Source organism: Vicia villosa, linkage group LG1 (genome assembly GCF_029867415.1).
Source record: "Vicia villosa cultivar HV-30 ecotype Madison, WI linkage group LG1, Vvil1.0, whole genome shotgun sequence".
Lineage (NCBI taxonomy): Eukaryota > Viridiplantae > Streptophyta > Magnoliopsida > Fabales > Fabaceae > Vicia > Vicia villosa.
The window spans coordinates 211,008,440-211,080,528 of record NC_081180.1 but is presented as its reverse complement, the minus strand read 5'-3'; the positions used below and the strand labels follow the sequence as shown (position 1 = coordinate 211,080,528).

The 72,089-nt window shown below is 35.4% G+C and overlaps 1 protein-coding gene and 1 long non-coding RNA gene across 9 annotated transcripts; both read right to left on the bottom strand.

Annotated features, from left to right (window-relative positions):
• Positions 1–13,000: 13,000 nt before the first annotated feature.
• LOC131644841 (uncharacterized) lies at positions 13,001–20,066 on the bottom strand. Its single transcript, XR_009296726.1, has 3 exons — positions 17,390–20,066; positions 13,434–17,286; positions 13,001–13,331 (listed from the first exon to the last, which is right to left on the bottom strand). It is a non-coding gene; the product is annotated as an uncharacterized LOC131644841 (long non-coding RNA).
• Positions 20,067–20,096: 30 nt separating this feature from the next.
• LOC131644840 (protein FAR1-RELATED SEQUENCE 5-like) lies at positions 20,097–41,756 on the bottom strand. 8 transcript variants are annotated; one of them, XM_058915448.1, is made up of 4 exons: positions 38,452–41,756; positions 35,754–38,367; positions 29,507–29,609; positions 20,097–29,403 (listed from the first exon to the last, which is right to left on the bottom strand). In XM_058915448.1, the coding sequence occupies exon 4, from the start codon at positions 26,934–26,936 to the stop codon at positions 25,476–25,478; it is 1,461 nt and encodes a 486-aa protein (XP_058771431.1). In that variant the 5' UTR covers positions 26,937–29,403; positions 29,507–29,609; positions 35,754–38,367; positions 38,452–41,756; the 3' UTR covers positions 20,097–25,475. The 8 variants fall into 8 exon arrangements, with proteins under 8 accessions (XP_058771431.1, XP_058771430.1, XP_058771434.1 ...); XM_058915447.1 differs by having other exon boundaries at positions 20,097–29,609; positions 35,754–35,864; positions 35,968–38,367; XM_058915451.1 differs by having other exon boundaries at positions 20,097–29,609; positions 38,028–38,093; positions 38,250–38,367.
• Positions 41,757–72,089: the final 30,333 nt, after the last annotated feature.

The following is a 72,089-nucleotide window of genomic DNA, read 5'->3' as shown; positions in this document are numbered from 1 at the left end:
GTTGTATTATTATCACTTCTCATGATCTATGCTTGTGGTGAAGTTTTGGTATTTTATAAACACTTTTGTAATCCCTCACTTTTTTGTGAAGTGTAATTTCTCATGTTAGCTTTCTATTATCATGTTGTATGCTGAGATACTGGATTTTTTGCATCTAAACTACATCATCTTGATAATGGACGTGAGTATTGTTGAAGTCTAGTATGGTTATAATCTTTGCATAGAAGGAATTTGTGCATAGTTTGCATCTTTGCTAAAGATTTATGCATTTTAGTTTGTTACACAAACTACTTAAAAGTCAAAAAAGCAAAACCACCGCTTAATACAAACACGTAGCAGCTCATTTAGAAAGGATTTTGTTCGAGAAATCATTATAAGAATGAATCAATTGAAGAGATTTAACCGAAAACTTTAAAATCAGGTTCATTCCCCGGTACGTTGCTGATTTTATACTTCTTTCAAAAAAGATTTCTATACAAGAGATCAGAATAGATGTTTTATTTATAATAGCAATTTTGATATTTATAGTTCACCAGCACTTAATTGGAGAGATACTTGACGAATTGATGATGGTGTAGTTATTCATCAATTCCACATGACTGTAATATGAACTAGAATTATGATGTGGTTTCTTTTTCATGGAAATAGATGAATTGCAAAGCATATAAAACATTCACTTATTGAAAACAAATAAACAAGTGTCATTTCATTGTTTTCATAGTAACCTTGCTTTAACTTGGTTGCTTTCGGGAACTTATCATCATAGGCCAGATTAAAGAGGACACTTAATCTCCTAGCTATTTGGACCTGACCAAATTCATCATCAAGTAAATATTTCCTTGCCGAAAGGAACATTGGTGTCACCCGTGGAATGGAAACCACACAATCAAACGTCAAAATGGCAAACCAAAAAAAAAGAATGAATTGTAACTCCAACGACCAATTTGCTAGAGATTCAATATTATTTTTTGTATTATTATTTTTTGTAACTATATATTCTAACTTATACTATGTCACTGATAGTTCCATATTATTCTTTTTTTTTATTATTAGTCATGCTATGAATTCCCTAATTTCCTAATGTATAAAAATAATATCTTAATAAAATAATTTTGTTTTGTTTTTAAAGTTTTTACATTGTGTAAATTATTAAAATAGTTTAGTTAATTTGTCAAATATTTAATCATGCTTTGCCTTTTTTAATGGAAACTTAATATCTTGGTTTTTTATCACACGATTTTATCATTTCGGTTTTGTACAAATTTAATGTGTCATAAACCACCAAAATTAAAACAAATAATTCCTCATTCAATATCATAATTAAATATTTTAGTATAAAATAAAACAATATATATCATAATAAATTCAAAGATGTATTGTGTTTTTTAATTAATTGATAATATGTTCTCGGTTTTTCATTTTTTTTCCAACTCACGTGTTCTTTTTTATATGATTATTTAATATTGTTGAATTTTTATGATTATTATTCATTTATAATTAAATCATTCATTTTAAATTTACATGTTTCTAAACATATTTTATACAATATTAAATAACTTTACATGTTATTAAACTGTATTTTACGGGTCACTATCAACAGAATACATATTTTATTTATTTTTTTAAATGTTAAAATTCTTCTTATTCTCTTTCTGTCTCATGGATCAATTTTTTTCTTTGTATAATTATTTAATAATTAAGTAATTTACTTTAAATTTATTTATATTTAAATAATTTTATACCATATCAATTGCATAATATTATAATATATTTTTTAATTTTAATAACATTAAAAATATATTTATCTCACGGGTCACTAACAAGACAATATTTTAGTTTAATCAATCATTATTTTTTCATCTCATAATTATATTTTTCTTTTTTGTGTATGATTATTTAGTATAATTAAATCTATATGATTATTGTTCAATTTTTTTAGTTATTTACACAATATCATAATTAAATTACCCGTCCTCTAAATCTACGCTGCTGGAATTGCAAAGCATGGTGAAATTGACTATGAAATAGTTGTTAAGCTTACCTGTTCTCGATACTTGGCCCTATTTTGCGATTGTGTTCTTGACATATCTTAAACTTTTTTTATGGATCATTATTTTAACTTAGAACCTAATTTTCATACCAATAATATCTTATTAGTAAATTTTTTTAAATGGTTAATTTCCATGATTAAGAGTCCCTTGTAAATATCTCAGAATCCTCTTGATTAATTTTCATGATTAAGAGTCCCTTGGAGCCAGAAGCAGTCCATGATTAAGAGTCCCTTGTAAATATCTCAGAATCCTCTTGACAGCCTTCCAGTGACTTCAAGGGGATTAGAGAGAAATTGACAAACTTTGTTGACAGCAAATGAGATTTCTGGCCTGGTTATAGTAGCATACTGTAAAGCTCCAACTATAGACCGAAACCTTGTAGGATCAGTCACATTTTCTGAACCAACCTTGGACAATTTTGTGCTAGAAGCCATAGGGGAAGTAATAGCTTTTGCAGATTCCATGTTGGCTTTGAGAAGAAGATCCTTTAGATACTTAGTTTGAGACAGCATAAGAGAGCCATTAGGAAGATGGTGAACCTCTATGCCCAAAAGTAATCCAGCTGGCCCAAGTACCTGTGATGATTATATCATCCGCATAAACCAGAACTAGAGTGCAGTCAGTGGAAGTGTGAAGCATAAATAGGGATGGATCACATCTGCTTGCAGTGAAATTAAGGGACAGTAGAGCACCTTTTAGTCTGTCAAACCAAGCCCTTGGCGCCTGTTTAAGCCCATAGAAAGCTTTGTTTAGTTTACATACCCGTTTTGGGCCAGACTTTTCAAAGCCAGGGGGATGGACCATATATACCTATTCATTGAGAATGCCATTGAGAAAGGCATTGTTGATATCAAGCTGCTGAATGGGCCAGCCATGAGATATAGCAAGTGTGAGGACTGTTCTCACAGTTATAGGTTTAACCATTTGAGAGAAAGTCTCAGTGAAGTCAAAGCCTTCTATTTGATGAAACCTTTTTGCCACCAATCTGGCCTTGTACTTGTTAATGGTACCATCTGCATTTTCCTTCACTCTGAATACCCACTTGCAACCAATGGGTTGTCTGTGAGCAGGAGGAGGAACTAGTGTCCAGGTATTATTTTTTAGCAGTGCATCATATTCTGCCTGCATAGCTGCATACCATTCAGGGATGGCCAAGGCTTGTCTATAGGAGGTTGGTTCAACATGAGTGAGGAGAAGGGTAGGTTGAAGTCTGGGCTGAACTATGCCATTTTTTTTCTCTAGTTTGCTTGGAGTGGGAGTTAAGAGGGTGGATTCTGGGAGCAGGCAAAATTGCCAGAGGAGATGAGGAATGGGAGGGACTAGATGAGTGGGACAGATTTGAGGATATGGAATCCACATGAAAGGGGGAGGTGGGTAGCTGAATAGGAGTATTCATGTTTGGGACAAGATCTGATGACTGAGTGGATTGGGATGAAGGATGGGAAGGTGAGGATGAGAGGGGAGTTGGGTAGCTGAATAGGAGTATTCATGTTTAGGACAAGATCTGATGATTGAGTGGATCGGGATGAAGGATGGGAAGGTGAGGATAAATGTGAATGTTGTGTGAAAGGGACATACTCAGTTAAAGAGGGATTAGTAGGAGCAGGAGAGGATAAAGAGGGATGGTGAGTGGAGGATTGAGATTTAGTAGGAGCAGTAGAAGGAACTAGTAGTGGGTGAAGGCCTCAAAAAGGGTTGAATGTTATGGCTGGAGAAGATAGGACTGTTTGGGCTAGAGAATGAGGGAGAATCTGGCACAAACAGTTTGGAATAGGGAAACTCAAGTTTATTGAAAAGAACATCTCTAGAGATGAAGAGTCTACCACAAGGATCTAGACACTTGTACCCCTTGTGTGTGGGAGAGTAGCCAAGAAACACACTTTTTAAAGTGCATATCAAGTTTGTGTGAATTATAGGGCCTTAAGAAAGGAAAGCAAGCACACCCAAAGGTTTTTAGGAACTTGTAATCATGAAATTGAAGATAGAGAGAAAAGAAGGGTGACTTGTTGTGTTGGGAAACAGAAAGAAGTCTATTGATAAGGTATGTGGCTGTTAGAAAGGCATGGTCCCAGAATTTTAAAGGAAGTTTGGATTGAGCAAGCAAGGACATACCAACTTCTACAATATGTCTGTGTTTCCTTTCTACAAAGCCATTTCGATGGTGAGTATGGGGACAGGTTAGTTTATGAAATATGCCTAGGGTGGATAGGTAAGAGGTGAGAGGCCTAAACTCTCCTCCACAATCTGTTTGAATAGCTTTTATTTTGTGGTTCAATTGAAGTTCAACAAGAGTTTTGAATTGTTTAAAGGTCTCAACAGTGTGAGATTTTAGTTTAAGTGGATAGATCCAAGTGTACCTACTGAATGCATCCACACAAGTGAGAAAGTATGTGTATCCACATGAGGAAGTAACAGGGGCAGGCCCCCAAAGATCACATAAAATTAGGTCTAAAGGCTTAGTATAAACAGCAGTGGAAGAATGAGATGGCAACCCATGGGCTTTGCCTAGACATCATGTAGTGCAGAAATCAAGAAGATTTTGATTAGGTATAGAGACATTACAAAGGGATATAACACTCTTAAGAGTTTCATGATTGGGTTGTCCCAACCTACAATGCCAGGTTTGATACAAACTAGGGATTTTATTACATTGGGAAGGCAAATTATGCCTAGAAGCTAAACTAGATTGGAAACTGAAAGAGCTTGAGGAGAGATTTGAGAAGTGACAGGTTCCAAGTTGTCAAATTTGTAAAGGCCATCACTTCCAAGGGAGCCTCTTAACAAGATCCTAGAGGAAGCCTGACATTTCATAAGTCATTAGATGGAATTCAAAATACACTGCATTGTCTTTAGCAAACTAACTAACACTGACAAGATTTTTGTTAATGGCTGGAACCAGTAAGAGTTTATTCAATTTTAAGGAGGTGTTAGGATAGTAAGGTGAGGGAAAAGATAAGGAAGCAAGGGATTTAATAGACAATCCTTGACCATTTCCAATATGGACTTGGTCTGAGCCAGGCCGGGGAACAGTTTCCAAGAGGTTGGCTGGATCAGGAGTCACATGATGAGTAGCTCCAAAACCTGGATAGCATGCTTAATTATAGAAGGGACTGGAAGCCTCTGTACCAGTAAGCAAAGCCTGAGGTCTTGCTGCACTCAACTGACTGTTATAGGGAGCTTGAGGATGCCTTTAAGAAGGCACTTGTTGGAACGCAGATGGACGATAGCTAGGGTGAGTCCAGACATGAGATTGAGCAGTACCATCGCTAGCATAAGGGGAAGGAATTCCATAGTTCGCATAAGGATCAGGTGAATTACGGAAATAGAAATAGCTAGCCTCATGACCTGTTTTGTAGCAAATCTGACATTGAACTGGACCTCTGTTACCAAAGTGTCCACCACGACCTCGAAATCTACCACCACGATAGCTTCCTCTACCACGAAAACCACCACGTCCACTAGGATTCGAATTGTAACTACGAAAACCACCACGTCCACCAGGATTCGAATTGTAACCATCAATAGCTGGACTTTCAGGAAAAGATTGCTGAGAGTTGGAGGACGGAGGAGTGCCTTAAGTGAGATTCACAGCAACAATTTCAGTAATATCCATCTTAGATTTTTCAATCCGAGCCTCTTGAGCAAGAAAAAAAGACTCAAGCTCATCAAGAGAGGTGAGATCAGTCCTGGAGTTCACCGCAGCCAAATCAGAATCATATTCAGTTGGTAGTGCTTCAAGAATCAGCTCAACTTGATCGCGGAGGAGAACAAGATCTCCGATGGACATGAGTGTACTTACAACGGTGCAAACACACGCCAGAAAATCAGCAATGGTGCGAGTGCCTTTGGTAAGCAATCAGAGCTCCGATCGGAACTGTCTTGACTTCGTCTTCATTTGCGTGTTGTAGTACAGATGGATTTCGTCTCAAACTTGCCAAGAGTGGCGAAGAAGAACAAATCGAGAGAGAAGCGCATCGGAGATGGTTGAAAGGAGCCACGTGCACAGTAACGCGTCTTCTTCTTCCCGGTTAACATACGCAAGATTCTCAAGTTGTGCTTCGCGATCAGCAACAGAGAGAAATCGCTCAAGAATTTGGGGCGAAACCATGAATCGCACCATTTTGGTGCCTCGAAGCACACCTTCAACTTGATGAAGCCATTGACGGTAGTTAGATTCATCCAATTTGACAGATATCTTCTGTTTGAAAGTCATAACAGCAGCAGAAAGTGTTTGATCAAAATTCGCAGAAAGCGAAGGAGAAGAAGCCATGGGAGACAGATTTGAACCACGTTGGTGAGTTCAGAGAAAAAAGGCTCTAATTGGTTGGGCATAACAGAAATATGTTATTCTGGTATGCCACCTGTCAGCCTCCTATACTAGCACTTAATACAAATACATCTCTAATACCATTTTATTCAAATATATACTGATTTCAATTTATTATTATATGTAAAAATTAATTTAAGATAATATGTAAATATTATAAACAATTAATATATTACATTAACAAATAAATAACACTAACAAATAATTAACATTAACTAATAAATATTAGTTGAATAATTTATTAAATATTATATTAATAATTACATTAACTAATATCAAAAGTTTAAAAAAAATACTCATCAAACATAAATATGGTCGAATAATACTCATGTAAAATTAATATGAAAAATAAATAGTGCCGATTTAATAATTAGATATTTTGAAATTTAAAAATTATTAGATATTATTAGATATTTTGAAATTTAATAATTTAATAATAAAAGTTATTAAAATTAAAATCCATCAAGACCAACTCTTAGACTTTCTGGAATTATTAGATATTTTGAAATTTAAAAATTTAATAATAAAAGTTATTAAAATTAAAATAAATAAAAAAAAACAAATGCCACGTGAAAAATTTAAAAAAAAAAATTAAAATTTATTTTCTAAAATCAATTAAAAAAATTTTAAATAATATTTTTTAAAAAATAAAAATTTTAAAATAAATATATTAAAAAATGCCACATATATATCACGTGAATTAAAAATGCCAACATGTCAATGACACGTCATCATTTTAAGTGACAAGATCGACAAAGGTTCAAAACGAGAGAATCTCCATGTTTCAAGGATGAAATCTGTGTTTTTTTTACAAAGTTGTTTTTGAAATTCGCCCCAAATGATAGGGGCAAAATGTTTGAGACGACATAAACTATTTTACAACAATTAAGTGAAATTGATGTACCAAAGTTGAAACGACAGAAACTATTTTACAAATTTGATTATATCAAAATCTCAATAACGTTCATAAGCAGATCATAAATTGATAGTCAATTGCAGCCTTTAGATAGCTCTTTTTTAAGTTACGTCACTCCACTCCACTCTACTCCATTATTAGAAAGAGCACAATTTATTTTTTTTAACTAGTGTCTTACCCGTGCGTTCGCACGGGTACCCGTCGTTTTCGCGCATTGTGATTGAGAAAAATAAAAGATATTAGTAAAAAATTAAGTTTTGGGTAAAATTGAAAAAGTTATAAAACTAGTAATATTTTATTTAACAAATTATAATGAAGGAAAAGTTTTAAAATCGCAAATTCACGAATTATAATGAAGAAATATTCAATCAAATTATATAATTCAATTAGTGATAACTATTAGCCCAATCTCAAACTATCAGCTAAGGAGAATCGATTATTTTTTTGCTAGCTAAGGAGAAAATTAATTATTTTGGCTCAATTATAACTACAAACTATCAGCCCAATCTCAAACTATCAGCTCTGTCTTGTAGGCCAATGAGAAACCACTACAAATTCCATTTATAATAATGATTCATTCAAAATGCATAATTAATAGAAAAATACTTTGACCAGTTACTTCATGTTCCCGTTAATATTCATTATTTTGATAAGTAACTTCGTATTCCCGTTAATATTTCAAATTTCTTCCCATTAATTTTCAAAATTTTGATCAGTAACTTCATGTTCTTGTTAATATTCATTATTTTGATCAGTAACTCCTTGTTCCCGTTAATATTCATTATTTTGATCAATAAGTTCGTGTTCCCGTTAATATTCCAAATTCGTTTCCGTTAATATTCAAAAAAATTATCAGTAACTTAATGTTCTTGTTAATATTCAATATTTTGTCAATAACTCCGTGTTCCCGTCAACATTTATTATTTTGATTAGTAACTTTGTGTTCCCGTTAATATTCAAAATTTGTTCCTGTTAATTTTTAAAATTTGGATAGTAACTTAATGTTTTCGATAGTATTCAAAATTTTGATCATTAACTTTGTGCTCCCGTTAATATTTAATATTTTAATCAATAACTCCGTGCTCCCGTTAATATTCAATATTTTGATCAGTAACTCCGTGTTCCCACTAATCAGGGGTGGCCCTGAGCACGGGCTCGTGGGGCGGGAGCCCAGGGCCCCATAATTTTAGGGGCACCAAAATTTTTTATCCCTATATATATTAAAAGAGAATTTTCTATTATAAAAATATTTGCTAAAATTTATTTTTTTGAAAAATACTGGCTAACAAATATACAGGAGCACTACAAAGTCAAAATTAATAAAAGAATGTAGAGAATTTGGAATTGTAAATGCTAAGCCTAGTGCTAAAAAGATTGAGAATGAAATGGAGATTGAATGTGTGTTTATTCAAAACGTTAAATTCATAGAAAACAACACTATGATGAAAATCCATCTCAACCCCCACAATTGAATCTTGAGTCTGCTGAAGAGTCTTTTCAAAATCACTATTTCTTATATATTGTAGATCAAACAATTGACTCACTTGATAGAAGATTTGAGCAGTATAGCACATATGAAAATATTTTTGTATTCTTGTTTAGTATTGAAAGGCTTGGATCATTATCTGATAGGGACTTGAAAGCATGTTGTAAACATCTTGAAACTTGTTTAAAACATGACGATTCTCTTGATCTTGATGGTGAAATTTTGTTTGAAAAATTGAAAGTTATCAGAGAAGTTTTAACAGTTGAATCAAGTCAAGCTATATGATATTGAATTCTTTAAAGACTTTTAATTGTTTTCCTAATGCATGCATAGCTTATAGAATAATACTAACTATTCCTATCAGTGTTGCATATGCTGAGAAGAAGAAGAAGAAAAAGAAGTGTCTTTATAGTGGTTTATGTTTTGATGTAGTATAAACATTTATTTAAAGATCCATACTTGTATTCTTTTTGCACAATGTCAAATAAAAATGTGTTTTTATCAAATTATTTCTTTTATCCTTATGTATTTATTGTTAAAAAAAGTTTATAAGGGCACCACTCTTTTGATTCGCCCAAGGCACCCAAATTCAAAGGACCGGCCCTGCCACTAATATTCAATATTTTGATCAATAAACTTCATTTCCCATTAATATTCAATATTTTGACCAGTAACTTCATGTTCCCCTTAATATTTAATATTTTGATCGGTAACTTCGTGTTCTCGTTGATATTCAATATTTTGTTCAGTAACTTCATGTTCCCGTTAAAATTCAATATTTTGATCAATAACTTCAAGTTCCCATTAATATTCATTATTTTGATCACTAACTTCGTGTTTCTGTTAATGTTTCAAATTTGTTCCTGTTAATATTCAATAGTTTGATTAATAACACCATGTTTCCGTTATTATTCAATATTTTTAGCAGTAACTCCATGTTCCCGTTAATATTATATACTTTGCTCTGTAATTTAATACTCACATTAATATTCAATATTTTGATTACTAACTTCATGTTCTCGTTAATATTCAATATTTTGATTAATAACTTTATGTTCCCGTTAATATTCAATATAGTTTGATCAATAACTTTGTTTTCCCGTTAATATTCAATAGTTTGATCAATAACTTCGTGTTCTCGTTAATATTCAATATTTTGATCAGTAACTTTATGCTCTCGTTAACATGCCATTTTTTATCAGTAACTTCATGTTTCCGTTAATATTCAATACATTTAATATTTTGATCAGTAATTTAATATTATCTTTAATATTCAATATTTTGATTAGTAACTTCATGTACCCATTAATATTAAAAAAAATATTAATATTCAATATTTTGATTAATAACTACATGTTCCCGTTAATATTCATTTTTTTATCAGTAACTTGATGTTTCTATTAATATTCAATATTTTGATGATATTTTTGAAACAAAAATAAATTAATTTTAACATTGTTTAAAAATATTTGATGATAATTAAATTTTTTTATAATAATAAAAATCTTAAATTGACAAATTATAATGAAGAAATATTCTATCAAATTATATAATACAATTAATAATAAATATTTAATATAATTGATTAAACTCAATTTACAAATCAAATATATTATTCCATATATAAAATATTTGAATCAATAGTTAATTATTTCTATATATAAATATTTTTGTTTTGGAATTATTTATAAAACTATTTAGTTTAAATCAATTGTAAACTTATTCTCGTTATTACATTTAATTAAATGTGTTAATATCAGTACCATATGTGCGTACCATATAATTACCCGTGTGTATCCGTAACATATTATTTTATATTTGGATAGAATTGACCCATTAAAGTTTTAATGGTAATATTTCAATTATATTATATTATATATAGATAAATATATATATATATATATATATATATATATATATATATATATATATATATATATATATATATATATTGATTATTGATGAACTTGTTCAATTAAATTTTAAATTTTATAAATGACAAACAAATTGTATGATTAATAAAAAATATCATACAATTTTGATATTATTTATTCATATATTACTTATGTTTCATTCTATTACTACTTATTCATACATTACTTATGTTTCATTCTATTACTATTTATTCATACAATACTTATGTTTCATTCGATTACTTATGCTTATTAACACCCATAGTTATTTTTAAATATTTTTTTTTTAAAAAAAAGTCAATAGATCTAATATATTTATTTTATTTAATAATCTCTAAAAAATTTCATATATATATATATATATATATATAACTTTCATATTTTACATTTTAAATAATTTAGTAGTATTAGTAAGAAATCTTATTAAAGTGAAAATAGAAAATAGTAGTTAGTTTTTCTATACAGAGAATGACGATGGCACATGTTGTATTTTAAATATTTTGAAAATATACTTTATTTTTATAATAATATCTATGAATTTTTTATCAAAAAACTCCATATAATATATAAAAGCAATGATATGCCTAAAACATTTTATTAAAATATGTATCTAATAATATTTATCCTTTTGTTAAATGAGAGGTTAAAAATCTTCTAACCATATGAAATTTGGTTTCAAAATTATGTTGATAAATTCATTATTTTGGAAAGTTTCTATTAAATAATTTTGAAGGAAATCAAGTGAGATAAATTATATTTATTAATTTTTAATGATAATAACTTTCCTTTCAATTTTTGGTGATACAACATCAATATAATTGGAGTACTAAATATATTTGTAACGTATTTATTTTATACCAATTAAGATATTGGTAAGTAATTGATATGATTTTAATGTATTGATTCTATATCAATTAAATTATTCCCAACGTACTGATTTTAAGGTATGGGTCGTTAAAAAGGTTTTTATATCTTAGAAAGTTAGATAATTTTAGGTAAATCATACAAAAGTACAATATTTACTCAAAATTATATTATTTTTAGGTCAATCATACAATAGTGTTAAAACAATATAATTTTGTAAGATATAAAAGTACAATATTTTCTCAAATCTAATAATTTAAATATACATATGGTAAGTACTAAAAGAATAAGAAATCAAAAGTTGCAATCACATGCATTAAATCATAAATTAAAAGTTGCAATCAATCGATCAATGATTACTAAAGATAATTATGATATTTAACTTTTTTATAAGTAAATGATTTTTGTCTTTTCATTCTAAACTTTTTATTTACCTAAAAAAATATACTGTTTTTTTCTTTATTCTTTGATTCTATTTTCTTATACATTTCAAAATTATGTATATGTTTTGAATTTGTAATATTTTATTATATTCTATATTTATTTATTTTTGTTCGACCTTAGAATAAATAAATATCACTAATATTTTATAAAACTAACTTTATATATATATATATATATATATATATATATATATATATATATATATATATATATATATATATATATATATATTGATAAACTTAATTTTTTTAATTTAACCTAACTAAAATATTCTTTAGTTATATGAATTAATATACAATATTATGTTATTTATATATTATAGTATCTATAATTTTTATAGCTACTAAGATTTAATATAAATATCACTCAAATATAAAATCAATTAATCAATGAAATTTATTTATTAAAATTTGCAATAATATACCAATTATTTCCATATCAAGAAAATAGGTGTGCTGCTTCATTATTTCAACAAACCACTCCTTAAAATCAAAATCAAAACGGCCATAATGCTTGGATTATTATGGATAAGAAGTTAAAAATTGTAATCACATTAAATCAAAAATTAAAAATAATAAATCAAAAGTTGCAATCAGATTAAATCAAAAATTAAAGTTGCAATCAAGTAAAATGATTATGATATTTAATTTTTTTATAGGTAAATGATTTATGTCTTTTCATTTCAAAACTCTTTATTTACCTAAACAAATATAATGTTTTTTTCTTTACTCTTTGATTCTATTTTCTTATAAATTTCAAAATTATGTATACATTTTTAATTTGTAATATTTTATCTTTATTTTTTGTTTTGTTCGACCTTATAATAAATAAATATCAATAATATTTTATAAAACTAACTTTGTATATATTGATAACCTTAATTTCTTAATTTGACCTAACTAATAGTTCTATGAATTAATATAAAATATTATCTTATTTACATATTATAATATCTACAATTTCTATAATTACTAAGATTTAATATAAATATCACTCAAACATAAAATCAATCAATTAAGATTTATTTTTTAATATTTGCACTTAAAATATAAAAAAATTAAAGTTCATTCTATGAATTAATATAAAATATCATGTTATTTACATAGTATAATATCTACATTTTTGACAAAACTTGCGCAAGCATAACCCAGTAATTTCAAGCAGATTCTCCATTGTATATTGACACCAGCCAACTTGATTTCTACTTCTACAGCTCAAACTTTCGGGACAGTCAAAGAAGAATATTTCTACTTCTACAGCTCAAACTTTCGGGACAGTCAAAGAAGAATATTTATTTCAAACGAATCCTATAGACGATGTTTTCTACTGTCTGCACCAGAAAAAAATCCAAAACACATATTAGGACAATATTTAAATTGTTACTAAAAAAATAGAAAATAGGGATTGGAAACAACCCATGTAAAAAACGAACCATATACTATGGAGTGACGCCAATTGGTACTTCAGAATGATACATTACAAATTCAACCTACAAATAACATGAAACGCCAATTAGTACTTCAGAATGATACACTACAAATTCAACCTGCAAATAACATGAAAGATATTTTCTATCCAGAAAAGAAAGAAAAAAATGTTAAATTCCAGTTTGTCCATGAATAGTCGTGGGAATGGCTGTAATTGCAAAAATAGTATAAACCAAAACTTTCCACATGAATAGTCGTGGGAATGGCTGTAATTGCAAAAATAGTATAAACCAAAATTCTCCACGATTAGGTTTGATGAACATGATAGATACTGTGAAAGTATGATGGTTATATATAGTAATGATAAAAGTGTTTTGGAACGTGGAAGGTGGAGGGCTTGGAAGGCAGAAGCATTATATGAGGTCATTAGTGCTGTAAGCAGTTGTGAATGTGAATGGCCAGAGAAAGTAAATAATTTGTAACTGCGAGATCATGAGAGGTTGGAGGTTTAAAGTTCAATCCTACAATGGAAAAGGAATGATGTGGAATTTTGTGAGAAGAGAGGCTGATGTGGCATAGCTAAGAGATGAAGAAATGGTAGACTTTTCTTATATGATAGATATTCAAATTCTATGCAACCAAACTAGTTTTATGAGTAGGGTATAACTCCTTTCTTCCCCACTGACTAATGATATTTTTGTATTGGTAGGCCTATTTCACCGTCCATTTTTCTAACTATATCTCTTGCCAACTAAGATAACCCACAATATTTTATCTAACATCTAACGTCAAATCCACTCATCAAATCTTCCCAATTACTTTCATAACACATCTCAACATAAAGAACCAAGTTCAATTGCCCCCACTCCTCCCCAAAATAAACAAAATTGTGTACCTTATAATTGGAAGATTCTTGTGCTGACTACCTTTCCTTTCAACATAAAGAACCAAGTTCAATTGCCCCCACCCCTCCCCAAATTAAACAAAATTGTGTACCTTACAATTAGAAGATTCTTACGCTGACTACCTTTCCTTTTCCGACTATATATAGTCTAATAAAACCAAGCTCAATGAAATTTTTAATAGGTTACTATATAGTCGGAAAATATTAAAGTGATACCTATATTATGATAAAAAATGTTTTTAATGAAAAAATATGAAGGCATTATGAAGAAGAAAAAAATAATCGTTGTAGAAAAAGAGGTTGCAAGTTATAATATTGAAACTAGAACTTCCTTGTAAAAAATAAAAGTAATGATACATAAAAATAAAATTATATTTAATATGAATTAATTTTAAAATATTAATAATTGGTAGTAATAAATTATGAGAAATTAAACTATTCTTGAAAAATGGCAGGTTTCTGAAAGGAATTAAATAGGGTATTAAAAATGACCATTAAAAAAATAGTCATTAAAATAAAAAACCATATACTCCTTCGATACGTATCAACGCAGTTTCGGAGCATATCGGATACTATATATGACCTAGTTTTTAAAGTATTCGTGCTTCATAACTTTTACAGCCATCACTTGCAAGTTTGTGCTCTAGTTTTCCATTTGAACATGACACAAAGGTATTAGAAATTCTATGCAACAAAACTATAAATTAAAAATAAATAGTTTCAAAATTCTAAATTTAACAATGAAATTAAGCAAACACAAGTTAGAGAAATTTGCAAAAACCTATGTAGACATAACCACATTAGTTGGTAAACTCTCCTGAGCCAAATAAAAGGAACCTAACATAACCCTAACAAGTATTAACTACAATGATCACCTTGGCTTGGTATTTTACCTTTTTTTCATCTATGTCAGAAATTTTGTGGGAAACAAAATATAGATTAAGAGCTATTTAGAAGTCTACCACAACCAAGTAATGATAACACTTTTAGTTATCATTTTATTTTATTTTACTATTTTTTAGATTTCTACTGAGTTAGAGGCTTGAATGGCTGGAACTATCAATGGCGTATGACCAATCGTAATTTGTGGAACTACCAATGACTAAAACACGGTACTTGCTTTGGAAAACATAAGGTAAGGTATATGGAACAATCCTAATACCTTACTCTGGAAAACATAAGGTAAGGTATATGGAACAATCCTAATACCTTACTCTATGATCTTCATAATACCTTACTCTATGATCTTCATGCTCTCCGGAACATGTACCGTGTTTTAACCACTCATAGTTCCAAAAATTTAAATTGGTCATATACTAAAAAACAGCCATGAAGTTGCCATCAAACTCTTAAAATCAACAAACATCTAAAAAAAATAGTAAAACTAAAAAACAAAACAAAATGACAAATAAAAGTTTTATAATTACCTAGTTGCACTAAAAGTGCTATAGTTGTCTGGATACGATAGCGATCTCTAAATAGTTATGAATTTTTTCGACAGAGAAGAATAATGGAAGTCAGTGGGCATTAGCATAGTAATCAATCAAATGTATTTGCCTTAACAGAAAATAAGGTGAAGAAAACAAAAATTAAAAACTCTAGTGAAACAGTTGCAATGGTTATGTAAATATATCAACAAGATGAGGTTATGGAAATCAGACAAAGGGGAAAAAAAATATGAACGTTTTCTTTAACTAGTGAACATGATGAGTAGCTAACGGGTTGGGTAGCTATTGAGAGGGGGAGGTAAAGAGAATTTATTTTAGCCCCCACTAACTAACCTCATCTTTAATTTTGCAAATTTTAGATAATAATAATTAAATAGTTCAAAGTGCTACCTATAATTATATCAATTCATCTTTGGAAGCACAAACTAAGACAATTATCTATCATATAAAAAAGAAGGGGAGATGGCATGTGTCCTTTTTGAAGCGTGTAAAACGCACATGTAGACCAAATAAATTGCAAACTAGAGAATAAATGGAAATGTTAAAAATAATATTCTCAAATCACATGGCTACTAGACGATTGATTTGTTCTATCTTTCAAGATCCATTAATTAATATTAGTTTATGTTTATCAAAAAATACAATCATTAACTCAGTCGAAGTGATGACTGATGAGTCATTAGACTATTGATTAAAACGATGAAATATTAGCGAAATCACATAAGTGTATTTGTTCTACAAGAGTAAATCAATGCATGCTAAATTAATAAACACAATTTATATTAAGAATTATAGCAATTGTATTGGGAAATTTAAACTATGTTCGGATTGATGGAGTAGAACAGAGAAGAAAAATGGAACTTAACAGATTTTAGTACGGGGCAGAATGGATCAGATATACCATTCTATTATTTGGGTATTTTTTATTATTTAATGGAATGAAACATAACTATATAGTTCATTCAATTGAATACAACCCAAATTGAACAGAATGAAAATTGAAGGATTGGATGGAGAGGAATCTATCATGCTCCATCTCGCTTCATCTATCATTCAAAAACTCTAAACAATGGAATATGATTACCGATCACTCCACTCTATTTCATTCATCACATATCACCGATCCAAACATATACATAAACAAGACATAAAACAAAAGGACTGTAGTAGAACCTGTTGTGTATTGATGTCAACACCAAACAACCAACATCTAAGTCCAGAATATGAATGATACCATCCAACAACCATCTCTGGTTTGCAAAACACAATCAATAACAAACACAAACAAATTCTCGAATTTAACCATACACAAAGAACACATAATAAATAAACTTTAAAAAAACAAAACAAAATACCATCCCGTTTGTTTGAGCATATTAGTCTAAAAAAAACACTTACCAATTCCACTATGTGGCATTGCAAACACATACCATACAGACAGTGTACTCATCCACGAATTCTCCAAGCATCAAACCCATAACCACATCATGGGAGCACCAACCCTACCTATTATACTCAAGATATAACAAAATAAAAATGAATTGATGAAACCCTAATTTTGAAAATTGGATAGACAATGATTTGATTAGGTTAAAATAGGGAACTTTACCGTGTTTGAGCATCTTGAGAAGAGGGAGGGATGAGATATAGACTTGCTCGGAGGAATTTAGAGTTGGGAATTCTGGAGGTGGATGAACTATGGCTCCACCAGCACAACATTTTTGGAAGCCTTTCCATGGTGATTTGAAAAATCTAGTTTGGACTACTTAGTATACTTTAACACTTTTATTTAGGAAGAATTGTTCTATTCACAAGTCATACTAATCTTGAAATTTGAATCTTGTGTAAGAAATTAAAATGTCATCATTTAATTTCAATCATTTATAGAAATTATTCTATTCAAAGTCATATATAGAACTTTAGCCTTAATTCAATCATTTATAACCGACCGGAAAATATTAATTCCCAATAAAATAACCATATTTAATTTTCTTCTTTAATTTCCATATTTACAACTCTAATCAAATTAAAATTATGCTATTTATGTTTCCAAATTTAAAAAAGAATAAAGAATGTTTTCAGTATATACAAATCCATAGGTTTTGCAAAAGTGAATTTTTTTTGGACACAAATAACAAAAGTGAATTGTTGAAGTAAAGATTAGTGATTTATAGAAATCCAGAAACTTTTGGAAAAGAAATTTCCCCATGGATAAAGTAAACTTTACCGTTCCAGCGATAAACTCGATCTATAATTGGATTTTAAAAGGGAGAAAATAAAAGCTATGATTTTGAATGTTTACATCAAAACCAGCAATGATTCAAAACATATTAACACAGAAACAGTACTTCTAAATACATCAAAGACATACGAAGTAAGATGGAGAATGCGAAGGAAGACGGTTATGTTCTTCGAACGGAGAATCTAAACGGTTTATTATGAAGGAAGATGGTGTTAGTTATTTGTTTTGGAAAAGAGGAGAGAGGTAGCGGCGGCTAGGGTTTGGAACACAGATAAAAGAGAGAGCGTTTTATTCTGAAGGAAAATTGTATGGGAACTCTTTGTTCTCACTTTCTTGGTCTGTGCTAAGGAAAAAAAACTGGACCAATTTCCCTTAGGCCCAAAACTTAAACAAGTCCATTAAAAGGCTAATTTTTTTTTTTAAAAAAAAAACTAAAAGATGATATATTAAGTAAAAGACTCCAGCATGAGACATGCTAGGAGAAAAGTAAACAAGTACTCTCTGGCCTTATTTATAAACAAAGATTCATTTTTTAGGTTCATTGAGTAATGAATGTATTTAGTATATATAATAGATCAGATACATTCATTACTCAATAAATCTAAAAAATGAATCTTTGCTTATAAATAAGGCCGAGGGAGTACATTACAGTATCATAATAGGCACAATATGCACCAGAAAACTAATTACAGAATTACACCCCACTGATACAAACAAACTAGTTAAATACTCCACTAGCAGCCCAACACCAACCACTATAACAGAACTAGCACCAAAAAATACAACAAACACACATACTCTCAATGAAAAAGAATTCCTCACCACAGTTGCTCACCCGATTCAGATTCGAAATCGGTCAAAGAATACAACCAAACAGCAAACATCCTTTATAGAAAAAAACGACATTCTTAATGATGCCCACCGAACCATCCTTGCTTCCAGACTAGAATAGAATGCTCAAAATGGAACCAAGCAACTCAGCAAATACGATAAATCACAGACAGGAATATGAGCCTCCGAAACAACAGTAAAAGGAACCACAACAGAACAATAAACAAGATCCGACTGAACTCGCCTACAACAATCAATCCTCAATAAAACCCAAACAAGCTATAGGATTCGTGAACCATTGCGAAGTGTTATTTAATATCGAGCCAAACTTGATATTAAGACATTTCCATGATAACAACTTCACCTCTTCCGCCATGTTTTCTAGATTTATTCCCCTGTCTTGGAACATCTTTTCATTTCTAGCCTTTCAAATAGTCCATACGCAAGCGAACCAAATAGCTTCCAGCTTAGACGATGTCGTTTTGTCTCGATAGAGTAATCCTTCGAATTGAACCATATGATGCCACCTGTTGGATTGCAAAGTTGTCTTCACTCCCAGCCACCTAAGAATGAGACTCCACAACCCTGCAAACACAGTGCACTCGAAAAACAAATGAGATACCGATTCCCCCCCCCCTTCACTCTCTGACACAACTGCCCAGCCTATGGTCAATCACCCTTCTTCTTATTAAATTGTTTACTGTTGGAATTTTATCTTGAAGCATTCTCCAAACCCGCCCTGCCACTTTTGAAGGAATCGTCTTATTCCACACATAATCCAAAGGATTATTCAAATTACTATGAGAAGACGACACTAAACCTTCATACACCTCGCTAACAGAATATTCCCCTTGCTGACTCAGGTTGGCTATATCGAATTGATTAATATCCCTCCACCAAACCGAACTCTCACTCCCCCCTGAATCAACTCCATCATTACACTCACCATATATATTAACCAAAACTTTAAACCACACACCCCTCTTTTATTTTTTTTACTTTCCATGCCCACTTGCCTAATAAGGCTTCATTGAAAGCTCTCAAATTTCGAATTCCCAACCCACCATCTACTATAGGTTTACAAACCTTATCCCAACTAACCCAGTTGATTTTTCTCTCCTCCTCACATCCCCCATAAAAATTGTTTAAAAATATACTCTAATTTAAGAATTATACATGTTGGAGCCTTGAATCGCGAATAGGACAAATTTTATTAGAACTACTCCCCCCCCCCCCCCCCCAAATGAAAGGTATTTATTCTTCCATTTCGATAATTTACCACTCACAGTCTCTACCACTCTCTTCCACATTAAAAGGCTAGTTACCCAATACCCATTCAAATTGGGAATTTTTCATTCCACTCTTATACATTTTTTAGGTCTAGCACGAAATTTCTAAAATGCCTGTTTTTAGAGATATTCGAATAAACCTTATTTTTTATGAAAAAGGGTGTGTTCAGATTTTGTTGAGGCAGACATAGCGACAAGCCACAAAAGTTTTGGAAATATTTATCTGGGAATTATCGTGTCCACAGGGATGATGAGAATGCCATTCAACGATTTTTATGGTTTCGAACTCGGGTTTGAATGAACAAAAGTATAAAAACGGAGAAGTAAATATGAACATAAAAAGAATTCATTCTTCGGAAAGATAAGACTTATCAAGCATTGCATATAATCTACTTCTCACAAACTTAAACTTATTGACCAGTTATACTCAACCTACGATACTCGTCAATGTCATCACGTATCTCTCACATCAGTGTCCATATTTGGAGCACCTACGAGATCAACTCACAACAAAAGTTATCTCTAATGCAAAGTTGCGAGAACATCCGTATTCTCGCGTCGGCGATCTCTCGCGCGTCGCTAAAACACGAAAGCATTAAGTACAGATACCCATATTGAATGTTAGCTCTAAATCTATATCTAGAGTTCAGAAAACTAACAAATAATCATCCAAGATAAGGATTCAAGAAGTTTATCTCTAAAGTAACCTGAAGATCTCCAAAAGTGTGTGAAAATTTGTGTGTAATGAAAGTAGGATTTATTCAAAGTTAAGAGTCGATATTGCATATACTGAATTGTGAGTGTTTTAACCCCGAAGGACTTTGTGAGAAGTGCGAAAAAACTTGCAAGTAAAGAAGTGTAGCGGATAGATAGGATCGGAGTACCAGAATATTGACTAGGAAGGTAGAAAGCTAGTTGCGAATAACATCGACGGTATTGTGGTAAGAAGAAATTTCGGGGTGACCTCTTTGTTGTCTCATACATTACTTGAGGACAAACAATGAGATAAGTTTGGGGTTGTGATCAGTAACCATTTGTACTTGGTTTTAGTCAATCACTCGGCAAAAAGTCTATCATTCCGGTAACACAATGTGTATCATTTATCGTTTTTCGTATTCTATTTCAGTTTCGCATTTGGTTAGTTTGCAGTTGCATTACTTTGAATTTCATAACAATTAGGGTGTTTTTTATGCTTGGTTTGGTAGTGTTAATGTCTCAAATGCAAGCGAGCAGGTCCAATCACTGATGCGAAGCTGGAGGACAGTCCGCAAAAGTTAAAAGTGTGATTTTCTCAAGAACAAGAGTCTGACACGGGTCCCCGTGTCACCTAACACAGCCTGAGTCGGGATGGGAAAATGAAGAGTACAAGAGGATTAAAAACATAAGGCTGACACGGCCCATGTCAGCAGGCCTGATGCAAAGAACTCACAAATAAGAAGTCAGTGGGCCAACACGGCCACCCGTGTCAGCTGACACGACCCGTGTTGGCAAGCATGAGAAAAGAAAGTTGTTTTCAAAATCTGAAGTGCTTTGGTTCATTAAGGGTACTCTGGGCTTTCTGCATGGCTGTTTGGTGACCTAAGACTATGTAAACCTAGTTTTGAAAAACATTTTGGCATCTTTGATCAATCGGAAGATAGAATTACACAAGGAAGGAAGAGCTAGCAAGGGTTTTGGAAGAATGAGGTCTTCGAGAGCAATAACGATTGGAGATCAAAAGAATCCAGAATTTTTGTAATGTTTATATCTCTCTTTGTAATTTTCTTGAATATCATGAGTAGCTAAACCCCCCAATGCTATGGGGTGTCCCTGAATTGCAAATGTTAAAGACCAAATTTCCATTGTTTTATGATATTGACGTTTTTATGAGTTTCATTTATTGTGCAATGATCTTAATGCATTTTCTATCAGACCAATAGTTTTTTACTTAAGATTAAGGTTAGGTCGGACAAACAACCTTAACGCTTGTGCACAATAATACTACGGTGCAATCGCTTTGGAATGAGGATTCAACGGTAGTAACCGTTAAAGTCTTGGTAAACAATTCAAATTGCTTGACGTCACCGTTAATAGCTAAGGAATTAGGATTAAAAATGACTATCAAAGGTTTTTGGTTAAGGAATTAAGGAAAATAAATCTTGAGATTCGGTATTGATTCATTTTCACCGTATGTCATAAAACATGGACGAACGGTCTTCGGAAGCAACTCACACACCTAGCCCTAGCATGCTTTCTCATATATTATATACCTCTACTTTTCAGTTTGTTTAATTTGCTGTCATTAGTCTTATTCTCAAACAACCAACAAACACACATGTTCTTTTATTCAGTTGAATCATTATAATAACTTATATTTCCTACGCAGTCCGCGAGATCGATATTTGGGATTAACTCCCTCTTATTACGACACCGGTAAAAATAGTACACTTGCTATTTTTCCGATCAAGGATCATCTGACATCGTGACTATATGTACAACTTGATCTTTCAAGTCTGTTATTTAGTTATAGGTGCAGAATATTTTGGAATATTGTGCAATTCTATGTGGCACTTGATTTAGGGATATAAGATATTCTCTACTTTCAAGATGTATGATTAGTTTTTAAATATAAAAAAATATTTAGGAAACTAATTATTTGAGCCCTATCTTTATGGAGAAGATTTTGGAGAATTTTCAGCAGTTCCCTGCTACGACTTGAAAGCACAATCCAGTCCAGAAGATTGTTTTAAATAACAAACAACAAACCTAATTTTAGTGCAAAATTGATATTGTAATTTGTGTTAGAGTTTGTGTTGTCTTGTTAATTGTGAACCTCTCTAATATCATCTTGATAGAAAAGCAGGGCTGTCTCTTTTGAGTTATAAATCATATGATCATTCATAAGCTTTTAAACATTGAGTGATTGTGTGTCTTTGAAGTGTGTCTTCTAAAGTTTGTAAACTGATTATGACAGTTGTGATTGACATAACATATTTTTAAAATTTTCTTAAAGAAAGGACTATTCAAACTCAACATCTGTGATTAACATTCTACGTTGTAATGTATAGAATTCAACCAATTGAAATGAATTTTTACATGGCAGCATTAAACATAAAACAATTCAACCTTTAACCAAATTTGACTCAGATAGGGATGGAAATGAGTCGAACTCGACTTGACACATTAAGAATTGATCAAGCTTAAATATCAGTTCAAGTTTGTCACGAACTTTTTTTTCAGCTCAAACTCAACTCGTTAAAAGTTCACAAACAACTCGCTTGCTTCCCTGACTTAAAAGACATTTTTAATTTTTTTTTATATTGTTGCCATTTAAAATTGAAAATTTCTTCACCCACCTCCTAACCTTCTTGCCCACCCCTGGTGAATTTACCACAATACCCCTTGTTTCGGAAGTTCATTTTAGAAACTGTACTTTTTTTCTTAAAAAAGGTGTTTTCGGAAATGTATCTCCGAAAAAGTGTTTTTTTAATATAAAATATTGATTTCGGAGATGCATCTCCGAAATAAAGTTACTTTTCAGAAAATGTGGTGGTTCGGAAGTTCATCTCCGAACGCACCCCCCTTGGAGGAATTCAGAAATGAACTTCCGAAAGTATGTCTGGACAGAAGAAAAATGAAAAACAACAACGATTCGCTTTATTTAATCGGGTGAAGATTACAACGATAATATTGCATAAAATTAAAGTTACATATTGTTGAACACGGGTAGGTGGGGATGAGTCAACATTTTGATAACGTCGTCCGCCGATCTTTGAAGTTTTGCGTCCAACTCGATCGGGCCTTTCGAAGAAAATCGGTCGAACGTTGTCCATATAACCGCTAAATCTTCGTCGTTCTTGATCTCAAAAGGTGTGAACTTAATGCCTCCCTCGTCGTTAAGCGATGGCGAGCGGTACTCAAGCTTGACAACCTTTTGATTCTTGGGATAGTGCAAAAGCGTGTTGACGACGGTATCAACTCCGCAAACGGCGTGTCGCGCGAGAAGCGAAATTGGAACGACATCGGGTAGCCGGTTTCAAAGTAGACGAATGCTAGGTGGGGGTAGGTTTAAGTCATTTGTGTTTTATGGTGTGAAGAGGATGAAGAAGAGTGTGTAGTATTTATAGACTTATTGGAGCATTGATGGCCTAACAAACCTTATCCTGCCTCAGGGGACATTTCGGAAATGAACTTCCGAAAATAGGAGGCAGACTAGCATATTTCGGAAGTTCATTTCCGAATTATGCAGAAACAGACATAAATTTTGAGGTTTGTTGATTGCTTAGTGTGTTGGGTAAATAGAACAAATGGAAGGTACATTAAACACAAATTAGACAAAGATGACATAAAAACTTCTTATATTATATATGTATTGAATCGATCCGATTTTACATGATAAACAACAATACATACAAAAATGGTCATTACAAACAAAAAATGATCCGAAACGAACTAAAATTCACCGAACCAATCGGTGGATCCTAAGTCCAAAATAGGCACATTCTTCGATCGCTCTCTATTTTGCTCACGCTCTTGTCTCATCATTTCTTCAAACTCCGCCATTCTTGATACAAAAGGATCCTGCCAAGTCTCCGCCTCATTTGAACGATGTGCGGTCCATTGACAACAAGTAGCCGGTATAGGACACCCCGATTTCAAAAACACTTGGACGAAGTGCCGCGATCGTAGATACCTGATGCATATGATTCGGCCCGACGAGTCCAATGGCGGTCGACTATGAAGTGGAAAGAAAGTCTCACATAGTCCAAACCTAGTCAAATCGACGCATACAATATCATATGCACTTGCTATGAGATGACCCATATCGGGGAATGACATCCACTTCGAGACCGGAGCGATACCGGTAAGTGGTGGAGCAAGTGAATCATGAATTTTTGCAAACTTTTCTTGATTTTCATATAGTCGGCCGTAGATGTCCCGATACGAAGTCAACTCCGCAAGAAGTTCCCGTCGGATTAAAGTGTGATTATTTTCCCCTTTACCGAGCAAACCCGCAACCGCCCGATATCCACAATTTCCGTCGCCTCCAACATCAACGATGTTATCGATATATTTGTGCATAAAAAGTGGCATCTCATCAATGTAGACAATGGGTATTTTTTTATCGGCGGTGTGCGAGGTGGCTTCGAAATACGGGCACCTTTGTTACCACTACACTTGGACTTAGGTGTCTCATGAATTTCCGGGAACGATGCATCAACATGTTCAAAGTAGGAAGGAGATCATTTTGTAGACGTGTCATCTTGTGTAATTTTGGACTTTTTCGGTGCACCTTTCGTCTTAACCGGTTGAGATGGCGGTTTCAAATCGGTGGTCTCCGGAAATGCGATCTTTCACAATTGTTCTTTTATATGCATTTTTGTTGTGTCGTCCGCTTTAGCAAACTTCTCCATTATCACTTCCAACTCGTCGGAGATGGTGATTTTGGAGTGATTTTCTTTCGGCGGGTCAAAATCATCAAAACGAAGTTTCTTCCAATGATCGGCTACCTCATCCATGCGTATGGGTGAATTCAAATTCTTCTTTTTTGCAAGTATACAAGCACATGGTAGGCCGTATGTCTTTCTAATCGTGCACCCACATAATGAACTATTCGGCCCCGTAGTCTCCGACCGCTTAGCTTCATGAAACAAAAAATTCAAACTCGTTCGAGATATGTTGTAAATCAATCGGGAGAATAGAATTTGCCCTTTATACCGGTGTTCCATAACCGTCTTGCTCCGACCGAACGATGTTTGAATTTCATTGTGTTGATTTTGGAGCATTTGGTTGACGGTGTCCCATCCCCGACACAAATCTCCCTTGCTATCACCCAACCACCTCTTGAAGACCGCATGTGCGAATTCAACTCGGTTAGTCGTGGTGCAACCAAGATGTCTAACTCGATTTGTCCAAACGCACATGACTTTTTCTCTAACTTTGTCAAGAATGGTGGATTCGACATAATGACGAAAAGTCTTAATGGAACCATACAACGACCTAAAGTGTACCAATTTCTCGGTATACACCTCTTCGGAGTAGGCATCCAAAATTTTCCTCCATGCCGCCATTATCCTATCAACCACAACACCGACTTTAACAACTTTACCATTTTCATCCGGCCTATCTTTTGTCCCAACCGCAGGTTTCAACTTGCTTTTCACGTTGCAAGTTATGTGATACCGACAAAGTAAAGCGGTAGATATCGGGAAGACGGTATCGACCGCATTCATCAAAGCATTGTCCCGATCGGTGACAATGACGTTTGGCATAACCTCTTGATCAACTAACAAAGACTTGCAAATTCCCAAGGCCCACGTAAAGTTATCTTCTTTTTCACACTCCAAAAAAGCAAACCCCACCGAATAAGTCTTGTCCGTCGAGGTAACACCGACTATCTCTAGAAGCGGAAGCCTATACTTGTTGGTCTTGTACGTTGAATCCATCACAAGAACGGTTGGAAATGTGTTGAATAATTTGATACTTTCGGGATGAGTCCAAAAAATATCACGCACCGTAACTTTATCCTCGGAGGTTCGGAAGCTTGAAACATATTTGTTATCGCCTAGTAGTTTCAAAAATTGTTGCATTTCCGACCGAGGACTCATATTCAACACTTTGAGATTGTGTCGTTCATTGTAAACTTGCTTGATATTTGAAACGCTATCCGGTTTCTTACGCTTCAAATCGGCAAGTATGTTGCGAGGCTCCACTTTGACTATCGTTAAGTCCGATATCACATTCCTCTCTTCGCGGGACAAACGACACGCCATTGGATGTCCATGTAACTTGACATCCAAGGCATGATTATGCATTCCACAAATTACGATTAACCGCCACAAATCATCAACCCTCCTAGTAGCACGCAACTTAAAGGGACACCCGCACTTTCTCGACCCCGTGTCCTCGTGTTTTAGCACCCGGTTTGATTGAACATAACTCCCACCTTGTTCACAATTCAAAACAACGAAAGCTTTCCTCCTACTATTTCCGTTGTCCGACCTTAAAATAACAATTCCAAATCCATGTTTGCTAGCTTCCTTCCGAACCCAATCAATTAATTGTTCGCGACTATCGAAGCTCCGATCATTTGTAAATCCACTCACCAAATCTTTCAGTTACTCTCATAACACATCTCAACATAAAGAACTAAGTTTAACTGCCCCCATCCCTCCCTAAAATAAATAAAATTGTGTACCTTATAATTGAAAGATTGTTGCACGGACTACCTTTCTTTTACAGCCATCACTTGCAAGCTTGGGCTCTAATTTTCCATTAGAACATGACACGAAGATATTAAAAATTGTATGCAACAAAACTATAAATTAAATAAAAAGTTTCAAAATTCAAAATTTAACAATGAAATTTAGCGAACACAAGTTAGAGAAATTGGCAAGAACCTGGGCATACGCAACCACATTGGCTGGTAAACTCTCCTGAGCCAAACCTGCATTCTCTAGATTTTCTTTAATCCTTTTAGCTTTCAGATTTTATTTAATCCTTGCAGCTTCTATACATCTTTATATCGAAAGACATTTTAGAAAGAGGAAAACAAAAGGAACCTAACATAACCCTAACTGGTACTAACTACAACGATCACCTTATCTTGGTATTTATATTCCAAATGTGGGGTGTCAAAATAAGGCATGGAGTTGACAACAAATTAAATTCTTTTCACCTTTAGCTACCCGGTCCATTAGCTACCCGACTCATCCAATCGTTAAAATATCCAAAACACTTGAACCACTTACCTTTTTTCACCTATGTCATAATATAGATTAAGAACTATTTAGAGGTCTCTACCACAACCAAAAAATGCTAACACTTTATTTATCATTTTATTTTATTTTACTATTTTTTTTTAGATTCCTACTGAGTTAGAGGGTCGGATGGCTGAAACTATCAATGGCATATGACCACCCATAATTTGTGGAACTACCAATGACTAAAATCCGGTACTTGTTCTGAAAAACATAAGGTAAGGTATATGGAACAATCCTAGGATATTATAAATTAGTAAAACTAAAAAACAAAACAAACAGATAAATAAAAATTTTATAATTACCTAGTTGCGCTAAAAGTGCTATAATTACGTGGTTACAATAGCGACCTCTAAATAGTTATGAATTTTTTGACAAAAAAGAATAATGGAAGTCAATGTGCGTCAGCATAGTAATCAATCAAATGCATTTGCCCTTACAAAAATAGGGTGAAGGAAACAAAAATTAAAAACTCGAGTGAACAGTTGCAATGGTTATGTAAATACACTAGATGATGTGGTTTTGGAAATCAGACAAAGAGAAAAATAAAATATGAATGTTTGTCAAGTATAGATTTCATATAGATTAAGAACTATTTAAAGGTTTCTAGCACACCCAGATAATGATAACACTTTTATTTATCATTTTATTTTATTTTACTATTTTTTTTAGATTTCTACCGAGTTAGAGAGTCAGATGGGAGGAACTATCAATGGCGTAAGACCAATCGTAATTTGTGGAACTACCAGTGACTTAGACACGTTACTTGCTCTGGAAAACATAAGCTCTCCGAAACAAGTGCCATGTTTAACCCACTGATAATTCCAAAAATTAAAATTTGTCATGTACTAAAAAAACAGCCATGATGTTGCAATCAAACTCTCAAAATCAGCAAAAAAAAACTAAAAACAAATAATAAAAAAAATTAGTAAAACAAAAAAACCAAACAAAATAATAAATAAAAAATTTATAATTACCTGGTTGCGCTAAAAGTGCTATAATTACCTGGTTACAGTAGCGATCTTTAAAAAGTTATGAATTTTTCCAACAAAGAGGATAATGGAAGTCAGTGTGCGTTAGCATAGTAATCAATCAAATGCATTTACCCTTACAGAAAATAGGGTGAAGGAAACAAAAACAAAAAAGTCTAGTGAATAAAAATAGTCTAGGAAATCAAACAAAGAGGAAAAAATAAAAATATGAACTTTTCTTTAACTAATGAACGTGTCGGGTATAGATTTCATACAGATTAAGAACTATTTAGGTGTCGGATGGATGGAACTATCAATGGCGTATGACCAATCGTAATTTGTGAAACTACCAATGACTAAGACACGGTACTTGCTCTGGAAAACATAAGGTAAGGTATATGGAACAATCCTAAGACATTATTAATATACCTTAATCTATGATCTTCATGCTCTCCTGAACAAGTACCATGCTTATGCCATTGATAATTCCAAAAATTAAAATTTGTTCCTATGACCATGATTGTCATCAAACTCTCAAAATTAGCAAAAATCTAAAAACAAAAAATAAAAAAATTAGTAAAACTAAAAAAACAAAACGAAATGATAAATAAAAGTGTTATAATTACCTGATTGCGCTAAAAGTGTTATAATTACCTGGTTACGGTAGCAACCTCTAAATAGTTATGAATTTTTTTGATAGAGAAAGATAATGGAAGTCAGTGTGCATCAGCATAGTAGTCAATCAAATGCATTTGCCCTAACAGAAAATAAGGTAAAGGAAACAAAAATTAAAAACTCTTGTAAAACAGTTGCAAAGGTTATGTAAATACATCTAGAAGATGTGGTTTTGTAAATCTGACAAAGAGGGAAAAAATAAAATTATGAATGTTTTCTTTAACTAGTGAACGTGTAGGGTAGTTATTAAGAGGGGAGGTGAAGAGAATTTATTTAACCCCCACAAACTAACCTCATCTTTAATTTTGCAAATTCTAAATAATAATAATTAAATAGTTCGTAGCACTAACTATAATCATTTCAATTCATCTTTTGGAAGCACAAACTAAGACAATTGCCAATCATATAAAAATGAAGGGAAGATGGCATGGGTCCTTTTTGAAGCGTATAAATCGCACATGTAGATCAAATAAATTGCAAACTAGAGAACAAATGGAAATGTTAAAAATAATATTCTCAAACCACATGACTACTAAACGATTGATTTGTTCTATCATTCAAGATTCATTTATTAATATTAGTCAATGTTTATCAAAAAATACAATCATTAACTCAGTCGAAGTCATGAGTCATTAGATTATTGATCAAAACGATGAATTATTAGTGAAATCACAAAAGTGTATTTGTTGTACAAGAGTAAATTAATGCATGCTAAATTAGTAAACACATTTTATATTAAGTATTACAACAATCTTCAAAATCAAAACTAATCGGGATCACTCGACACATAAATACTTTGAATTGGAAAATTTAGGCTGTTTTGAATGATGAAGTAGAACAGAGGAGAAAAATGGAACTTAACAGATTTGAGTAGAACGGGGCAGAATGGATCGGATATACCATTATGTTGTTTGGGTATTTTTGATAAATTGATGAAATGAAACATAACTATATAGTTCATTTAATTGCATACAACCCAAAGAATGAAATTTGAAGGATTGGATGGAGTGGAATCCATCATGCTCCATCCCGCTTCATCTATTATTTAAAAAGTCTAAACAATGGAATATGATTATCGGCCAATCCACTCTATTTCATTCCTTCACATATCACCAATCCAAACATATACCGAAACAAGACATAAAACAAAAGGACTATAGTAGAACCTATTGTGTATTGAAGTCAACACCAGACAACCGAAATCCAAATCCAAAATATGAATGGTACTGATCGTACCTGATCAGAAGAATCGTCGTAGGCTGCTCGGACTGGATCTTCTAGGAAGGAGGAGGAGGGGGGTGTACCTGCAAGGTACTCCAATGCCAAAGTAAGATGACGAGCAAAGGAGCGCAAGTACTAGCTAAGAGTGAGTGAGAATTGAATACCTGACCCTCTAGTTAAAGAGGGTATATATAGCCCCCAGCGCTGGGCCATGATCTCGCTACTGGGTTGGATTCCCAAGCCCAACTAGGAGACTGCCAGGTTTCCTGAGCGGAAATATCGGAGGTGCGTGTACGCCCTCTGTCCTGGTCAACCGCTCCGAAGTCCAAGGGAGGACGCGGTCTTTTAGGAGCCACGTGGGATCCGAGTTATTCGGAGGATTGGATATGAAGGAGCCCTGCGCGGAGCAGGGTCCTCGGCAAGGATGATGTCCGGGGGAGAATGAACGCCGAGCGCGGTGTTGGTGCCGAGCAAGGCGTGTCGGAAGGCCATGAACTATACATGGGCCTCTGAGGCTTATTGGGCCGAAAGCGGTGTTGGGCCTAGTCTTGGCCCAGTCCGGAACAGGAGCCCCCCAAGTCGGAGTTTTCTGGTTAAGAAACTGTGACTTTGCTTCTACGCTCGGACCCCCATTTCTCGTGGTAGGCTGCTCGGTGGATCGGTCCTCGTCACATATACGCGCTCGGAGGAAAATCCAGTGGTGGGCGAAACGTCGCGCGTGGGAAGCACGCGCTGACGTGGCATAGGCATTGATGGCCTAGGGTCTAGGAGGCGGCGCCTGTCAGGAGAGGTGACGCTTCGCCTTCCGAGCCTTTTTCCTATAAAAGGGGGCGAATTCTCTCATAAGGGAGTTTTCCTTTCTCTATTTATCTGCTCGGCTTCGATCAAGGGTTCCTCGGAGAATAATTTCCCAGCTCGTTCGTCATATCAAGATCGTTGCTTAGCGAAGGAATCTCCCCGGCCATCTATATCATGTCTGCAAGTAAGTTCGTTTAGCCTGTCGTTGCTTTACTATTTTTCATAGAATTTGTGTTTCGCTTCCGAGGTCTTCGCCAACGTCATCCTCCCCGGGTTATCTAAGCGATGCCCGGGGGTCAGCGTGGGTTGGTAGGCCGGAGCACGTTGGCGTTAAACTGCTTAAGATAAGCTTTCCGGTTGTCGTGTCATCTGTGAGTCCTCGGCTGACGAGTGTTGTTCCTCGATGGGGTTTGGCCGGGGGCTCTGCTGCTCCTGCTCTACCCTTTCGCTTGCCTTGCGGTGGAAGGGTGGATTTGATAGACCATCGAATTCACTTCTCCCTTCTGCGTGCAGGTGAATCAGATTCGAGCGCTACCTCAGGAACTGGCTCGGACACCGACTCGACGACCAGTGATTCCGACAGCTCGACGGCAACTAGTTCCGACGTCGAAATTATTGAGGAAGATGGCACTCCCGCGGCCGAAAGCGTTCACACGGGATCCCCTGGTTCGAATGCCGAGGGAGGGGTTTCTCCTATGCCGTTATTCAGTTATGAACATACCGTTGCGCCCGATTGGATAGCCGAGGAGGCTCTGTCTGTTGTTTCTCGGTATACCGCGTCTCTGGATGGGGCGTTTACAGAAATTGAGGTCCTGGGGGAAGGAGATCCGCCCAATTATCAAATAGGTTGCCCGTCTCCAGACGAACGCGTGTGCTCTCGGTTTGCCGGGGACGGATTTGCGATGTACGAGTACGTGTTCAGGGAGCTCGGCTTCCGGTTACCCTTCTCTGATTTTCAGGTTTCGGTCATGGCGTTTCTATCTCTGGCACCGTCCCAAATTCATCCGAATGCCTTTGCCTTTATGCGGGCATTCGAGATTGTTTGTGAGTATTTGGGTATAGGTGCAACGTCTGCGTTGTTCGGAAGGTGTTTTCGTGTTCAACGGCAGGCGTCAAACGGGCGGTACAGCTGGGTTTCGTTCAGGAACGCCGAGCGTAAACTCTTCGGAATGTATACTGACTCCGTGAAGGGTTTTAAGGATCGATACTTCGTTGTCCGCCCCCTAAGTCCAACGGCCTATTCTTCGGTGTCGGATATGGTGGCCGAGCGGGATGCCGAGGGGGAGATAGTAAGGGATGAACATGGGCAGGAAGTAAGGGAGTTCTGCACAACGTTTCCATTTTTCTGGTGGAAGGGTCATTTTGCGTCTCCTCCGAAATACTACGCTTGGGAGGACGATGACTTGGATGATCAAGACCGGGAGTCGTACTCGGTCCTCTGCAAATACGTAGATAGCTTTACCCTGTCTCGTTGGGTGACGAGGAATGGAGATCCCATATTGAACGAGGACGGGGTGCCGATCACGGAGCAGCGGCCTATTAATACTAAGGCTTTGCTAGCTTGTCGGACTCCCGAGGAGACCTGGGCGTTGTTAGGTTGTGTCCATTACCCTTGCTTTGTGATCTCTGTCCGGTATTTTGCTAACTCGTTTATTTTTTCTTTGCAGAGGCTATGCCGGAGAAGGAGGATAATATCCTGAAACAGGCATTGGATGCGAGGAAGAATCAGAAGAAGAAGAACCAGGGTACCGGAGCTGGAGAGAACTCAGGCTCGGCAGGCTCTCCTCACAAGATTCATGTCGACGAGAGGTTACCCAAGAGACCTCGTGCTTCCGAGGGGGGACGTCTAGACCAGTCGAACCTAGGTCCCGGGCGCGCCTTCGTGTTGCCTTCTTGCTACAAGGATGGAGGCTATTTTGAGAAGTTCCCCTTGGCTACCTCACCGGATGAAGCTCGTCGGATCAGTGATATGGATCCCCCGTCCCTTCAGAAACAGTTGGCGTGCGACAGTGCCGCCGTGGTGAGGGTCTTGGAGATGGCCCAAGTGTTGGCTAGTGGAGGTTCGGGCTCGACCGAGGCCCTGAAGGAGGCCGAGGCGGCTAAGAAGGTGGCCGAGGACAAGGTGAAGACCATGGAGGTCGAGCGCAAGGAGTTGAGGAAGAAGGTCGACGCGGCCCTGAAGCAGAAAGATGCGGAGGTCGCGGCTGAGAAGAAGAAGCTGGCTGACCTTCGACTCGAATGGGCTCCCTCGGCTGACGAGTCGCCGGATGTGGCAGCTCTGAAGTCTAGGGCTGAGTTTGCGGAGAAGATAGAAAACCTGAAAATAAGCCTGGCCGACATGGCCGACGTCGGTTTCGAGCGTGCTCTTAACCAGCTGAGGCTTCTGAACCCTGGTTTGAAGGAGGATAATGTCGGGCTCTCTTCGAGGATCGTAGATGGCGTGTTGGTGCCTGAGTCCCCGGGGAGCGAAGAGTAGGAAGTGTAGTTCCGGGCCTGCGTGTCCGTTTTTCTCGGCCTGCGTGCCATTCTTTTTGTTGGGCTATGCCCGGATAATTTTTGGGGCCTGCGTGCCCGGTAATGATTGTAACCTTTGACATCGCCGGCCAAGTTGGTCGGCAATTTTAATGTCTTACAATTCTGCTTGCTTATATCTGTTTATTTTTACTTTCGGCGTTATCACTGTATGTTTGTTCTATTTGATAACATTCCTGCCGTGCTTGTATGACGAGGTATTTCCTCTATACTTAGAGTATTTGCGGTTGTTTTAGGTGACTGATGACTTATGCTCGGACATGCCGGAGAGTCACCAGTATACTTGTGATATTATTGGTTTTGTGGGCTATGCTCGACCTAGATTGATTGCCCGGGCGTGTTGAGTACGGGCCGGGTGCGCAGAGTCGGTGTCCGAGCCAGTTCGTGAATTCGGTCGTCCTGAATTCTGAGGAGGCTGTTCGTCAATTGTATTTCTTTGAGCAAGCGGACGGTGATGGGGTCAGCATCCTCGGGAATGTTGAGCGGTTCCTCTTCTTCTCCGTGACGGGCTCTCCGCCTCTCGGAGGTGTGGGTGAATGAGGAAGCATGTTGCCCGTCTCGGAGGTCGGTCTCATTCACATTCTGGGCATGTTCCGGCACGTTGGTCGTTCTGATCTGCTCGCCGTTCTGAACGTGCCCTTCTGGAGGAACATGGTCAACATTCTGGACCTGTTGTAGGACCTGCAACACCTGAGTGTCCTGGGTTTCATGCCCGGACCTTTGTCGCCGACGATCCCCCCGACGATGATTAGCTAGCTCGCGGGAGGATTCCTCGATCAGCTCGTGAAGGAGGAAAGGGTCAGCGTTTGGGATGTTGTTGTTGTCAGCCATGACGATTGGAGATGATTAGCTTTGATCTTTGTTCTTTAAAGATGGGGAAGCAAGTGCCCCACGGTGGGCGCCACTGATCGTACCTGATCAGAAGAATCGTCGTAGGCTGCTCGGACTGGATCTTCTAGGAAGGAGGAGGAGGGGGGTGTACCTGCAAGGTACTCCAATGCCAAAGTAAGATGACGAGCAAAGGAGCGCAAGTACTAGCTAAGAGTGAGTGAGAATTGAATACCTGACCCTCTAGTTAAAGAGGGTATATATAGCCCCCAGCGCTGGGCCATGATCTCGCTACTGGGTTGGATTCCCAAGCCCAACTAGGAGACTGCCAGGTTTCCTGAGCGGAAATATCGGAGGTGCGTGTACGCCCTCTGTCCTGGTCAACCGCTCCGAAGTCCAAGGGAGGACGCGGTCTTTTAGGAGCCACGTGGGATCCGAGTTATTCGGAGGATTGGATATGAAGGAGCCCTGCGCGGAGCAGGGTCCTCGGCAAGGATGATGTCCGGGGGAGAATGAACGCCGAGCGCGGTGTTGGTGCCGAGCAAGGCGTGTCGGAAGGCCATGAACTATACATGGGCCTCTGAGGCTTATTGGGCCGAAAGCGGTGTTGGGCCTAGTCTTGGCCCAGTCCGGAACAGGTACCATCCAAATCCAGAATAAGAATGGTACCATCCAACAACCATCTCTGGTTTGCAAAACACAATCAATAACAATGACAGACAAATTCACAAATCTAACCATACACAAAGAACACAACAAATAAACTTTAAAAAAACAAAACAAATTACCATCGCATTTGTTTGAGCATATTAGTCTAAAAAACACAATTAACAGTTTCAACACTTACACCAATTCCACTTTGTGGCATTGCAAACACATCAACCACGCGGACGGTATACTCATCCACAAATTCTCCAAGCATCAAACCCATAACCACACATGGGAGCACCAACCCTACCTATTATACTCAAGATATAACAAAATAAAAACGAATTGATGAAACCTTAATTTTGAAAATTGGATAGACAATGATTTGATTAGGTTTAAAAAGACATCTTTACCGTGTTTGAGCATCTTGAGAAGAGGGAGGGATGAGATATAGAGTTGCTCGGAGGAATTTAGAGTTGGGAATTCTGGAGGTGGATGAGCTATGGGTCCACCAGCATTAACAAACATTTTTTGAAGCCTTTCCATGGTGATTTGAAAAATCTAGTTTGGATTAGATTTTTTATTCAAAATTAGAAGTGGTTATAGTAAGATTTTTGAAAGTGAGGCAAAGATAGACGAAGGAATGAGAACTATTGCTACTTAGTATAACTTTAACACTTTTATTAAGAAAGAATTGTTCTATTCACAAGTCATATTAATCTTGAAATTTGAATCTTGTATAAGAAATTAAAATGTCATCATTTAATTTCAAATTAAAGAAAATAATTTCTATTTCGAAATTCATTTTTTTTACATATTCTATTCAAAGTCATATGTAGAACTTTAACCTTAATTCAATCATTTATAACCAACCGGAAAATATTAATTCCCAATAAAATAACCATATTTAATTTTCTTGCTATTTATGTTTCCAAATTTAAAAAATAATAAAGAATGTTTTCAGTATATACAAATCCATAAGTTTTGCAACATCTTTGATTCTAAAGTCAAACTCCACCCAACAAAACAATTTAAAGTCTAAAAATAAGTTTAGCCACCCAAATTTTAATCAATCTTAAGCAGAGAAATTCCAATAAGGATTTAAAGACAAAATAAAAACATTATAACAAAAGTGATTTTTTTTTAGACAAATAACAAAAGTGAATTGTTAAAGTAAAGATTTGTGATTTCTAGAAATCCTTAAACTTTTGGAAAAGCAATTTCCCCATGGATAAAGTAAACTTTACCGTTTCAGCGATAAAAGTTAAGATTTTGAACAAGTGTGTTTACATCAAAACCAGCAATGACCCAAAACATAGTAACATTACGAAGGAAGATGGAGAATGTGAAGGAAGATGGAGAATGCGAAGGAAGACGGTGATGTTCTTCGAACGAAGAATCTAATCGGTTCATTATGATGGCCATGCGATGATGAGCAAGAAAATAGTGTTATTTGTTTTGAGTTCGTGGTGGTTGGAAAAGAGGATAGAGGGGTCGGCGGCTAGGGTTTGGCACAAGGAGAGAAGAGAGAGCGTTTTATTCTGAAGAAAAATGGTTGCACGTTGAAGTGAAAAGAAAAGAAACTAGGAAAAACTAGAAAAATGGGAACTCTTTGTTCTCCCTCTCTTATTCCCCTAAGCCCAAAATCTTTAACAAGTCCATAAAGGGACTACTTACCCATTCAAAATGAGAATTTCTTGAGAATTTAACTTGTCACAGCCAAAATTATACTTGGCACCCCCAATATGTTTGAAATGATTTAAATGTTCAAAAAAAATTTATTACCACATTTTAGGAAATTTACGTGAAATATCAGATTTTTCAAATCTTTTAGCTATACCAGAAATTTGTAAAACAAGTTTCTGGTAGATTTTATGAAATTTTCAGTAGTTTGTACAGAAAATTGTGAAATTTCCGATATTTTCTACCGAAAATTTTGAAATTTCTGTAATTTTTATAAAATTATAGAAATACTAAAATTTTTGAAATTTCCAGTACAATTTCACATACAAGAAATTTTGAAATTTCTGGTATTTCTATTTTTTTTTAAATGCTATTTTGCTTATATTTTTAATTTTTCCAGTGCGGATTAGAGGTAGAGATGGTACTGTTGCAGGTCAGGCCATTGATAGAGCCAATGCTTGTGCTCAGGCGGCTCTTGATGAGGCTGATACCTCTGTGTTACGTGTTGGACGCGTTCCTTCGACCGGTTCTAAGCGAAAACGGATGGCTGAGCAGGCGGGTAGGGGGTTCCGCGCAGCTCGCCGACGGGGTGGTAGAGCACCCACTGATATGGACTGATGTGGACGAGCAGGTGGTTCAGGATGAGGTTGTTGAGGTTGAGGCGGTGGCTGTTGTTCGGGAGCCGATGGCTGTTGTTGAGGAGTCGGTGCTTATTGCTGAGGAGCATCTCAACATAAAGAACCAAGTTAAATTGCCCCCACCCCTCCCCAAAATAAATAAATTTGTGTACCTTATAATTAGAAGATTGTTGCACGAACTACCTTTCTTTTACAGCCATCACTTGCAAGCTTGTGCTCTAATTTTCCATTAGAACATGACACGAAGATATTATAAATTCTATGCAACAAAACTATAAATTAAAACAAAACTATAAATTAAAAAAGAAATTCAAAATTTAAAATTAAACAATGAAATGATTTAGCGAACACAAGTTAGAGACATTTGCAAGAACCTGTGCAGACCCAGCCACCCTGGTTGGTAAACTCTCCTGTGCCAAACCTGCATTCTCTAGATTTTCTTTAATCTTTGTAGCTTTCAGATTTTCTTTAATCCTTGCAGCTTCTACGCATCTTAATATAGAAAGACATTTTAGAAAGAGAGGAAAACAAAAGGAACCTAACATAACCCAAACTGGTACTAACTACAATGATCACCTTGTCTTGGTATTTATATTCCAAATGTGGGGTGTCAAAATAAAGTGTGGAGTTGACAACAAATTAAATTCCCTTCACCTTTAGATACCCAGTCCATTAGCTACCCGACTCATCCAATCGTTAAAATTTCCGAAACCCTTGAACCTCTTACCTTTTTTCACCTATGTTATAATTTTGTGGAAAACAAAATATAAGTTAAGAACTATTTAGAGGTCTCTACCATAACCAGATAATGATAACACTTGGTTTATTATTTTCCTATTTTTTTAGATTTTTACTGAGTTAGAGGGTCGGATGGCTGGAACTATCAATGGCGTATGACCAACCATAATTTGTGGATCCACCCATGACTAAAATACGATACTTGTTCTAGACAACATAAGATAAGGTATATGAAACAATCCTAGGATATAATTAATATACCTTTCTCCGAAACAAGTAGGGTGTTTCATCCATTGATAGTTCCAAAAATTAAAATTGGTCCTATATTAAAAAAAATGACCATGATGTTGCCATCAAATCTCAAAATTAGCAAAAATCTATAAACAAATAATAAAAAAATTAGCAAAACTAAAAAACAAAACAAAATGATAAATAAAAATTGTATAATTACCCAGTTGCGCTAAAAGTGCTATAATTACCTGGTTACAGTAGTGACCTCTAACTAGTTCTGACAAAGAGGATAATAGAAGTCAAGTCAGTGTGCATCAACATAGTAATCAATCAAATGCATTTGCCCTTACAAAAATGCAAATTGCAATGGTTATGTAAATACATCTTGAAAATGTGGTTTTGGAAATCAAACAAAGAGGAAAAAAATAAAAATATGAACGTTTTCTTTAACTAGTGAACGTGTGTATAGATTTCATATAGATTAAGAACTATTTAGAGGTCTCGAACACAACCAGATAATGATAACACTTTTATTTATCATTTTATTTTATTTTACTATTATTTTTAGATTTCTACCGAATTAGAGGGTTGGATGGATGAAACTATCAATAGTGTATGATCAATCGTAATTTGTGGAACTACCAATGACTTAGACATGGTACTTGCTCTGGAAAACATAAGGTTATATGGAACAATCTTAGGACGTTATTAATATACCTTACTCTATGATCTTCATGATCTCCGGAACAAGTACCATGTTTACGCCACTGATAATTCTAAAAATTAAAACTTGTCATATACTAAAAAACGACCATGATGTTGACATCAAACTCTCAAAATTAGCAAAACTCTAAAAACAAATAATAATAAAAAAATTAGTAAAACTAAAAAAACAAAAACAAAATGATAAATAAAAGTGTTATAATTACCTGGTTGAGCTAAAAGTATTATAATAACCTGATTACGGTAGCGACCTCTAAATAGTTATAAATTTTTTTATAGAGAAAGATAACTTGATGGAATGAAACATAACTATATAGTTCTTTCAATTGCATGCAACCCAAATTGAACAGAATGAAAATTGAAGGATCGGATGGAGTGGAATCCATCATGCTCCATCATGCTTCATCTATTATTTAAAAACTCTAAACAATGGAATATGATTACCGGTCACTCCACTCTATTTCATTCCATCACATATCATTAATCCAAACATATATAGAAACAAGACATAAAACCTCTATTTCATTCCATCACATATCATTAATCCAAACATACATATAGAAACAAGACATAAAACAAAAAGGACTGTAATAGAACCTATTGTGTATTGATGTCAACACTAGACAATCGACATCCAAATCTAGAATACGAATGGTACCATCCAACAACCATATCTGGTTTGCAAAACACAATCAATAACAAAGTAACAAACACAAACAAATTCACGAATTTAAAGATACACAAAGAACACATAATAAATAAACTTCAAAAAAACAAAATACCATCTCGTTTGTTTGAGCATATTAGTCTAAAAAACACGATTAACAGTTTCAACACTTACACCAATTCCACTATGTGGCATTGCAAACACATCAAACACGCGAACAGTGTACTTATCCATGAATTATCCATGGGAGCACCAACCCTACCTATTATACTCGAGATATAACAAAATAAATATGAATTGATGAAACCTTAATTTTGAAAATTGGATAGACAATGATTTGATTAGGTTAAAAAAAAGGGACTTTACCGTGTTTGAGCATCTTGAGAAGAGGGAGAGACGAGATGTAGACTTACTCAGAGGAATCTATGGATGGGCAATTGGGAGGTGGACAAACATTTGTTGAAGTCTTTCCATGGTGATTCGAAAAATCTAGTTTGGATTAGGTTTTTGATTTAAATTTGCCGTGTTAAGGTGGAGCAAAGAAAAACGAAGGAATGAGAACTAGCTACTTAGTCTACTTTAACACTTTTACATAGGAAGAATTGTGCTATTCCTAAGTCATATTAATCTTGAAATTTGAATCTTGTGTAAGAAATTAAAACGTCACCATTTAATTTCAATTTAAAGAAAATAATTTCTATGTTAAACTTCATTTTTTATACATATTCTATTTTTTTTAGATATTCTATTTAAAATCATATATAGAACTTTAACCTTAATTCAATCATTTATAACCCACCGGAAAATATTAATTCCCAATAATATAACCAAATTTCTTGTTTAATTTCCATACTTACAACTCTAACCAAATTAAAAACATGCTCTTTCGGTTTCTATGTTTTGTTAAAATAATCGGTATGTTTTCCGTAAATACATATCCATAGGTTTTGCAACATCTTTGATTCTAAAATCAAATTCCACCCAGCAAAACAATTGAAAGTCTAAAGATTTAATATTTTGAAAAGAAAAAAAAGTTAGATGCAATTTTAACCACCCAAATTTTAATCAATCATATGCAGAGAAATTCCAATAAGGATTTGAATACAAAATAAAAACATTATAACAAAGTAAAGATTAGTGATTTTCAGAAATCCAGAAATTTTAGGAAAAGAAATTTCAGTAAACTTTATAGTTCCAGCAACGAACTCAAGGGAAAAACTAAAAACATTATAACAAAGTAAAGATAAGTGATTTTAAGATTTTGAACAAGTGTGTTTACATCAAAACCAGCAATGCCTCAAAACATAGTAACACAGAAACAGTACTTCTAACTACATCAAAGACATGCGAAGGAAGATGGAGAATGCGAAGGAAGAATCTAATCGGTTCATTGTTTTGCAAAAGAGGAGAGAGTGGGCGGCGGCTAGGGTTTGGAACAAGGATAGAAGAGAGAGCGATTTATTCTGAAGAAAAATTGTTTCACGTTGAAGGAAAAAAAACTGAACCAAATTCCCTTAGGCCCAAAAACTTAAACAAGTCCATTAAAAGGCTAGTTACCCAATACCCATTCAAAATGACAATTCTTCATCTCACCCTTATATATTTTTTTAGGTCCTGCGTGGAATTCTTAAAATATTTGTCTTCGGATATGTATTTTTAGACACACTTTATTTTTACAAAATAATTAAATTGGAAATATTTGAATAAACCTTATTTTTTATGAAAAATGATTTGTTTAGATATATATTTTCGAATAAATCTTATTTTTTTACGAAAAGTGGTAGGTTTGAATATGCATGTCTGAAAAGTTATGTGTTGTGTTTTTTTAACTTAGTATTTAATGCATACGAATATACACATCTAATAGTCATGCTTAAGCAATGCAACAAATATGTAAATACAAATGATATCACATCATATTTATTGTAATATCAAATCCTTGATTATTATACTTATATGAATATAAGTAAAATATAATTGTATTGATAAACATAAGCAAAAATTACATGAAAAATATAATTATGTCTACAAACTAAAAATCATATTCCATGCTAAATATTTTTTCACTGGATAATAAACTGCACTAAAAATGTCCTAAGATTTCCTACCATTTATGATTAGAAGCAATATCGACCTAAGTAAATTATCACACAGTCCAATGTCCTTGTAAATCACTAAGTAATATATAATTGTATTGATAAACATGAACCAAAATTACATGAAAAAGATAATTACAAACAGATACTAAATATTTTCCCATTGCCATTTACGATTAGAAGCAATATCGACCCAAGTAAATTATCACATTGTCCAATGTCCTTGTAAATCACTAAATAACAATATCGTTGATTGCAACCCAGACTAAACTTTGCTAATATTTACTTCATAACAGTAACCAAGAGCTATAGATTTAAAGAGAGAATGGAGAGATCGATGAGGACCTATGATGCACATACAAATAATTCATAACAGTAACCAAGAGCTATAGATTCAAAGAGAGAATTGAGAGATCGATGGGGACCTGTGCTGCACAAATGAACAAAAAAGTTAAATGCTGACCACTGTTAGAAAACAATTATCAGATTGGATAAGGTACAATATAAAAATTGATATTTATAGACTATTGAAAAGTATGTACTTGAATTAGATGAGAGAAAAAACATGAAAAAACAATCCAAGGATTAAAAATCAAGCCTTTTGGCAACCAAGGCATCGTTATTATACATGCTTTTATTCTGCCTACTCCAAACATGAAACCAGTTGATATTTATTCTGCCTGCTCCAAACATGAAACCAAAGATACACTTAAGCTAATTAATAGTGTCTGATTTCATCATCACACAAAATGGTAATAACCCCATAAGCATCACATGAATCAAAATTGTTACAAAACCAAAAAGGAGGAAACTTTACAAAACCCCGAATGCAGAAAAGCAAAATAACACAAAAACCATATGATAGAATTCAGAAGAAGAAAAACAACTACCTTAGGATGGCACAAAAGGGTAACACCAAATCGATCAAGTGCCTGATTAAACAACGATTGAGGTGTAGCATCGTGATCTTCCTTATAAAAAAGCACCGTGCACCACCATAGAATAGACCATTGATTTTGTAACCGTCGTAGAATTGGAAACAATTGGAATAAGAATATACTAATAGATGAAAGAGAGAGAGAAAGAGAGGAGGAATACAAAAAATTTGGACACGATGTTAAAATTTTGGCTTCCTCATTGTACGTGTACGATTTTGTTTCTCTTGAGTATATGCAATACTTCTCACACTTGATATATATGGACATTTTTAAGTATAATAAGATGTAAATCTACCTTAAGAGACATTTGTTTCACCTGCTCAATCTTCTCAGTATACATTCTGTCTTCCACCAGAATTTGTTGAGCTTTACTCAAGTCTTCTCTAGCTTGGATAATTTGTTTCCCAATGCCATACAAAGGTTTGGCCAACTGATTGATAATAGGTTGAAGCCTCTTCAATTTTGTCCACATGATATACATTGGTTTTCCAATCACATCATGTTTCCAACTCTCTGCAACAACCTTCATAAAACCTGGGCTTTTAGTGACAATGTTTGGGAATTTGAACATCCTACTTTGGTGGTGCTTACTATTATTCCTCTGAAGATACAACATGATATGGTCAGAAATACTAGGCTCCATAATCCTCAGAGTTATGTCCATATATTTCTGATGCCATTTAAGGTTCCCAATAACTCTATCAATCCTATAATAAATCACATCCTTACTGTGCTTATTTGACCAGGTAAAGTGGTCTTCTATTGTGTCCTTTTCAAATAAGCCTACTTTTTCCATCATGTTATTCAAATCCATGTATTCTCTTCCAGTCACAGGATTACCCCCTACTTTGTCATGAACACTAAGAACATTGTTGTAATCTCCCATTAAAAGCCAAGGACCATGACTCTTGTTTTGAAGCCCTTCTATATAAACCTATCTAATGTAGAAGAGAACTTGTTAAGGCAGAGATCAAAATCAATTGGATAAGATTAGGGGATAACAATAATGCTTATTTTTTTTGCTTCTCTGAAGAGTAGATTAAGCAAAAACCAGATTTGGCATGTTGAAAGACAAATATGGCAATAAGCTAACAACCAAAAGGACATAGGAAATGAGGTGTTTAAGTTTTATGAAAACCTTGTTGGTAAGGAAGCTAGTAGCATCAGGAAAATTGATATTGAGGCCATGAGGGAGGGAAATCAAATTAATGTAGAGCAAGCTCATTTTTTGACTAGCAAGATGACAGAGAAATAGATTTATGAGGCTTTGAAGAGTATATGTGATACTACTGCACCTGTCATAGATGGGTACGGAGCAAAGTTCTTTAAGGCTACTTGGGAGATAATTAAAAAGGACATTATTGCTGCTGTTATGGACTTTTTGATAGGGGAAGACTTTATGAAGCAGTAAATACTACTCTGGTAACTATAATTCCTAAACACCAGACTGCTTGCCTAGTTAGTGAGTTTAGGCCTATATCTTGCTGTACAGTTCTATACAAATTTATATCTAAAGTTATGGCTAAAAGGCTTGGGAAGGTGCTGAGCAATATAGTTAACATGAGCCAAACAACTTTTGTGCTCGGGCAACACCTTCAAGACCATATGCTCTTGGCATATGAGCTTATAAGAGGCTATAACACTAAAGGAGGTGCTCCTAAGTGTATGCTGCAAATGGATATTCAGAAGGCGCACGACAGTGTAGAGTGGAAAGCTATTGAAGACATTCTGGCATAATTGAGCTTTCCAAACAAGTTCATAAATTGGGTGATGATAGTAGTGAAAACAATCTCTTACAAGTATAAGATTAATGATGAAACCTCTAAGATTCTAAAAATCCAAAAGAGGGCTAAGACAAGGTGATCCCTTGTCTCCTCTCCTCTTTGTTATTGTCATGGACTACTTGTACAAGATCATGCAAAAATTGAAGAATAATCCAGATTTTAACTTCCACTCAAAGTGTGAAAAGCTAAGCATTGTCAACATTAGCTTTGCTGATGGTATTCTTCATTTCACTAGAAGAGATATGGGTTCTGTGCAGCTTGCAATGCAGAAATTTGAGGAACTCTCTGAGGCAACAGGTTTGTATGTTAATCTTGGGAAATGCAAGGCTTATTTTGGGAATGTTGAAGAGGAAGTGAAGATTCAAATTCTGAATGCTACTGGTTTTAAAGAAGGCCCCATCCCTTTTAGGTCCTTGGGGATTCCCTTGACCAGTAGGAAACTTTCTATTACTAACTGTCTTGGTTTAGTTGAAAAGATTATTTGCAGGATCAAGCATTGATCAGCTCGCCTTCTTAGCTTTCCAGGTTGTTCTCAACTCATCTAGAGTGTGTTGTTTGTGATCAATAACTTCTGGATGCAGTGTCTCCCACTGCCTAAACAAGTTATTCATCGAGTGGAAGCTATTTGTCGGACGTTTGTGTGGACGGGAAAAATCTCGGTGGCCTAGAAAACTAGTTGTAAACCAAAGAGTAAAGGCGGGCTAAACATTATAGCCCTGCTGCATTAGAACATAGCGTGTATGGAGAAGAATCTGTGGAATTTGAGTGGTAAATCGGATAGTCTATGGATTCGGTGGATCCATAGCTATTATACAAAACAACAGGATATCTTGGTCGTCCCTCTAGAGAAGTCTAGCTCATGGATTTAGAAGAAAATTTTGAAAGTTAGAGAAGAGATCAATAGCCTGCAGGAGTGGCAACACATGTTAACAAAGGATAAATTCCACACGAAAAGTACATATCTGGCTCTGCTTGAGGAAAATCAAAATGTTGTTTGGAGAAATATAATGTATGGGAACCTTGCTAGACCAAATGCAATTTACACCCTTTGGATGGCTTGCCATTCGAAGCTCGCAACAAAAGAAAGATTGATGAGATTTACATTGCTTAACAACAATGAGTGTTGTTTTTGCAGGGAAATTGATACTCAAGAACATCTTCTGTTTCAATGTTCGCAAATCCAGGCAGTTTGGTAGGAAATTCTGAATTGAATTGGTGTTAATCATACCCCTAAGAAATGGAATGAGGAGTTGTCTTGGATTCTTTCTGTATGCAATAAGAAAGGTTGGAGGAATAGAGTGTTGAAGTATGCTTTTACGGAAGCCGTTCACGAGTGCTGGCTATATAGGAACCAAGTTTACTTTGGTAAACATGTGGATCCTCAGGATGTTATTAGGAAAATTACTGATGCAATAGTTTTCAGGTGTTGGCTGAGCCCAAAACTTATAGAACAATTAGGGTGTATGCTAATGCCTTAATGGTCGTTTAGGTTAATTAAGTCTCCTTGGTTAGTTGGATCTTTGGATCACTTGTTTGTAATGTTTTTTGAATATTTCATTAAAGTTTATTTTGATTAAAAAATAAAGAGATTTAAATCCACTTATAAAAACTAATAAAATTGAATAATTGTTTTCCATTAATATGAATCAATCTGCAACGTAACTATTCACAAAAAGTAACAGTAGATACGTTGATAACAAATAATGAAATTGATTATTTCAATTAAACCATTTAATTTGATTGAAACATAATTCAAATAAAATTCATTTAATTTGATTGAAAACATTAAAGAGTATAAAGGACAATATTTTGGAACAACCGATGTTACAAAATTGATTGGGGAGGAAAAGAAATGAAGGTTAAGAGAACCAGCGTTACAAAATTGATTGGGAGGAAAGCAAATTAATAAAGAGAAATAGGAAGGGAATGAAGTGAAAGGGTTGGGGAGGAAAACAAATGAAAGGGAAAGAGGAAGGGAATGAAGTGAAAGGAAAAGAGGAAGGGAATGAAGACACGTGTCATTTTTCAGGAGAAGCCACGTGGGTTGCTGTGAGAAAAGTAGAATTGATTTTCTTATATTGTAGATTATACAAAATCACTTGATAATAAAAGATCATTTAAAAGAGTAAAATATTTCAAACACAATAAGATTAAAATAATTTAATACTTGAAATAATAAAATAGTTTATAAAGCATATTTAAAAATGCAGGTCTTACATTAATACTCTACAAAAATAATTTTGTCATCGAAACTTAAGGCAACTTAAGGTAAGAATAACAATTCAACTAGTTATTAACTATCATCAACATTGATACGGTTGTGCACCTATCGCACCCCCCATAGGTTCGCACTAATTCAAACTCTACAAACATAAGGCTAGGCATCACACTAGAGTTCACCACTAAAAATCAACCTTACAATAGAACCTTCACAAACGCTAGGTCCTCCCGGATCTTAGGTCCATGCTCAAACTTTCAAAGTCACTTTTCGCCTCCAGGTTTCAATCCATTGAGTTCACGTGAAGTGGTGACTGACTATCTTTTTTAATATGAGTCTAATTAACTTTATACATTATCAAAGTTGGAAAGACACGTCTGTTTCATTCAACATGATCTTGTGTACTAAATGCTTTTGAGGTTTACTAAATGCTTTCTCAACTTCTTGCTACTTTGGTTTAGTCGAAGAGTCACAATCGCCCAAAACACGTTACATAGTCTCCTTTACACCCACTTAACATGAAACATCTGTTGAGTATCCTCCAAAACAATAAACGCTAATACTCTAAGTACAATCCAAGTCGTTTCTCTCAAAATGAAGTCGGCATCTACGTAGAGAACTTCATGACTTCAGCAACGTCCATAAATCCTTAGTTTTTTCTTTAATCTCATAATTGCAGTGATCTGTATATGTTCACATTCAAATCTTATTTCAATCACAATACTACCATTGCAACATTTGGTTGGTGAATGAAACTCCCCAAATTTTCCAAACACGATTGCCTTATTCCCAATTCATACTTAGCTCACACTTCTGTGTCATAACATGAAATATTCCTCTCTGCCGACAGCCCCTCCTGACACATCGGGTCTTTCGTGTTATCCCATACCTGCTTCCAAATTCTCTTGAGTTTTTTTCTCTCACCATTAATAATTTTTTCTTCTTCAAAAGAGCTCGTCACCAAAAGTGTCCTTAATTGTTCCAACATTTCCTCTTCAGTTGTTTAACCGTCCACGATGTCAACATCTGAAGTCCTTTATTTTTTCAACGCACATTTTTCACTACACTAATATTTTTAATTAATTATTTCAAATACTTCAAAAGACAATGCAGTTAAACATTTTGAGTTGGAGCTAGAGATAGTCAATTACAAATAAGATAATTCAAGAATACTATTCTTATTTTTTTTTGAAACTATGGACAGAACAATCTGCTCTTATGCATGTTGATGTTCAAAGACTTCTCTCGCTGTAATCCAAAACGCCTACAACACAAATAATTGAGATCAATTTTTCATGAAGCTTTGCCTACAATTAGAACTTGTCAATAGGTGCTTTGTTGAATAGAAATATCATTCCTTCTTTAGATGCATGTGTTGGAGAACTTATAAAAGATGAATAATGTCTTATTACTCAAGGAGTCGTGTCTCATGAGTTGTCATTTTCGAGTATGAGGTGGTTACATATGCTGCTAAAAGTATAGGTAAACATTATAATATGAGACATGTTTAGTTCTTTTCTTGGAAACCATTTTGACACATTGTTTGTAGCTGCAATAAGAATTTTTTTAACTACTGCAAGCAATAGGGTCAAATTATCTCTAAGTATCTCACGCTTCCTCCACAACACCACCATATTTTGTGCAGGCATTCCATGTCACTAAAAATTCTAGAGTTGGTGTTTACGGTGATTTCCGGTAAACAACCGCTAGTCTTCCAAACTATAATAAGTATGATTTGGTTACTCGCAGGATCGACTAGATTGATCCTAGGACACATAGTCAAAAAGATTGTTATCAATGGTCATTCGAACCATAGTCATGATTCGTCTTCGTTAATAAGAATTGTTTCGAATAAAACGAGTAATCCTGACAATCACTTGGTTATACGTAAGTATAATTTCAGTGAAAGGATAAGTAAAATAACATATGAAACGAAAGTATTGTTAAAGCGTAAAGAATCTTAAAATGCAGGAATGTTAAATACTTCAAAAGTAAATGACATGAAAGTAAAAATACAGAAATGTAAATGGCAAGAAGTAAATGAAATGCAATAATACTGAAAGATATTTAAAAACGAAAGAGAATACACATGTATTAAAATGGTGGTGTCATACGTACATTTTCTCAGCGAACTCTTTCTCTTAACACTTGATACTTGAGTAATATGTGAGTGATTTGTACAAAATGAACACCCAGAATCCTAACATTAAGACTCCTATTTATACTAATTTCGACCTTAACGGCCCTACGCTAATCTAATGCCACGTTTCTCATAAGAACTCCAGGGACGCCATCTGTTATTTAGACAGTTACGAAACCGTCTTCAAATTTCAAATCTTCCCGCCTGAGTCCTTCTTCGACGCGTGGCAGTGTATTTAAAAATACTACGAAAACACGCTAAGTAGTAATACTTGAACATATTTCATAAATTTTGTCTAAGTCCTTGAAGACATACACTTCTACTAGCTTCAGTATTCATTATCTTCATAACGAACTTAGAAGTCTTCATTCTCGAAGCATGGCCATCAGGAGCCATTCTTTTATTTTTAAGGGATGGTCATCAGTAACCATCTTTCCTTCGAATTTTACTTCTTCAAAGAACCAAATTTGTAAAACGAAATCTTCAGCTAACAAATTGCCCCCAATAAATGCCTGTTTCGAAAATCAAGAGAAATAGGCGTTTCTTGCCATCATAAGATTTCGTCTCTTATTGATCTTTGAAAGTTCCAAGATTGCTGACTAACGTCATAATCATTGCTGACCCTGTTTCCAAAACGTCTTGTCATTTTCAAAGATGTCTTCTCATAACTTACATTCCCACGTTTTTGACCTTACTTCTTGATCATTACTCCTACATACTAGGAGTAAAGCTAATTTATTCGACCACCGTTGGATTAAATCACTAGCCGCCACGTGTCCCTTGGTTTTTACCCAAAAAGATTTAAAAAGGGTTTCCGTTAAACCTTTAAATACTTGGTTTTGCACTTTTATACAACTTTTCATTCCTACTTCTTCATCCTCTTCAAAAGAAAAAAACACTCTCAACCCTTTCAAAAAGCTTACTTTTCCAATCAAAATCTCTCCATGGCTTCATCTTCAAATGTTCTTCAACCTGTTCTGAAGCTCCAAACAACAACGCGGTCTGGGGAACAAGAACACATTCCAAACCCTAATACCGCAGAAGTGCGCGCTATTTACGCTTCCCAGGTAATCATTCCCTTTGAACTTTCTGGAAAACCTCTTGCTTTTATGGGTCCGTTACCAGGTGAAAACAATTCATCTATGAACAGATTCTTCCCCGCTTATTACAAAACTAGACCCTTAGTTAGTAAGATTAAGATAGATGAAGATGGTTGTTCCCCCTTAGGAGAATCTGCTAATACTGAAGAAACTTCAACTGTGACCCCTTTGGCTTTGGCGAAACTTAGGTTAAACTATATGACCAACTTTATAAAAGTGTTTAGGTCAATCCCTTTAGCCAAAGATCCTGATTTGTACTATGCCTGGTTAGAAAAAGTAGAGAGAACGAAAGGATCTTCTGGAAATCGTTAGGCATATATGATTTGATTCAACTATCAAAAACAGGCTTAGAATATAACCAACCCATGTTAGTAGCAGCGGTTCACTTTTGGGATGCTTCTCACAACACTTTCCATCTCCCATGTGGGATGGTTACCCCCACTCTCTTTGATATAGCTGCTATTACAGGACTTCGACCAACCGGGGAAACCTTCGATCCCAATGAGATGGATACTGATACTATTGGTTTTAACGAATCAACAGTTACTTATACTGCATTCATCCAGAAGCACCATGACAAAATGCAAGAAGAAGTTTCTGATGAAGAACATATTGCTTTCTTGGCATTATGGCTCTCACGATGTGCCTTCTGCTCAAGATCCATACAGGTCGCAAAGAGATACCTTTGTATGGCTAATCAGCTACATGCTGGAAAAAAGCTCAACCTAAGCCAGTTACTTTTAGGATCTCTTTATGAAAATCTTAGCGAAGCCTCGAACCTTACCAAAAACTACAAAACTGGCACTCTGCTTTTTGCTGGTCCCTTCTGGCTACTGCAACTGTGGCTTAATGCTACGTTCTAAACTCATCTTCCTTTTCGAGGCAATGTCAACGAAGAAGATAACAAAATTAAGAATCGAACTATAGAAGGAACCAGGTTGGCTTACCTAACTCCAAAAGAAGAAACTGGGAAGCTTCGTGAACATTTTCTAGCATATACAATGATGTTCGCCCAGCGCAATCAGTTCGATCCTTCTATGGCTCCGTTCGTACACAGAACAATTGGTCCTGAATGGTTTACTCGAAGGTTCCCATCAACATCTCAGGATCAACAAACTGAGTCTATGGAAATTTGGGAGGCCTTTCTGACCCCAAGGTTGTTTTCTCATCGCCTTCGACCATCAAAAGGTCAATGTGTCCTTGTATGTTACCAACCAAATCTGGTTTCGAGACAGTTTGGGTTGGTTCAAGTAAAACCCAAGTGTTTATATGAGAAAAGGAACCATATGTGTTTCCATACCTTGTACCTGACTGAAGAAGAATGTGAATCAAAAATCAACAAATACGTTGGCGTCACCAATCTTTCTCCTATTCCTTTCGAACCTGCTTTTTATTCTACACCAGACTTTCACCAGTGGTGGACGGATTACTATACTTCTCAAATCTTTGATGCCGATAGTCTTACTCAAGAACTAACTGCAGCTTTTGCTGATGTGCAGGAGAATTTTCACAAAGGTACTTCGACTCACATTAAAGAAATCCAAGCTTTTCAAAAATTCTTTGAAACTATCTACAGGCCTGATGATCTTAGTCGAACCGTTCGTGAGGCTGCAGTCATTTTGCGCGAAAAGTTTTCCGCCAAACTGGATAAATTGAAATTGCCCTCGTATGTTCGACCAGAACTACGTTATGAAGTGGCTTTCAAACTTAATCCTCCAAAATTCCCTCCACTGCCAAGTGCGGATTTTGGTGTGGCTCTGAGCCCCCCTTTTCCAAATTGGTTTGTGTGTGGCAATGTTTTAAAAGATCTTCAAGAAAGTACTAAAAAACGTGCTGAACGAGTGGTTCCGACTAAGCATACCTTGGATACTTTCAAAGGACATCTTCATATAGATCTTGAACATGTTCGTGTCTTGACTCCAATACCTGAAGGTTTGGATTCAGACAATTTTTCGACTGACTTTTCTTTTCTTTGCTGATATACTGATTTCAGTTTCAACTACAGCTGTTGCTCGAAGGAGGAAGATTAAAGAAGCTCCTACCCAAAAGGATTCTGGGGCATCTAAAAGCAACAAACCAAGTGAGAGTGACTCCATTGTTACTGACAAGAAGCCCACGGTACATACCCACTTTATATTCTTAATCTTGTATAATCTGTGAGCAGTACTCATTTTGCTTAATATATATATTTTCCAGAGCTCGAAACCCCCAACAGGTTCGAAACGGAAAGTCTCTTCAACAGTTGTCTCAGATGACGAAGATAAATCTCCTCCTCGTACCAGACAAGGACATAGAAAGAGACAAAAAGCTGTTACCCCTTCAGGAAAAGAGAAAGGGGTAAGTTCCTCCAAAGTTGCTTCTCCTAGCGACAAGGCATCTTCTGAAGAATCTCCTCTGAAAACCGCCAGTAATGCTTTCGTTGTCGAAAGCCATAATTCAAGTCCAGACAATATCCCAACCAAGGTATTTGGGTTTCAACCCACATACTATCTTGTAATTTTAACTAAATGATTAAAACGACATCTTACCTTGTTATTGCAGGATGATGCTGGCACTGCCACTTCAGGTCTTAAGGCTCACGACCTCACTATTAATGTTGATAAACTTCACGGTAGTCGTAACTCTTTCACTTCCGTCGATAAATTCCTCAAAGCCTTATCCTTACGACTAATTCTGGTTTGTTTAACACAGATATCTCTCAAAACAAAACTCATGTTCTCTCACCAGTCTTCGAAGATGCTAGGCCACTCACCACTATATTGCCTAATGAAACAGTCGAAGAAAGCCAATCTACTGACGAATCCCCACCTACTCATCAAGACAAAAATTTGGAAGAAGATCATCCATTCTCAGGCAGCGACAATGTGAATCCACAACCACATGACAGCGAAGACACTGCATAGGAACAAGATGCTATGGAGGAAACTTCTAAACCAGAAAAACACAATCCTCAAGAAACTTCAGCCCTAGACACAGAAACCACTCCTGGGACAACTTCGAAGCCTGCCCCTGCGAAGCCTACTCCTTTGGAACTGGAACAGCTTAAGCAAACTGATCCTCTTAGTTTTCTAAAGGCTATTATGAATGTGAATACTTCTTCGCCTTCAGAACTTGATGTCTCTCCAGCTGTCGTCATAGAATCTGGTGACAAGGAAGACATTCCCAACCTCCTTCGACAGATAAAAGAAAAGTTCTTTGGGGTCAATCTCGTGGATGTTCTTAGCCGGGAACCTATTAAGAGTCACAACTTAAATCAACTCTTAAAGAAAGTGGATTTGTTTCAAGTCTCAACAGAAGTTTCAGAGATAATTGTTTTGCTAGGTTCTCTAATTGAACAGCTCCAGGCCAACATTCTTCGAAAGCAAAATGTCGAAAAGGAACTATCTGAGAAAATGGCCTCTCATGACTCTTCATGGAATTCTGCTGTGGATGCAACGAAACAATGTGAGGCCCTCAAGCTTAAACATTCAGAAAATCAGAAGGCTTTTGATGATTACAACAAGAACATCAACTCCTGGAAGCAAGAGATAAAGGCCCTCGAAAAAAAGATAAAGGAAGCTGAACATTGTCAGGTAGCCATACAAAAAGCCAACCAACAGGATTTGCTCGAAGTGGTGCAATCGGGGATTAAACATTTCGAAACTGCGCAGAAATTAGTGCCAGAGATTGAAAGATTGAAGAAACACCGGGCGTTACTTGAGCTTCGTATGTCTTCGTGGGAAACTCAATATTTGAAGATCAAAAATAGCCTCCCTGAGGATTTTAACTAGCTGTTTCCAATCCTGTATTTTGTTGCATTTTCGTTTTGTAATCGAACCTTTTGTAGAAACATCTATCTGTATGCTTGACTTCTATTTTCATTCCGTCTATGTTTCTAATATTCGCAAGCACTATCTTTTAGCAAATCTTTCAAGTTCTGCCAGAATATATCTTCAGATTTTCCACAGTGATTTTATTTAATGCAACATGTAGACCCTGACCATCCTTCGCAGCATCCTTGCCTTTAGACTTGACGTTTCCACTTCTCTAGCCATAATCATTATTAAACAATGACGTCACTCTCTTCAAAACGTCTATTTGAGACGTGCGTGCGTCAGTTTCATGATTACTTCTCAACTTCCAAGGGCGGGAAACGGCGGAAGCCTTAACTCCCTTTTTGGAAAACCAAATGCAGTCTAATCAATCATCAACATGTTAAACCAACCTTCGGTATCCCAGGTCTATATAAAGGGTCTAATATTACTTTCATTTCTTCATTCCTGTGCTTTCTCACACACTAACAACAGAAAAGAAAAACCAACTTCTTTCTCCAAACCCTTTTTCTGAAATGGTTGCACCTCTTTCTTTCAACAACATAAAAGCTCTTATCAAGAAAGAATTCAAACTTTCTGAAGATGAACTTGATAACAACTTCATCAGCCTCGAAAACCTCTTTGTCAACCAAGAACTGGACTTCTACTTTGAAGAAATCCCGGAGGGTCCTGTCTACCCCAACATGTTGGCAGATTTCTGGATGTTTGCGTCTCTACGCATAGATCCTGAAGGTAGGACCACCATTGTTTCTGAGGTTCGACATGCTCATATCAGCATCACTCCCACCACCATTGCCAACCTAATGAGATGCAATAATTCTGGGGAAACTTTTGATGATAACAGCTTCAACATGACTACTCATCTCATGTTGAGGACTCTCATGGACAACGACCCCTTCAGTGCCAAGGTTATCAGGATCTGACATCAAATTCTTGTGGGTAACTTCCATCCTCGGAGGCTTGATGAAAACAGCATCATGGTTGAAGATTTGGAGTTTATTCTCTGTGGTCTTTGAGGGAAGAAGATTAACTTACCTTTGATGATTTTCAAAGGACTTGTTAAGGCTGTTTCCATAGGTGTCACACGTCAAGGGACTGTGACCTGTCTTCCCTATGGGAGACTCATCTCTTACATTTTCCTTAAGAAAGGTGTAGTGAGGAGGATGCGCAATTCTGGATCCATAGACATGTTCGAAGCCGTAAGCTTGCCTGTGCTGTCCTTGGAGGGTTTAGACCAAAGGATTAATTAGCAAGTGTTTGCCTTAGGTTTTTATGCTTTCTTTTTGTAATCTCAGAAGTTTCTAGATCATGTTCTTTGGATCCTTTTTGTAATGCATGTACTTCTGTGTTTGAATGAAAATATTTTGGTGTTTTCTTTGACTCTTTTCCTTTAATTTACCAACCCATTCTGATTGTAAAGCCATTTTGATCAATGCAACGCATATGTTTTGATACATGCCTGACCATTTTGGCTTTCGTAGTACCCTGAATGTCTATGTTTTTGCAATCTTTACTTCGTACATGCTTGGTTTATATCTCTTCAAATATTTCCCGTTTACTCTCAAGATCCTACGATCTTCTGCCAACTCTTCAATTTCGTAAGCATTGTTCGAAAATACCTTTAAGATTCGAAAGGGTCCTTCCCAGTGTGGGGACCATTTACCAAGTGCCTGACTCTTTCGATCTATAGGTAAGATAACTTTCCAAACTAGGTCATTATTAATAAATGTTTTACCTTTCACCTTTTTGTTGTATGCTCTGGACACTCTTTCCTTTTGTCTTTTTATCATTTCCAGCGCTCGAAGTCTGTCCTCATCCAAATCTACCAACTCATTCATCATTAACTCCCAGTATACGTTGGGAGGAATATCTGCTTGTCTTTGTATCCTTACTGATTGCAAATATATCTCAATTGGAAGTACTGCATCATGTCCAAACGTCAACTGGAAAGGAGTTGTGTTTGTAGCTTCTTTTGGAGATGTTCGACAAGCCCAAAGTGCTTGGTCCAAAGTCTTATGCCAATTCTTGGGTTTCTTTCCCACATGTTTTTTAATAAGGCCAATTATTATTTTGTTTGCTGCTTCAACTTGTCCATTTGCTTGAGCATAGTAAGGTGTAGAAGTAAATAACTTGAAACCTATTTCTTTGGCAAAGTCTTGCATTTTTCGTCCAGTAAAGACTGATCCTTGATCAGTTGTTATACTTTCTGGGATTCCAAACCTATATATAATATGTTTCTGAATAAACTCAATCACGGCCTCTTGATCCATATTCGCCAGTGGTATTGCTTCGACCCATTTCGTGAAATAGTCTATTCCTACTAATATGTACCTTTGACCTTTAGACGACTTGGGGTGAATTTCTCCAATCAAATCTAATGCCCATCCCCTAAAAGGCCAAGGTTTCACTATTGTACTTAATTCGTTTGCTGGAGCGTGTTGGATACCTGCATGTTCTTGGCACTCTTGACACCCTTTCGCAAACTCTATGCAATCTTTTAACATCGAAGGCCAGTACATCCCATAACGAAACAAAAGCCATTTCATTTTGTGCCCTGCTTGATGTGCACCACATGCTCCACTGTGTACGTTCGATAGGGCCAGATATGCTTCTGCTTCACCCAAGCATTTCAATAATACCCCTTCAGGAGTTTTCTTGAACAATTCATTTCCCATCAGGAAATATGACAGGGCTCTATACTTGATTTTCCTGTCTGTATCCGTCGAAGGATTTTTTAGATAGTTTATTATTGGACTCCTCCAATCTGTATCTGCCAATGAGTCTATGTTTAGTACTTCGAATTCTTCTTTGTTGGCATAACCCAATTGTGAATTCTCTAGGTCACTTGGGGAAAGTTTAGTAGACATTGCTCTCCCTCTTACTTCAATCAATTCCTCTAACTTCTCTTTTGATACTTTGTATCCTGAAGCTAATTGTGCCAAGTCGTTTGCTTCTTGGTTATTTATCCTTATGTGTTTTAATTCCACATATTCGAATTTCTTGAGTAGCCTATTTGCTATGACAAAATACATGATCAAATTTTCTTTGATGCACTTGTATTCCTTTGTCAATTGTTTAATGACCAATTCGGAGTCTCCTTTAATTTCGACTCTAGTTGCCCCCAATTCTAACAAAGCTTCAAGTCCAGCAATTAATGCTTCGTATTCAGCTTCGTTGTTGGAGCATAATGGACCTTCGATTTTATACTTGAGCTTTGTTGGAATTCCATCAGGAGAAATTATCAACATTCCAACTCCAGTTCCTTCTCTATGCGTTGAACCATCGAAGTATAACTTCCAGGGTTTTAAACCCACATACTGTTGATGACTCTCAACTACTGCATGGTCGACAATGAAGTCTGACACAATTTGACCTTTCATTGCCTTGAGAGGCTGAAATATTAATGAATATTCAGTAAGGGCTAAAGCCCACTTACCAATTCAACTATGTAGTATTGGCTTGGATAACATATGTTTAAAAACATCACAATGAGATGAAACATAGACATCAACTGGCTTTATATAATACTTAAGTTTGATACAAGAGAAATACAAGCAAAGGCAGAGCTTTTCTATAGCAGTATATCTAGTCTCTGCATCATTGAGTACTCTACTTAAGTAATAAATGGCTCTTTCGATGCCATTCTCATCTTCTTGCGCCAGCATGCTGCCTATTGTTTTATCCGACGCTGAAATGTATAGGCGCATGTGCTTCTTCCCATTTGGGGGAGATAAGATTGGTGGACAAGTCAAGTATTGCTTGATCTGATCGAAAGCTTTTTGATGTTCAGCACGCCATTCAAATCTTCCTTGCTTAAGCCGTAGTAGAGGTGAGAAAGCTTGCGTGCGTCCACTCAAATTAGAGATAAATCTCCTTAAGAAATTTATCTTTCCCAATAATGATTGTAGTTCTTTCTTTGTGGACGGAGACTTGGTTTCCATTATGGCTTTCGTCTTGTTCTGGTTAATTTCTATTCCTTTTTTGTGGACTACGAAACCCAAGAAATCACCTGCCTGCACAAAGAAAGCACATTTGAGGGGGTTCATCTTCAAGCCATGTTTCCTCATTCTTTCGAATGATTGGCTCAAATGATCGAGATGACTCATACCCGAGGTAGATTTTACCACAATGTCATCTATATATACTTGCATGAATGTTTCTATAAAGTCATGGAATATAGAATTCATTGCTCTTTGATTAGTTGCCCCAACATTTTTTAAACCAAAAGGCATTACAACCCATTCGTAAGTGCCTATTGCCCCTGGGCAACGAAATGCTGTTTTGGATACATCATCCTATGCAATAAAGATCTGATTGTATCCAGAATATCCATCCAACATGCTCAAATACTCGAAGCCTGCGGCTGAGTCTACTAGCATTTCTGCTACAGGCATGGGATATTCGTCTTTAGGAGTGGCTGCATTAAGATCACGAAAGTCTATGCATACTCTTAATGAACCATTCTTTTTAATTACAGGTACTATATTAGCAATCCATTCAACATACCTTGCAGTTTGGATAAACTTGCAACGTAGAAGCCTTTCGACCTCTGCTTTAATCTTCGAATGAATCTCTGGCGCGAATCTCCTGGGAGTTTGCTTTACAGGCTTCTTCCCTTCTTTTATTGGTAGTTTCAATTCGACCAAGTCTCTTCCTAGACCAGGCATCTCATCATAATCCCAAGCAAAACAATCTCTGTTTTCTTTCAACATTTTGGTGACCGTTGCTTTTAGTTCTGGTTCTAGTTTCGCGCTGATGTATGTTATTCTTTTTTGATCCTTGTCTCCAAGATTTACTTCTTCAAGTGGATCTTGAGCCAACATCTTTATGTTCGACGCCATTGGGTCTTTTTCTAATCCCAAAGGTTCTTCGTCGTAAATTGCATCTAACCTTTGACTCGATTCTTCTCTCACGATCTTTTCAACTTGAACCGGGTCTTCAGAGAATTTGAAACTCGTATGTATCTCTAACTCTGTTACTCCTTTTTTGGTTAGAACTGCGTCCATCTTTGCATTTGATAGTTTGGCTTCGAGAGCCGCCTTCCTTTTGTTCTCGGCCACGTAAGCCGAAATCTTTTCGAAGAACGAAGACTCAGACATTATTAATGTCATCGTCCCAGCCTGTTGGCCGTACTGCTGGATAATTCTCCAATGGTGCTGTATCTGCTGGACCATCCATGATCTCTCTATCCCACTGGAATCCATTTGGGTGTAAAGTTAAATAGTACAATGCATTTTTATTTGGGGTATACATCTCTCCTGCAGCATGACAAGGACTTATGTTTGCCAGGTTCCTATCGAAGTTGGTTTTATTCACCTGGTTAACTTCAGCCATATAGTAACTCTGATCTCCTTCGATATTCTCCACTATACCATCTTCCCTCCAAATTGTCACCCTTTGATGCATTGTCGAGGGCACAACTGCCACCCCATGAATCCATTCCCTACCAAGCAAAAGGTTGTAATTTGCTTTTGCTGGTATAACCATGAACATAGTTGGCCTTGTGATCGAGCCCACTGTCAAATTGACCTGAACGACTCCCAATGTTTGTCCTATTTTGCCTTCGTAGTTAGATAAGACCATGTTATGTGGCCTTATATCAGTATCGAACATACCAATTCTTTTTAGCATGTATTGAGGCATTAGGTTCACCGCTGCTCCCCCATCGACTAGGACTTTATTAATGCCAACATTCTCAATTTTAGCCCTGATATATAGTGGCTTCAAATGATTTCGCATACCCTCATCAGGCCTTTCGAAGAAAGCGTTCTGTTCTTCAACTGCACCATTATTCAGCACATAATAACATACAGGCCTGTGCTTTGCCATTTCCTCGATATCAGCCTCTTCGCAGTCTTCAACTTCAGTCTCCTGATTAAACTCATGAGGGAGTACGGATACAACGTTGCAATTGAGGTTTATAGACGACACTCCATCAGAATCGAAATCATTCGTCATTCTATCCTCTTCTTTCCAGGAATTGGAGCGCATCTTTTCTTCTTCGTCCAAGATCTTTTCAGCTTCGAATAGCCTGCGTTCCACCGGAGGTTTGTTTGACTTTGCCCCCTGGTGTGGGACTTGGTTGCTACTAGACTCTCCAATCTCCCTTGGTTTGTATTCTCTTTGGGCCTTCTTTATTCTCTGATGCCTTCTCCACTGGGATCGGGACATAGGATTTTTTCCTTTGTAATTCTCCAATCAATACGCCTCTCGATTTGGTTTTTGAAATTGCTTCCTATATGCCATTGCAGTTCTTCCTCCTTGGTCCCAACTACGCCATTTGTTGTTTCTTGCATTAGCTTGCATCCATCTATCCCTGGGTGCATCTGCAGGGACTTTGAATGTTACCCTTCGAGCTCTGGGGTGTGGGCTATCAGGCCTCTTCGTTGGAGTCCATATGTCGAAACTGTATAGGTTAGGACGCAACCCCTGAGTTTCTCGACCCATGTAGCAGTACACACGTTCGAATGATCTTGCCAGCATTTCATCATAGACTGCCCCACATCTGGGGCATAGTGCAACTTTAGTGTTCCCTTTGTGGCATCTGACCAAAAATCCTACTAAGCTTTCCTCCATCCTTGGCTACACTTGTAGTAGGGGACTTGGTTCTCTCCCTGGGTGTTCCCATCTTTCGCGTCGAGCCCTTTCGAAGTTAGCTTCGACCCTTCGATTCAGCATGATCGAACACCTTGGACATATCCATTGTTTTCCACCATTCCTCTCATGGCAATTCCAAAGGTAGTCTTTGAGGCTTTCACCTTTTGGAGGAGCTTCGATGCCCCCATTTTGCCTCGTCAGCCATGTCTCTAATTCGCCAAATTCAGACACTGGACGTCTGGCGCTGACCATGTTAACAACTGCTGGAGGAACTTCAGAGATTTGGATTTTCTGGAGTTTCATTCTGAGGTCTTCAGTGGCCTCACTGTTCTCTCCCTTCGACCCTTCAGGTATCTCTGTCTTGGAAGATTCTTCAACATCAGTATTGAAGACTATATCATTATTTAGGCTCTCAGTAGCCTGCTTTCCATTGAACATTGTTTTGGTTTCCGCAACTTCGACTTCAGATGCCTCCACCATGTTGATATCTTCTAGCTCACAGAGGCTAGCGTCAGCAATGTTCAGGGGATTGGTATCGACCTTCATGTGACTCTTGGTCTTGTCAGCAAACTTCAACCTTCCATCTTTGATAGCATTTTGAATTAGATCCCTGAAAAGAAAACATTGTGAAGTTTTATGGCCTAAAAAACCATGATATTTACAAAAACCTCTTTTCTTCCGTTGTTCCAATGGAGGAATTTTGGAATTTGGAGGCAGTATCATTTGGCCATCTTTTACCAGTAAATCAAATATTTCATCACACTTGGTAACGTCGAATGTATAAGTTTTCTTAGGGAACCTATCATTCTTATCGTTTTCTACTGGATTTTTTCCATTTGCAGGGTTTAGCAATTTGCAGGCATAAGGTGGCGCTTCTTTCAACTCAGCTAAGTCTATTTCGACTTCTTCAGGGTTATACGAGTCATTGAAAGACTCATCATCAGCGTCTTCGGCTTCGACGTACACTACCCTTTCCTTTTTGTAACTTTTATTTGCTCTAACCTTTTCTGCCTTCAAGTGTTCGACCTGTCGAACCCTATCTGCCAACTGGGCCATATCCCTAAGGTATTGGGTATCTAGTTTCTTTCTAATTGAATAATCTAGACCACCCGCAGCCATTTCGACTAGTTCATGCTCTGGGACTGTTGTAAAACACCTCGATTTCAACAGACGGAACATATTCAAGTAATCATCAATTGGTTCTGTGAACTTTCTTTTAATACTGGCCAATTTTTTCAGACTTATCTTAGTTTGGCCTATGTAGAATTGTTCATGGAACAGCCTTTCTAAGTGTGCCCATGCATCTATTGAATTTGGTGGCAGGGTAGTGAACCAAATGAAAGCATTCTTTGTTAGCGAACTAGGGAAATATTTGATCCTTAGATCTTCGTTTCCTGCTAAGTCCCCTGCTTCTGTCAAATATCTAGCAATATGTTCCACCGTTGATTCGTTAGTTTCGCCTGAAAACTTTGTAAATTTGGGTACCTTAGTGCCCCTAGGCAACTCTGTCTGCATGATATAATCTGATATGGGGGATGTATAATTTGGACGTCGAAGTCCAGTACTAAGGCCATTATTGGCCATAACCCTTTCTATCATGGCAGTTAAGTTATTTTCTGTAGCCAGATTTTCTCTTCTGACTCTTTGGACAATCTCATCTGGATGCTCGTCCCTACCCACGATCCTTAATCTAGGTCTCTCTTCTTCCGTTTCCTGTCGAACAGGAACAGTTCTTTGATTTGAAGCCTCTAAGTTAATTACTGGAGTTCCTTCGATCATCTCTGTTCTTCGTGAGGGGCCTACATCTCTAGTGGCTGTCCTAGATGGTGGAACCACATCTTGTATACGTTCCAAAATGGGCCTCTCTTCTTGATTCGAAGGCTGTTTGTCTTTCCTTCTTGGTTGTGGCACTCCCATGAAATCTGCCATTCGATTCATTTGGGATGATATCTTTTGGAAAGTCTCCACATTATCCCGATTTGTATTAGCAATATTTGTCGCTAGTGGGTTCAAAATTGAAGCCAATTCTTTGGCCAAGACCCCTAACATATCATGGTTGCTTGCATCCATTTCTTGCCGAAATGCTGCTTGGTTATTTGTGGTAAAATGGGGCATCTGGGTAGAAAAACTAGTGTTGTGTGGACTTCGACCCACTGATCCAACATTCGGTGAAAACGTCGCATTGTTAGTTGTGGCATATGTGGGCCCTGCCCCTCGTACGCCTGTTCCAAATGGATGTGGCATTCCGTATGGATTATTTGGCCTCCACTCGAAAGTAGAATCCGTGCCTTGACCAAACAAGTTATTTGCAGCATTTGTCGAGGAAAACGGTATTTCCTCTGCGCTTGTGGATGAAGGTGCGGTTGTCGATACTGAAACTAGAATAGTCCCTGAAGGTCCTGTATTATTTTCAGGCATAGCCTGGGAATTATATGCAGGTCTCGATCCATTTGGACCCGGTGTATCCCGTGTTCCCTGACTAGAAGTCGAATTTGCCGCTCCTGATCCTGAACCTTGTGGGGGACCTTGGTCACCCCCTGCACTGGCCGTAACGACCATTTTCTTGTTGTACCTTCGTTTGGGAATCGGTTGTGCACTGTTCGTTAACTTACCGTTCCTAAGGTTCATACAAGGTCTTGATATTGTCTAGACAAAAATAAAACAATTGATTAAAAACAATCTGCTTGACCAAGTCCCACTGGGCGTGCCAATTTGTTTACGGTGATTTCCGGTAAACAACCGCTAGTCTTCCAAACTATAATAAATATGATTTGGTTACTCGCAGGATCGACTAGATTGATCCTAGGACACATAGTCAAAAAGATTGTTATCAATGGTCATTCGAACCATAGTCATGATTCGTCTTCGTTAATAAGAATTGTTTCGAATAAAACGAGTAATCCTGACAATCACTTGGTTATACGTAAGTATAATTTCAGTGAAAGGATAAGTAAAATAACATATGAAACGAAAGTATTGTTAAAGCGTAAAGAATCTTAAAATGCAGGAATATTAAATACTTCAAAAGTAAATGACATGAAAGTAAAAATACAGAAATGTAAATGGCAAGAAGTAAATGAAATGCAATAATACTGAAAGATATTTAAAAACGAAAGAGAATACACATGTATTAAAATGGTGGTGTCATACGTACATTTTCTCAGCGAACTCTTTCTCTTAACACTTGATACTTGAGTAATATGTGAGTGATTTGTACAAAATGAACACCCAGAATCCTAACATTAAGACTCCTATTTATACTAATTTCAACCTTAACGGCCCTACGCTAATCTAATGCCACATTTCTCATAAGAACTCCAGGGACGCCATCTGTTATTTAGACAGTTACGAAACCGTCTTCGAATTTCAAATCTTCCCGCCTGAGTCCTTCTTCGACGCGTGGCAGTGTATTTAAAAATACTACGAAAACACGCTAAGTAGTAATACTTGAACATATTTCATAAATTTTGTCTAAGTCCTTGAAGACATACACTTCTACTAGCTTCAGTATTCATTATCTTCATAACGAACTTAGAAGTCTTCATTCTCGAAGCATGGCCATCAGGAGCCATTCTTTTATTTTTAAGGGATGGTCATCAGTAACCATCTTTCCTTCGAATTTTACTTCTTCGAAGAACCAAATTTGTAAAACGAAATCTTCAGCTAACAGTTGGTCATTCCATTAGTGGTACATCAAATTAGGGGTGTGCATGGTTACCACATTACAAGAACCGATCCATTTTAGTGGTTTTAATTTTGAAACCAAACCATTTATATAAAAATCCATTAGAAACTGCAAAATGGTTTTAATTTGGTTTCAAAACCGGTTGAAATTGGTTTTTAACCAAACTAATTTGTTAGTAAATGGTAGCTTATTTTTTATTAGAATTTTTTTGATATTGTGTAACTTAATATTGGTATACGTCGCAAACTCCCAATTCTTTTGATAGACTCAAATCATTAATTTGCTTGAAATTTGAAATTATTCATTATTTTATGCTTTTTCTAAAGAAAATTAAATAAAAATAACTCAGATGAATAATAACATTCACTTCATTTAAATTAATGGGTTTGTTTCATCCTTGTAATCAGTGGCGAAGCCAGAAAAACTATGAAGCCTGGGCAAAATTTTAAAAACCGCAAATTGAATTCTCATATTTAGTTCAGGAGTCTTTCCATGTATGTTCCAAACTTTGTGCAAATTTCTTCTCTCTGCCTAATAGCATAATGCTATCGTCAGCATTTGGAATTATGCTACCAAACAAGCATCATTTTCTCCAAAAGAAGAGTATGGCTACCACCAAAACCACAAACACAAAGAATAGAGAAACATCAATTTCGTTTATAGCAGCCCAGTTCTGAACGAAATCACAGATATAGCCTGAGAAGCCTTTTCTTTTCACATGATAAGTATATTTGTGCATATGATAAGAAATAAAGTGAAATTATTTAACTAGTTAGATAAAAAAAAGAGTATGAATTGGATGCATGGTTATATAATTCAACATCCGGGTGTGTTTATTTTGAATTACTTCAAACAATAAACTTAAGAATATTGTAAAATAATTTAAAATAGTTAGGATGTGTTATCCATTGAACAAAAACAAACACCACAAATTAACTTGAAATGAGAACAGTGTGCACTGTGGTCGCTCTTCTGCAACACATGTGAATTTAAACATTATTGATAATGATTTTCCTATCCATAAATCATAATTGAGAAATTGTTATTGGATGGAACAAGTATTTTATGATATTTACTATCATATATTCTGGATATTTCGTATGTTTGGAAACAAAAAAAATAATATATAGCTTCTAAATAATGTGTGGTTGAAGAAACAAATGACATGCTGCAGACCAATAGAAACTGAGACATAAATTTCATAAGATATGTTTTATTTATTCAATGAGCAGAAAAAGAAATATGTGAAGTGAAGCAGCAACACACACCTGTTCCTTCAAAGGGTACAAACAATCTCTTGGCTTAGGACTGTTTCCGAACCCCAACAGGTCTATGGCAATCAATATGTAGTTATGATTTACATTTTCAGAGAAACATGTAAACACTGTCTGTGTCCAAAATGAGGAAGAACTTATAAATTCATGCAAGAATATCACATTCTCATAAGGCTCTCCCCTGCAATTTTCACTTGTAGTTGTAAAACATAAAATTGAGCATAATATTAGCTACACATAAAGAGTACCTTGCAAGCGAACACAATTTTCACTTGGTTGTGGCATTTTATCGAGCACCTTGCAAGCAGAGACGGAATCACCATTTTCTTCATTTTTACCGGCATTTGCTCATCCCATTTATCGTTATAATGTTGTTTGCTTGCTGTTTATTTAATTCAATCCAAAATTCGCACCGAAATCGAATCACAAGCAGGCTATAACACAACTCGAAACTATGTTGAAATCGTTAGCTTACCGTAAAAAACCAAAAACGTAAACACGAAACAGAACCGCAAACTTTGCTACAACCATAGAAATTCTGAACTGTCCTGACCAAATTGAAGAGCAAACTTGAATCAATACTGATGCTGATCTACTGGATCTGAGGGTGCCATAACCACTTCGCCGCACGGATAGTGAGGGAGTAATTTGGGGATGCTTTGGTGAGAATCTTCACAAGGTGTTTGTTGGATGAGATAGGTTGATGATCGGGTAAACCCCATGGTTGACGGAGGAAGAGCCCGGGCAGCTGCCCAGTCTGGCCGGGCCTTGGCTTCGCCACTGCTTGTAATAACATTTAAACAATTGACTTGACATGTTTTGTAAACATTCTACCTTGGTCACCTAAAAAACTACTTTATTCTTTTTCAACATAATGATCTTTTAATTTATTTTATTTTATACTTTAATTTATAAGTTTATGACATTTTAAACAATTAAATTAAAAATTATATTGTTTAATGCATACAATTTATGAAGTTCAAATAAAATAAATAATTTAAGAATCAAGTATTTACTGCTAATTTATTAAAGAGTTAAAAGGTAGTACACTGACCGTGTAAATAGTTTTACACTGTCATTCAATAGAGAGTCATTAATTTGCCATTTCATTAAAGTTTTTTTTAAATAAAAGAATTGTTTAATTGAATATATGATGATGATTGGTTGACAGTGTAAAAATATTTTACACTGTCAGTACATCACCTTTTTTCTCTTTATTAAAATAAATAAAATATTAACCAATATTTTAATGATCAGATTAGTTATTAAACCAATAACGATACTGAATAACACAATAATTTTTCTAGTAGCTTTAATTCTAAAGACGAAAAGTTGTTTCAAATAATTTTTAAACAAAGTTTATTTATATTTATATTTTTAAATTTTTTTTAAACAAAACAACGTAGTTTTATATAAAGAAAAAACACAAGCATTTAATCCACTGGTTTCTCCAAGAACTTTAACTAGGATACTTGATAAAGTATTGGAATTGTATAGTTCAATATTTATTTCTATACTGAAAAAACAAAGGAATTCATGTTAGCTTTTAATATTTTTATGACTTACTTTTTGTGTATCTTTGGATCAATCAACTGATAGCAGTTGTAACAATTCTTTTGTTAATAATCTTGAATCATGTTTCTAAGTTATTGTCTAAAAGTACTAAACCTGCACTTTTACTTGAAATTGAATCCTTGCTAATTGAAAAAAACTAAATAACACATGTTTAGTTGTCTTTTTGTACTATTGTTTGATTCATGAGAGAAAAAATATATGGCAGGTTAACTTAGTTGTGGATGCTCCTTAGTTCCTAGAGGTTCTTTGTAAGAAATACACATTTTCTTAATCACTTATTCACCATTTTAATTGATGCAATCTGTGTCGGCTTGAGTTCTTTTTTCTAATTGTTCAAGGGGCTCAACATATCCTTGTATCATAACTGCTTTAATGTAGCAATAATTTTTTTTAGTGACAAGTGATATAAGTATTCTTCTTCTCCCTCGTCATTGCAAAAAAATATTTTATACATTTAATGTTTTTTACTTTTCTTTATTTTATACACTTAATGTTTTTTACTTTTCTTTATTTTTTTATGCATTTTTTAAGCTAGTAGTACAACTTCACCCTTCCATACTTAACACTCTTTAGAATGGTAAATGAGCCCACAAATAAGAGACATATTTTCTCCTTCAATGTACTCACTTGAATAAAATGGGAATCATTATTGAAAGTTATCACTCAAATCTCAACAAACTTTCACATCTCGAGAACACATTTGGCACACTTGGTTCGATACTACAACCAATACTATACTAAATTTCAATTTCCAAGTTATGAGTAGGGGTGGACAAAAATCCACCATCCGTTAATAACCGACCGACCCATACTACCTGATTGCTTTCGGTCGAGTCAACTTCGGGTTTACGGGTCAAACGGGTTGGCCATCTGGTTTTAAATGGGCAGCAGCGGTTCGGTTCGGATGGAAATATTAGGCCCGTCGGTCATCGAACCCGACCGAATCCAATTAATATCCTCTTATATTATCTTACTTTTACTCGTTTTCCTTCTCTCACTCTCTCATATCTATTCATTCTCACTCTCTCAATAGACAAAAACCCTAATTTTTTCTCTCACTCTCTCACTCATGTTCCTTCTTCTCTTCTTCGCCGCCGTGTTAATCTTCATTCATCTGTCCTTGTTTCACCTTTACCTCCTTCTCTTATCATAACCGCACCATCTGTTTACCTTCATAGTCTTCTCATACTAATGTTGCCTTCATAAATTGTTTATTTTCAGGTGTTGAAGTGATTTAGAGCTACGAGAGGTGGTTATACTACTCTGATGCAAAGAAATCTTACAAAAGGTTTGCTTGGTTGATTTTTAATTTTTTTTAAGGGTTGTTATTTAGGGTTTATTTAACTGTGTATCTCTAAATGTGTTCTAGAGTTAAAGGTTCAACTAAGTGTTTTGATTTTATCTGTGTTTTGATTTTCAGATTCAACTAAGTGATGGAATGAATGGTAATTCTTCTTAATGTTTGTTAAGGTTTTGACATTAACATTTGGGTTTTGTGAACATTAAGATAAATTTAGATCTGTTTTGGATTTCGTTGTGTTTTGATTTCTTGTTCTAAACCGACTTGTATGAAAAAACTTGAAACATCTGCAGTATTTTATTTTCAGGTGCTTGACTGACTTGAAGCTATCATATGTGGTTCTACTTTGATGAAGTTAATCTTACAAGAGGTTAGTTGTTGTTGATTTTTAAGTTAAGGGTTGTTATTTAGGTTTTCTTCTCTATAAGTGATGTAGATCTATGGTTAGCATTTGAGTTTTTGTAAACTTTAAGATTAACTCAGATTTGTATCAATTTTGGTTGTGCTTTGATTTTGAGATTCCACAGAGTGATGTAATGAAGGTGATTCTTATTTCAAGGTAATAGTTATTAAGGTTTTGACATTAACCTTTGATTCTTATCTTTGGCAAGGTTTTGATTACTCTCTTGATTTTTTTTTCTAATTTGTTTAATCTTGTTGCAGCATATCTCCAAAGTTTCCTGAAATTATAGATCTTGAAAAGGGAACTCTCTAAACAACAAAGGTATTGATAAAAACTTAAGGCCAAGGAGTATTCTAATTTTGTTGTCAAAGATTTTTCCTATTTCTCTGTCTAATTATAGTAAAGTTCATTTTCTTTTTCTTGTTTGAAAAACTGGTTTACTATCACAATTTCATAGTTTGATTAGTGTCTTATTGTCTATGTAGACAAAACTCAGAACCCCTGTAGACTTGGTTGCAAGAAGGAAGATTTACTGGTTGAGAGTTACACTTTATACAAGTAAATCTAACTTTTATACAAGTAAGTTTTATTTACTGTGATTATAGTTTCTGTTTATTGTGATTTTGATGGGTCAAGTGATTTGTGTTTCAACCCACAGGGATTCTGTTTATTGTGATTATGATGGTTCAAGTGATTTGTGTTTCAACCAACAGGGGGTATAAAGGCCTAAAGTTGTTACCTTTGAGCATTTTATTTTTATATTGTTGGTATAGACCAACATTATTCCACTAGAAGTGTTTTGGTTTCTTTGTTTATTATGATGTTTATTATCGTGTTCATAGGATGTATGAATGGTTCTTTTTGCTTGTTAATTATTATGGTCCTTCTAAATTCTAATACTTTTCCAATCATTTCAACTACAGAAAAATATAATAGCTCTAAGCATGTCCTCAAACTGAAACTAAAGAAATCATCACAAATATTTTCTATGATTGTGTTGTTCAAGTTAATTCTACTCTACTGGTTTCTTCGTTTGAATTTAGAGTTTCCTGATGATAATACTTAGCAAAATTTATGTTAATTAAACCAATAAAAATGTGTTCTTTTTCTGATAAATCATTCTCTCTTGTTATGTGTTAATGTATGATTTAAGAGAATTTATTGAATTTAATGTTATTGATTCAAATCAAATATTATCACTTATTCAATACTAATTTTGCATTGGGTCATGCTAACGAGTGCCCCGGGAGCACTCTTTAAGATTTCCAAATAAAGAAAATATTGTCTACATAAATTAATCATTTTAATTTTCAATTCATTAAATACAAATATTTTCAATAAAAACATACATTTTGTTACTTAAAAGAAGTCAATTATTTCTATTTTTAATGCAATGAATATAAGTATTGATAACAAAATATTCCTTTTTAAACTCTTAACCAGTGCTCCTGGGGCACTCGTTAGCATTTCCCTTTTGCATTAATAATTTTTTTGAATGTTATTGAATTGATGAGTTTTAAAGTTTGAGTGTGGATGTGTTTTGTTTAACCTTTGAATTTTATCATTAATTTTGTTCATTTATTCTATCAATTTATTATTAATAGGATTTTGTTTTTTATCAAAATAATAATTCTTATTATTATTATTCACAGTTTTATATTAACTTTTCTTTTTAGTTTATTATAAATTTATGGGTTAATGAACTTTTTGGTCCCTCTAAATATTGCAGATTTCGTTTTTAGTCCCTCCAAAATTTTCCTTTAAGAAATCGTCCCTTCAAAATTTTTCGTCTAAACTATTGGTCCCTAACGTCAAATTTGCTAAAGATTAGCTACGACTTTAGCCACTAATTAGCTACGAAATTTGACGTTAGGGACCAATAGTTCGAAAGAAAAATTTTGAAGGGACAATTTCTTGAAAGAAAATTTTGGAGGGACTAAAAACAAAATTTGAAATATTTAAAGGGACGAAAAAGTTCATTAACCCTAAATTTATTATTTTTGTTGGTTGACTATTATTACTGTTTTTAAATGTTTGACAGGTATTACATAAATATGAAGGTATCTTAAGGATGACATGGAGGAAGTATGGACATATCACATTTTATGTCACAGAAGGATCGATATTCAGTTTAAATGTCTATTTAAGTTGTAATAATAATATATGTGAAACACTTTATATTGGGTTTTTATTATATTTTTTAATGTTTTAATTAAAATAATTTTAGTAAAGATTTAGGTTAGATAATTTTATATTTTTTAATGTAAAAATGAAATATAATAATTTAAATTTTTAATATGGTAGTTAAGTGAAGATAATATAGTTATACATTTTAAAATGGGAAAAATGAATTTAATTGGGCTAGAATTTATTGACTTTATTGACTTTATTTTGGGCTTAAAAATCAAATTGATCCAATAAAATTAATCGAAAAAACCGATGCTACAAACCGAACCATTTTAAATCGAACCCGAAAAAACCAAAGAGAAAAACGATCGGAAGTTGGGCCTAATTATCTCACCCGTGGATTGGTTTGGTTCAGTGGTTTGGGCCTGAATCCGAACCGAATCGTTGTCCACCCCTAGTTATGAGTGTGTTTGACGTATGAACTTGCAGTCTATAAATAATCTGATAAATGTGGGTCAACAATCACCATCATCCAAGGGAGAAGGGGGTTCAGGTCAACAACAACCGCACAAACCTTCACAATCACTTGGAATGCCAATAACTGTACTTCTTCAAAATGCTTATAGAGCTGCCACAATTGCTCCACCAAAGAATCCAATGGTAATGACTGTTTTTCGCCAGAAAACAATTAGACATAGGGATACAATATATCAGGTATCAGTTCTCTCAATTACTTAATCATATTATAAGACATATGATTCAAAACAAGGTTCAACAAGTTATGGACTTAGAGATCAAATGAATCC

What these genes read in the sequence shown, in the direction of transcription:
- LOC131644840 (XM_058915445.1), bottom strand. Translation starts at nt 26,936, where the DNA reads ATGCATAATCATGCCTTGGATGTCAAGTTACATGGACATCCAATGGCG.